General features: G+C 44.2%; 1 protein-coding gene across 1 annotated transcript; it reads right to left on the reverse strand.

The window, feature by feature from the left end:
* Positions 1-12,889: 12,889 nt before the first annotated feature.
* On the reverse strand, positions 12,890-55,468 carry LOC308417765 (mitochondrial disaggregase-like; the record flags this gene model as incomplete). The annotated part of the gene is made up of 5 exons (XM_080913073.1): positions 55,024-55,468; positions 51,974-52,025; positions 32,941-33,027; positions 14,268-14,371; positions 12,890-12,897 (listed from the first exon to the last, which is right to left on the reverse strand). Exons 1-5 carry the CDS (start codon positions 55,424-55,426, stop codon positions 12,890-12,892), a joined length of 654 nt encoding a protein of 217 aa, XP_080769199.1. The 5' UTR covers positions 55,427-55,468.
* Between the last annotated feature and the right edge of the window lie 16,621 nt (positions 55,469-72,089).

Genomic DNA, 72,089 nt, shown 5'->3' on the forward strand with positions numbered 1-72,089 from the left:
AGAAGGCACATTTAACATTTCAGTTTAGCTCTTCAGAGACTGCACACAGTGCCTGTATGTACGCTCCCTACAAAGCTGGAATTTATTGTATCTGTAGTTTGCTTTTTGGTGGCACCGAGTATTGCACCTGTTGTTGAACACATCTTTGTGCACGACAGAGTTCTACCACCAAGCTCCCTCCTAGCTCCTGCAATTTGATTTTTGTTCCCCCAAGACAGGTTTTGTGTGTGTGTGTGTGTACCTCTGTGGCTGTCCTGGAACTTGCTTTGCCCACCTCTCCCTCTCCAAGTGCTGGACTAAAGGCATGCACTACCACTGCCCAGTGCCACTGATTTTTTCACTCTTAAAAACATTTTCTGAAAGGTAAAGACAGACAAACCTTGCAAACCCTCAGACTCGCTTTAGTTCTCCTACTCATGTTTCTCTCTTTCCTCTTCCCAGTTCATTACAAAACAAGCAAGCAAACAAGCCTGAGGTTGTTAGCACTGTTCAAGCCCTCTGGGTTGGTGGATAGACACACATCTGCTTACTAGACGGGTCCTAGCTTATACTGTTGCCCAGACACTGTTAGACTGGCTAATAAACTAGAAGGTTCCACCCCTCTGAGGCATGCCCTGAGAGGGAAGGTCACAAAGAGCAGATCCTAGTCTGCTTTTGTGATGAGGTTTCTGTTTCTCTTATGCTGGAAACTAACCCAGAAACCAATTTTTTCTTGAGCTCAGTTTGTTGGGGGCAGAATCTAGGACCTAAGTTCCGTCTCTCCTGTCCCCCCACCCCCCGTACTAACCCTGGAGTTATCTCTTGAGGTACAAAAGAATGTGGGCAAGGCAAAGTGTGACCTTGCCTAGACAGAAGCACAAGGCAGGTAATTCCTAAGCCATTCTTTCAGAGGGCTTTCAGGATGAACTGATAGCATGCCCCATCCTATAATATTAAAGACTACATAATGAAGTTCTAAAAGCCAGAGGCTGTTCCATAGTCATAATTCAGCCCCACTTTTAAGGAGAGAACACGAAAACTTAGCTCACTTGGCTAGTTTAGAGGCTGTGTAAGAAGCGTGGGAGGCTGACATGGAAGAACTGCTGGAGCCTAGTAGTCAGACTCACCTCAGCACCAGGGTGAGTTCTTGCTCTTTGTGCCAATGGAAGAATGAAGCACAAAGAAGCAGAGTGGGGATGTTATGGTACCAACCTTAGCGTCTTGCATTCTCTTCTTTTCTTTCTCAGACAACACTCTAAGACATTTGGTGGAACCTAGCTATACCATATGACAGCCCGAGGTGTGTAGCTAGCACCTGAAGATGGCGGAGCTCAGAGCTGGAGACCAGACCACACTGCTTACCCTTGAGTGTTATGTGACCTTCTCTTGGGTATCAAGAAAAGTAAGAAAATTTCTGAGCAGCAAAAATTAGATGGTCCTCTGGGCATATCTGAGGTGGGAGTATCTAGATTAGCCTAGCCTCTGGACACATGACGGTTATTATGTATATTAGCCTAGGCACATTTGAGGGGTTACCTGGGATTAGCCTGGTCTCTGGGCACATATGGGGGGGTTATCTAGACTAGCATAGCCTCTGGGAGCGTGTGATGGTATCTATATTTTTCCTGTACAAGCCCTTTAAGAACTTGGAGTGACCAATCCTTAGTCACAGTCACAGTAGTCACTTACTCTGTTATATCCCCCACTGGGGATCGTGTTTCTAGCCCACTGCAGATTAGGAGAAGGAAATAAGGCTGGGGAGGACAGTTCAGAGTCAAGCAGATTGATCACAATCAAACATTGGCTAGGCAGGGAGGGAAAGGAACAGGACAATGAAAAGCTGAAAAAGGATTCCAAGCACAGCACCTCAAAAGGCCCTAAGGGCATCTCTGAACTGCCACACAGGACATTAACTGCTGGATGTAATGATAAACTGGAAGAAAAGTGATAGTTGGCTCAAGAAAGCAAGAAGGGTGTAATCCATTTTACAAAGGAAGCCTATCATTCATTCAACAAACAAGTGTAATGAGCACCAGCCCACAGTGGTAGATGTAATAATGAATGAATAGGGCCATTTCAAACTTTAAGAATTAACTGTCTGATTCGAGAGTCAAACCAATACTGTGTTTCACAAGAGCACTGACTGACAAGGCTATGCATACAGGGTGCTTACCACAAAAAGCAGGTGATTCCAAGGAACACAGAGGGGCTTCGTCAGGTAAATGTCAGCACAGGACCAGTACCATAGCCCAGTGTCCTGTTCACTGAGGTCTCACCTCGCTTTTTGAAAGTACCGTTGTACCAGCAGGAACACCACCCATCTACCTTACCTGTCACCTGGCTGCTAGTTCCTTTCTGGCCTCTAACAAAGAGTCACTTTGTTCAGTGGCCCTTCCTGCATTTGAGGTAGGTATTGTTCCTGAGGGCTCCTCTAGCATCTCCTCCTCTCTCAAAGATATTCCATCGTAGCCATGTGAGTCTGTGGCTGTTTTCCTACCAGGCAGGACCACTGTTTTCTCACCTTAAATAGTGAGTGAGTCCAGAGCTGAGCAGTCCTAACTGGCTGACAAGTGCTTACTGAAATCAGCAAGTAGACATAAACTGAGTGCCTCTTTTATAAATACTAAGAATCTAAAAGACTAAAACATTTAAAACTCTTTTTCTCCCCCAAATCTTTTTCAATGCTGACACCTTTCTGATTTTGGTTGGGACTGGTGACAGGAGGAGAGGCACATATCTTGAGCTATACAAAAAGACCTTGTCTCAAAAATGTTCCTGATTTTGGAGCTTTTAGAGTTCCTATTTTTGTATTAGAGATGTTCAACCATTAAAACCTATACTCAAACATTCCAAATTGCAAACAAATTCCTAAATCTGAGATCCTTTTGGTGCCAAGCATTTTGGATAGATATATTCAACATCTCACTCACATAAAGTCCAGATATTTCTGTTTGTGGAAAACAATAATACCATGCACAAACAAATATTCAGTGAAGGCAGCAGGGAGTGGCTAGCGACTGAGCAAGCTCTGAAGCCAGACCACTTGTGTTTGAATCCCAAATTTACTGCACAGGTTCATACCATCTGCTTGACCTCTCTGTGCCAAACTTCTCTGTAACAGAAAGAGCAGGGACACTTGCTGAAGCGGTGTGGTAACACAGCATCTTGCATATACCTGGGTCTCAGTATCAGCTGTTATCTTTTTACCTAGTCTCTCACAAAGGCCCTGCTTCACAAAGGGCAGGGCAGGTATGAGGTAACAACCACCTGGTCCATGTAGCACAGAACCAGCAGAGTCTGGTTAGATGCAATGCTGGTGCTCTTCAGAGTCCATAAGGATTTTCATTTCAGAACTGCTCTGTGAGCTATAAATTTATGTTCCCATTCCATAGGGGAACTCTGTTCAGAAGGGTGACATTTGGTGTCTACTCTGTACCTAGCATAACACTTTTTCTACAGTGCCCAGTGTTAGCCCATGGTCTCTACAGGCTCATAGTTGAAGCTGGGTCCCAAGCACCCTAACAAGCCTGGTGGAAGTACTCATACCTTCAGTCAAAATGAAAACGGGAATAATTCTGGGAAGGACTAGGAGGTGAGGCCTTTTGGGAGAAGGTGTGTCACTGGGCATGGGTTTTGATATTTCAAAGCCCATACCTGGCCCAGACTCTATCTCAACTTATGGTAAACCATGAGCTTTCAGCTACTAAGGCACACTGCTAAGTGCTAAAAAGGCCCAATCCTGAGATGCCATACTCTTTTTAAGCCATAAAAGATGGATGAAGGTAGAACAGGGGAGAAGAAAAGGGACAACATGGCCCCAGCCTTCTGCCAGGGAGTAAGTTCATGCAAGGGAGGCATCCAAGCCTGTCTAACCAGCGAGCCACCAAGGTGGTCTTCTGAGGCCCAGGATTTAGGGCTGGCTGGCCTTTATCCAGTGAACCATCTCCTTCTCAACAAAGACATCTTCCCACTTGTCTCCAGCACAGGGGTGGCAGGCTCTTTTTCCAGAAAAGCTTTTCCTGTCTCTGCGGGAGGTCCCACACCCCTCTTGCCCACAGTAGGAGTGACAGCCCCTACCTCGCCTGTGAATGTTAGTAAGTTTATCCCTAAGGGGTACACAGGCCAGAACCACAGCAGCAGCTAGATAGAATCTCCATGTCCTTCATGTAGCCCTGGCCACTTACTGGCCCCACACAAACAAACAGCCCTGCTTCCCATGCTGAGAAATATTAAAGGTGAGGAGGTCACAGAGTCTACCATCTTAGCTCTGTCACATACTAAGTTCTGTGTAAAACAGGTGAGGTGGATAATTATATGAAGAATACCGAATAGTTATATTGTGGTACTGAAGCACCAATAGTTACAACTAATTTTAAGCCTAAAATCTTACTATAATACAAAATAATTAAATATGACAGAGATTGAGGGTGTCATTATGAACCCCAGGTAGTACATAGTACTCAGGAGCAGAGGCAGGACTACATATGTGCTAAGGCCAGCTAGGCCTACAACATGAGACCCTCGCTCCAGTAAATAAATAAATAATTTAAAAGTACACAAATACTTACAGCAATGTATTCATAAAAGCCAAAGGTAAAAACAACAACATCCAAAAACTGATGAATAAACATATTACAACAGAATATTATTCGGCCATAAAAAGGAATGAAGTAATGATATTTGCCACCATGTGTACGAAACATAATGTTAAGTAAAAGAAGTCAGTCACAGATGAACATATGGCATATAGTTCCATGTTCAGAGAATGGCCATTGTAGGCAATCTATAGAGACGAGGTGGATTATTAGTAGCTGGGGACTGGAGGGTAAGTGAAGAATAACTGGTAATGTGGATGAGGCTTTCTATGATGTAATGAAAATGTTCTAGGGTGATAACTGTATAACTTGACTATAGTATAAATCAGTAAGTTATATACTTTACATGGTGAATTTTACCATATGTGAGTTAAATAAAGATGATATACTTAGAAGTAAGTGGTAAAGTTGTTATCGGGTTTAGTGGCACATGCCAATAATCTCAACACACTGGCCAATAATCTCAGCACTTTGAAGAAACAAAAGTTTGAGGGAGTTGAAGGCCAGCCTAGGACACAAAACAAGTTCAAGGCCAGTCTGAGTTCCTATCTCAAAAACAAAGCAAAATGTCCGTAAGACATGTAAGTGCATATTACATGACATTATCTGAGTTCTGATGTCATCCTGCTTGGTTGAAACCATCCCTAACACTAATACTGGAAAATGGCCGAAGTTCATTTCATGTTCAGTGGAGGGTCACAGTATTGTGGTAAGAAAATAATAATCGTTTGTATTTACTGAATTTTCCCCCAAGACAGTTTCTCTGTGTAGCCCTGGCTGTTCTCCAAGTTACAGATAGAGTGACCTGCCTCTGCCTCCCAGAGTGTTTGGATTAAAGGTGTGTACCACCACACCCAGCACATTGAAGCCCTACTATGTGTGTGATCAGGCTAGGCACTCAATCAACTATTTTCCTCAAAAGAGTGCACTAGGCTGCCATTCAATAGGGGAAGAAACAGTCTCAGCTCAGGCAGATGGTTTAAAGTGGCTCCATCAGTCAATGGCTGTCTGTTCAGCTCAGAGACTTGTCTCCTTCTCTGTGTGGTTGTGACTTCTTTTGGCCACTTATTTACTTACAGTGGACTTACGCTTTACAACTCAAGCAGCCCGAGGTCATGGTCTCCCTTCCTCTATCTACTCTAGTCATGTCTAGTTCACACTGCATTGGCTGACATTTTCTCCTGCATGGACTCAAGACTGTTTTATGCACACATTCTTGAATGTGGCAAATGCTCCATAAATATTTCTTCAGTGAGATGTTAGTTTGTCTTCCCAAGGAGAAACTAGGTTCTTGAAGTATGGATATTGTTATCAGCTTTATCCTTTGCAGAATGTATGAGCCCATGGTGGCTGAGGCTGGCTTCAGGTCCAGTCACTATTTAAAAATGATGTTACAGGTACCATGCTCTAAACTTTCTCCTTAACAACAGGGCCCTTCTTGCCCCCACCTCCACCACAAGTGTAACAGAAAAAGCTGGTACATATAGACTCAGCAAAGGTGCCACAGATGAAAGGAAGACTGGCCCAGCAATCTTCTGACAGGAAGCACAGCTCATCTCTTCTAACTCAGTGAAAAGGAAGGAGAGAGCAGGGGCTGGCAAGAACTTGGCAGGAACTTGAAGACTGCTTGATTTTGGGTGGCATCCTCTTGGGCCCAGGATTCCCTTACTAGAGAACCAGGTGAAGCTTTTCAGACCCAAGTCACACCTCTCATCATCAAATGCAAACGGGGCAAAGAGTGTAATGGTTTGTATCAACCCTAAGCATTGCTTCTGTTTCTTTTATTTCTTGCCTTCCCTGACTGACAGTAGCATGGTGCTCAGTGGTCTCTGGACTCCTTTGCTTTGCACTATAATTACCTACTGCTCACCCTCTCCCATCTTAACTGGTGTACCCCTGCAGCTCCAGGGATCCTCGGGGACAAGCCGGTAGCAAGAGTAAGAAGCCTGCTTCTCAGTAGCTCCACAACCTGCCTGGTCCAACTTGGTCCCCCAGTGATCCCTGTCTCTGCACCTGCTTGCCTCTCTTCTGCCTTTTCTTCAAGATGTTAAAAACTCGCAATAAAAAACAAATACAAAACGCTGTAATTAATAGCCAATTCCAAGCCAACCAAGCATCTCTACTAATAAACCTCAACACTTGCAAAAAGAACAATAAATTCTGCCCCTCTCTGGTTCTGAGGTGGTCTCTTTTATATACTCTGTGTTGTGTGTATGCATGTGGGTAAGCGTGTCTACATATATATTTATTTTCCTTTATTTCCCATCCAGGGAGGGGCAGAATAATGAACTGCGTGCGTCAGGGAAGATGAATCTGGGATACTAGGGAGCAGTGCAGTAAAAAGATTAAAGTGTTATTATTGTTGGTTTTTTCCCCCATGGTCCATTGTGACAGCTCGACCGTCATCTGTAAAAAATGTCTCAGCGAGAGATAATCATCGGAAACTCAATAAAGCGTCAGGGGGAGCCTCAGCCCCCATCAATCACTGGGTGCCTGGAAAATTTCAACCCTCTGTCTCCCTTCCTACTATCCATATAAATGTCTCTAATATATTTTGTGTGGTGTGTGGGACCCAACCCTGATTTGGAACTTTTGATGAAAAAATATTTATACACAAAATATGTAAATCAGTTAAAAATCACAAGACTAGCTCTTTGCCACCCCATCATACTTTTTTCTTATTTTTATAAATGCATCAAATTTATTCTTTTTAATAAAACATACCAACTACTCTCTCTCTCTCTCTCTCATATATATGTATATGTGTATGTATATATGTATGTTTGGAGGGCTAAAAGTATGAAAACAATTAACCTAACTGATTAATACACTTCATCTTGAAGTTGGCCAAAATGCCTAAGTGACAGACCTCTGTCCACCCTGCTGATTCTATGGCAGTGTTGAGAAATGGCATACAGAACTACTGGCTCTGGAGGGGCGATGAGACTCTTGAGTGGACCTGGACAAGGATGAAGAAGAGTCAGGGCATTAATAAAACAACGTGCCTAAGGGCTTTTAGCCTGCTGGTTGTCCAAGCCTCTGGAGAAGCCTGAGGTCTTGGCGCACTCAGTGAGAGGAACATGCAGCCTGGCAAGGAAACAGTTTGGTTGGCATTGGACATCACTACTTAAAAGGATACCCCGACCCCTGTCTCTCTCTCTCTCTCTCTCTCTCTCTCTGTGTGTGTGTGTGTGTGTGTCTCAAGTCCATGGACATCAGTGTTTTTGCCTTGGTTTCTTTAGTAAGCACATAGTGTTTAACACCAGATCAATAATGTTACTTGCTGCTGCCTTAGCACATGATGCCGCCTCATTAGAGAAGTACTCTCCTCTTCTCTACCCTTGACGTGCTCAGTTCCTGCGGCACTCTCTCCTCAAGGACTTTGGAGGTGTCTGTGTTTTGATAATGAAATCCTAGTGTCTTGATCTACCCCAGTCTGCTAATGCTGTGCTGCTATGGCTCACTGCTCACTGAAAGATTTGCTGCATGAATGGTATACCCTAACGTGTTTATTCACCAGCCTCAAACAGGACTTTAAAAAAAATATTTATTTATGAGTACACTGTCACTGTCTTCAGACACACCAGAAGAGGGCATCAGATCCCATTGCAGATGGTTGTGACCCACCATGTGGTTGCTGGGAATTGAACTCAGGACCAGTCAGTCCTCTTCACTATGAGCCATCTCTCATCCCTCAAACAGGACTTCGACATTCCCACCTCTGAGCATTGGACATGGCATGTCCCTGCTGCACTGACACCTATCCATACTCACCTATCTGCCCTCTGGAAGCTGCCTCAAATCTTCCTAGACAGTGAGAATCAAGACTAACTTTTTCCCTTGATTACTTCTGCCCAGGGTTCTTTGACTGAACTCTTCTGTGATCTGTACTTGTGAGTGAGCCCTTCTCTAATGGTCTTGGTGGAAATCTTTATTATTAGCTTCCTCTTAGCACATTATGCTTGCATGATAACTTGTGTTTTTTCAATTGTTTTCATAAATATGACAACTGCCCCCCCGGGGGGGTTGGGAGCAAAGGGGCTCATATGGTAGCCCAGGCTAGCCTTAAGCTTTCAGTCTTCTTGCCTTATCCTCCTGAGGGCTGGGATTACAGGTGTGCAACACCATACCAGTGACCAAGTGATTCTTATAACAAATTTGTGGTGTGAGAAATAGTCTATAGATGAGAAAACCAGTACAGAAACAAAATGAATTGCCTGGGGTCACATCATTAAGTAGTGGACAACCCATTTCTTACACTCAAATTAATATTTGGCTCTCTGAGGATACTCAAAGACCCTGTAGCTTCCTATGGACATAATGAGACTAATGATCATGATGAGGCATAAGAGAGGTTTTCATTAATGGAATTCCTCTTACATTCCAGGCACAGGGGAGGAATAAATATATTACTTCTAGCTCTCTTAATCACTTTTATTTTACAAATTGGGAGAGAGCACTTCTGAGAAGTCTAGGGAACTGCTCCAGGTATAAAAGCTACTGAATGGTTGGTCAACAGTCCCACCAGGGGCTGGTGGAGGGGGGTGGGCACACATACAGGGTTGGGTCTTGGGGGGTAAGACCCAAACTCTCTCCTGGGAGCCTCTATATTACTATTAGTCTGGATTCTCTGGGGTCGTACATTGTCTATTGTGCCAGAGAAGGCTTGGGCACATAGTGCTTAACTCATACACTGAGTGGTTAGTTTATTTGGTATACTGGGTGAGGCCGCACCTGGCATAGCCTAGGGGTGGGAAGAACTATTATAGTATAGAGAGCAGTTCCATTACCGCCAACCGGGACTCCTAGCCACCTCCTGAACTCCAGGGCACTTGTCCACTGGTTTGTGATTCGCCAGCTTGCACAGTCTTGTCTCCCATCTGAGGGTAAGAGATGGGGGGAGGGGTCAGCTGGAGCAGACCAGGACCTGATGCCCTTGTAGAAAGGGGTGTGTGGATAGGAGGGCTTGGCTCTGGCAGGTCCAGTCTGACAAACCTTTACCCCAGAAGAGCCCCATGCCAACCCAGTTCCTCAGGACTCATCTTTATTCAGCTGCCACTTGGAGCTGAGAAGAGAACCTGATTTATAGCCTTTTCTGGACATGTTTCTACCGTGTTTTATTGTTTTAATTGTACATATGAGAGGCACTCGAAGTGCTTGCTTGCATTTCTGACAGCACCAGACACTGGATGTTTATAATCGTTACTTATAAGCAGCCTGCGGCATCCACAGCTGGGCGACTTGTTTACTGTTACCACTAATTTAATGCCTCCTCCACCTGAGGATTGGAGCCCACCACCCACCCGCCCAGCCACAAGTGGAAGTCTCCTGGAACGAGCTAGTGGGCTGAGGCTATGAAGGGAATGTGGTCAACACAGGGATATAGCTGGTAGAGGTGGCTACAATCCCAGCTGTCCTATCTGTCCCATCTGTGTCTCCTCCTTTGGATATATTTGCTTCCCTATTCCTCCTACCCCTGAAGCCCAGCTCAGATCTCCCTTCCTATAAGCTTATTACTTGTTCTATGTGGAGATGAGTATTAAGAGCCATAGAAATCATACAATTACAGAGACCTTTGGCCCATATAATCCACTGACCCATGGCAAGAATCTTCCTCAAGAAAGCCTTGATGGGCAGACATCAAGCCTGTTAATGCCCCTTGATATATTGCTCACTACCTTCTCATCAGGTGCCCTGACTTATACTGAGCCCAAACCTATTTACATGGAGAAACTTCATGAAATATCACTGACTTTTAGATACATACACCAGTCTAACAATCCTATAACATGGGTACTGTTATCCCTGTATTACAGAGAAGTCTGAAAGTCAAGGACTTTATGTCACTTGTCAAGATTAGTCAGTCAGTCAATGACTGGGCTTAGATGAACCATGGCTTCCTGGCAGTTATCTCCTGTGTTTTTTCCAGGACATCATTATGACTCTGAAGACACCACTCTGAGAGCTGCAGAAAATGGCAACAACAGGTAAGCCAAGGACATTTCCACACCAAGTACTCCTGCGTGAGCTGCTCAGCAAGCCAATCCTCACCCACAAACATCAACCTTGACAAGGGGGTAGGGGTTGGGGGCGAGTTTGCAATGTACCAGCCTAAGCAGACTTCCTCAAGGAGCCATGCTGGCATAAAAGGCAGAGAAAGGCTTTTCAAGGCATGACTCACCAATGACAGAGCCTCAGCAAAAAGAGCAAAGGCCACTCTTCCCTCTTCAGGCTGGATGTGTTCTGGGCAGTATAGACATGAAGTGTCTCCTATCTTTTAGATTTATGGCTTAGAGGGTTCTTAGCCAATGCAGCAATCTCCAACTCACCCTTAAGACTCAATTCAAAGTCACTTACCCAATGACAAGTCCAAGATATAGCCTGCTCCTAGAAATAGACCACCAGTACCTCATTCTGTGCTGTTTACATTCTTCATAAAACTAGCTACTTTTACAACTCTGTAGTGGGATTCCTTGCTGGGATCCATTTCTTACTTGGCCAGGAGAACTGCTGAGGGGCCAGACCATGTGTATTCATTTAGATATTCCCAGCATCTGGCCGAGTGCCCGAGATGCGGTAAAAGCAAGCTGAATTATAAATAAATGGAACTAATAAGCAATTGTAACTGTAGAGAACTTTGCAATTCACACATCACATTATTTTAGATCCTGATCAACACAGCAATACTGACAGGCAGACAAAGGGTATACTACCGGGGTTAGGGAAATCTGGCCAAGGTCACAAACTACAATCTACCATCTTCCCTTAACATCAAGGATAGGTTGAGACCCACGAAAATAACAATTACAAAATGTACTGAACTTTGGTACTGACTCTATGCTCTGATAGCAAAGGACTGCCCAGCTTGTCTTGGCTTTTCTGTGATACTGAGATTCACTATTTTAAGCTCTTTTTCACATATCTTCCAGACACAAACCACAAGAGCATGTGTGAGCAAAGACACATACATAGGCACAGACAGACAGACAGACAGACACACACACACACACACAGTCGGTCAAAAGAAATACTTCTATCTATATCACTAGGGAGGGTGATCTAAAGCAGGGCACAGTGCCTCGGTTATAGCAGGCAGGCATACAAGGAAGAAAAGACAAAGTGTCTTTAAATGGAGAAAGGTTAGTAAAATGCTAAGGATTCCGGGGGCATCCAACATTTTGATACTGGAACCTGATGATGTGGTGTAAATATGTTGGGCCGTCCTCATATTTAACCTGGAAGCTAGAGAAGAGCCCTGAGATGACATGTATGAACTGTCACCACCCCAGTCCTAGTCAGAAATCAGAGAATAAAGTATATAAACAGAAATAACCTGGAAAATAAACCATGGTAGACAAAAATATTCAATGAAGAGGGTGGGGATCTTATAAGCTATCAAGAGAGTTTATTAATGACTCCTAAAAAATTTAGATTTTACATCAACAGTAACAGCTCTGGATATGGAATTCAGGGCCTTGTGCTGACTAGCATCTGCCCTACCACTGAGCAGTATATCCATCCTTAGAACGAATGTTTTCAAAAAGGTTCTTAAGCATTTTGATAGTTATTGAGTGCCTATAGGTTCCCTGAAAACAGGGTATTAATGTATAGGAGTAGGCAAAGGTTATTCGGATAAGGAAGAAAAATAAATCCTGGACACATTTTTTATTTTAATAACAAGTGGTGAAAAAATTTTCTCAATTTTGTGGACAAAATATTTAAATGGAAGATGGAAAAGGAGCTTATTGATGACAGTTGTGGATGTTAATAATACATAGAAACTGCCTTGCCATATCCTGGAGGGCTCTGAATCAATGGCCTTACAATCACCTGGTCTTAAAAGTGCATGAGGATAGGAAATGTCTGCCTATAACAGTGCTAGTACACAGAAATGTGGTAAGTACATAGTTCTGCATAACTACCCACACAAAGTGAGAAGAGATAGTTAATAAATTATCTTCCTTTCACGGCAGGCTTTCCTAGTATTTTTATTGTCTGTCTTATTTGCCTACCTGCAATGAAGGCTAGATGGCATGGCATTAAAAAGAACTCAGAGAGACAGGCCAAATTAATAAATTAATAAAGTCTCGTTATGCACCATCTATGGTTCCTTCAGTATTGAAGAGTCAAGTGGAATAGTCACACCTGAGACCAAATGGCCTATAAAGTTGAAATTGCACACAATTTGGCTATTCCTAGAAAAAATATTGACCACTATTATATTGATCTAGAATGAATTTGAGTATCAACCTACAGAGCATTAGAACACAGGGCACCTGGCCACCAGCAAGCTGGACTAGAGTCTGTGAAATCTGCTAAAATTCTGAGAGCAGAAGAAAATGCATTCAAAGAATCCTTACTCCCCCTTGGCCCAACCATCTAAGTTTCTTTGCTTTCTGGTGAGAGCACCAACCAGCACACAGACCCAAGCAGAAAGCTGTGCTTGAGATAGAGGAGGACAGCCCTTCAGCAGCATCCATTCTAGGCAGCAAATATAGGGCAGGTTTGGTCTCCTAAACGTCACTTCTGTTTGAAGTATAAGTAACACTCTTCCATCTCAGGAGAATCCAGAGATGTAAGTCATGGCTTATATATGGAACTTTCAGCTAAGAAGAAAAGAAGGCATATGGGCAGGTAAGAGTTCAAACAACCATTGAAGAGGCCAAGATTTAGGGAGCATTCAGAAGAGCAGTTGAGGGTAGGGTAATGTCATACTTGATGTGGGTGTAGTGCCCTGGTGCTCTTGGACATGTCTCTCATGTCACTGATCTGAGAAACTTCTTCCTTGTGCTACCAGAGCCTCTTCAGTCTCTCTTCACTAATTCAGGGGGCTGAGCAAAGTGAGTTTCTCTGCTTAATCTCCTTTGGGATACAAGTACTAACTTTTAAGCCAGTAGGGCTATTGTCCTGCTATTCCTAGTACCAACTCTAAAGCAGCCAAGCTATTCTGTTACCAAATCTCAGAGGAACAGAATCTGCCTGGATGACAGTGGACAATGGGCAGGAAGCAAGCACAGTCTGCACAGGCAAAAGCCCAGGTATAAAATACACCTCTGCCTGCAGCTAGCCTGCTTTCCTCAGTTTCATTTTTGAAGAACTACTCACCAGAGACAACACTGTTTGACTTGACCAGGTGCTCTGCAACAGACAGATGCCACAACACCTCTTTTCAGTCTCAGCAACCCACGAGGTACTAATAACAAGTCCATTTTTACAGTTCAGAACATCAAAACACAAAGAGGGTCTGTTCTTCACCCTAGGTTACAGCACAGCAAAGAGCCAGTCCTAGAGATAAGACCACACACTTAAAAGCAATATTCACTCACCGTTGTGCTTAGAAAACTCTGTGGCTCATTATGTGCTAGTACTGGGACAGGTAAGTCTGCAGGAAGTAAGAAGAGCAAGCCCACATTCCACGTAGAATCCTCAACCATTTCACTGAAATCTGTTTGATTGCTTCCTCCTCAGCAGCTCCCCAGTCTCAGGAGACACCAGGTGAAATGTGCCTCACCTCACTTAAACCATGAGCTTAGGCTCTAATCTCTTTCCCCAAACACTTTCAAAGTGAAAAGAACTGTGAAGAGCATGTATTCTAAGTCCTTTGGGAGACCTACGAGTGGCTGCTGAGACTGAGCAATGCTTATGGAAGCCGCAGGTGGAGATGCTCTGAGCAGTGGGGTAGCCCAACCTTACCTTCCAGAGAATGGACTCCCTGTTCATTGGCAGTCTTGTAGACACTGCTGAAGTCATCCCCAAGGTTTGGGTCAGCTCCAGCAGCAAGCAGGACCTGCACCACACTGGAAGCAATTAGAAAAGCAAATCATAAGGTCTGGTTTTCACAGCTATAAGACAAACAATTTATTCAATAACCACTTATCAAATGCCCACTACTCTCTAGTCACTAGTCTATGGGCTAGACTCCACGTGGCATGGGATTTACAGACTGCTAGAAGGGACACAAAGGAAATAGTATGAATAGACATGAAGTCGAGAGATTGGTGCTGGAGGTGAGAACAGGCAGGGGTGACAGACATAAGGAAGGGGTAAAGGCTGAGAGGGTCAATATCTTACATATTTATAAAAAACTGTCTAGGAACAAATTTTATTACTAGAAACACATCTAGGAATTAAGCTTCTAAAGGAGGTAAAAAACATTTCAATCAAGTGTAGGATGGAGAAGTACACCAGGAGGACACAGGAAGAGCTGGAGTAAGACAGAAACAAGTCAACACAACTGGAGTCCAAAGAGGTCAGCACTTTACCTGATGTGTGAATGAGAGGAAGGGCAGCAGGAGAGAAGCAAAACAACTTGATCGTATAGGCTTTCTACACACCCACACACCCACACACACAAGGATTCTGACATAAAATACCAAAAACACAGGTGTCTCCTTACATCCACCTCCTTAATCCAAATTCTAAGAGTAACCATTATACAGAGTTTGGCTAACTTTGTTTCAAACCTTTGCAGTTAGGGAGATCATTCCAGTAGCTTTGTAAGAATGGATAGAGGCAATAGATGGGGCATAAGAGCACAATGTTCATGCATCCCTAGTTACACGCTCAGTGTATGTTAGCTTCCCTCCTTTCTTCTATTACATAATAGCCTTTCTAATCCTCAATCCCCGCCCTCCCCCCCACAAAAAAAAAAAAAAAGAGTTTCAGAAAGATGATGCCATGGAGCACAGGTGTCTGGTGGTCTGTTTTCAGTAAGAATGTATATAATTCACAGTAACTGGGGCACACATTTCCTTTTTATGCAGGTAAAAAACATCGTTTGCCATAGGTATAGAGTATTCTATTGTAAGATTATTCTATATTTGTTTGATTTGTTTTGGATTTTTTGAGTCAGGGTCTCTCTGTTATCCTAGGTGTCCTGGAACTTGCCATGGAGACCAGGCTAGCTCAAACTCACAGGGATTCTCCTGCACCTGCCTCTGTAGTGCTGGGATTAAAAGCATGTGCCATAGCCAGTGATTCTTTTAACCAAGCTTTTATTATAAAACAGAATGTCTAATATATTGATGACAGTCAGACAAACTACTAGGAGATAAAGTTATAGGACAAAGCCTAATGAGTTCTTGCTTTTCCCGCTAAGGACTTGCTATACAACCTTAGCTCCTGCTTTAGCTTCCTGAGCTCTTGTTTTACAAGCCTATGACACCAAACATGGCTAGGATAAGCATTTCAAAGGACTTTGGTGAGTGTTATTAAACTGCCTTTCAGAGACTGAACTCAGTTTTATCCCACTAGTCAAATATGAGGCATGTAGTAGCTCTGTGCCTTCCCTCCTCAGAAATATTTTTTCTTCTTTCTTTTTCAGAGCAGAATATGGAGTCACCATGCTCTTTCACTTTTCCTAGCCAAGTAGAATTTCTAAAAAACGAGGTTTAATCATCGATTGTTCCCTGTTTCATGAATTCTTTATCAATGTCCTTTGCCAGTTTTTCTCTTAGTGAAAGGTAATATCTTACTTTTTCAGAACTGACCTCCAACACTTTGCAAAACACAAGTGGCAGGTGTGTCAAACAACCCTGGGATTATCAAGACTGGGAAAAGCCGCCTTCAGTTCCAGTGTTCTCTAGTTCTCCAGTATTTGCAACCAGCAGTGCTGATGGCTTTTTTACCTATTACCAGGTTTGAACACTGTTACCTCCCAACGGGCACAACATCTGAGTGAGTAAATTCTGGGACAGTCTGGGCATGATTAACTGAGTAACAATAATGGCTTATAACTTGTTGTAATTACATAAATATCTTTCTTTAAATGAAGACTGCAGAGATGAGGCAAAGTTAGGAACTGGGAAAGAGTTTTTATTATAAAATGAGGTACATAATCCCGTGAGCAAGTGCATTATCAGATAAGTTGTGATTATAATATTTATATGTTTGTATGAGATTCTTCTTAAGTCTGGGTTTCTATTCCTGCACAAACATCATGACCAAGAAGCAAGTTGGGGAGAAAAGGGTTTAATCAGCTTACACTTCCATATCGCTGTTCATCACCAAAGGAAGTCAGGACTAGAACTCAAGCAGGTCAGGAAGCAGGAGCTGATGCAGAGGCACCACTCACAATGAGATAGGCCCTCTTCCCCCTTGATCACTAATTGAGAAAATGCCTTATGGCTGGATCTCGTGAGGCATTTCCTCAAGGAAGGCTCCTTTCTCTCTGATAACTACAGCTGTGTCAAGTTGACACACAGTCAGTCAGTACAGATTCATAACAACTCATCAAATATAATTCTGTGAGTCCACATTTAATCTCAGCACTTGGAGGATCCAGACTACAAGGTCATCTTCAACTCTATAGTGAATTCAAGGCTAGCCAGGGATACAAAATAAATGATGTAGGAGAAATGGCTGGTGCCAATAAACTTAATAGTGAGGAGGATAAAACAGGAGGACTGCAAAAAAAATTTTAGGCCCACCTATAAGTTTAAGGCACTATTTAAAAAAAAAAAAAAGTAATCTTTTGTTTTTGAGCCACAGTCTCTAGGCTATATAGCCAAGCCTGGTCTAGAACTGCTGAGACTGCTGCCTCTACTTCCTGAGCACTGAGATTACAAGTATGCCAGTCCTAGCTGTGTGAATTCCTCACAGGACGTTAACTAATAGTTGTAAAAGGTTCCAAAATTAGAAATTTACCATTTAAAAACATAAATTCCTTTATTTGTGTTTGTATGTGCAGCTGTGTTGGTACCACAGCATGCACATGGAGGTCAGACAACTTCCAGGAGTCAGTTCTCTACCATGTGGGACCCAAGGATGAAACACAGTCATTGGGTTTAGTGGCAAGAGCCTTTACCTACTGAGCTTTCTTGCTAGCAATAACTTGAATTTAGGCCTGAACTGACCATTCCCAGCATGAATGCCGGTACAGCCCTACACAAAGTAGGCAGCTCTTCTACAGTCTGCAAAAGCTGACATGTTTTCAAGCCCAATGAGAAGGGTCTGTCAATCTAAATTCAAAGGGACATAATTTGGTTAATCCTCAGCTGCTGTGTCCAATCACTATTCAATCACACCCCCCTCTCATGGCAGACTGTCCCTCTAGGCAGCTAGTGTCACTAACTGTGCTACCTGGGCCTCTCTAGGTTCATGAGTATTGATTCCATCTGTCCAATTTGCAGGCTGCAGGACGTGTCCAGGCAACCGTGTATGCTGCCCTTGGCCCTGGAGGGCAGACAGTGGTCTGGCCGGATGGGGAGAGAAGAGTGGCTAGGATCGGCCCTGAGGCTGCTAACCCAATCAAAGAAATGGACAATTCACTTCGAAAACTTGGAGACCAAAGAGGATAAGCAATCCAAGATAGTGACTCATATGCAACCTTGAGAAAATTCCCTTCATTTCTGGTAAAACTCAAAAGGCAGCAGCCCCGCTGAGGGAGGAAATCAGGCCTAAAGAAACTGAGGGTACTCTGTGTCAATCATGGCTCCAAACATTTTGCCAGAAGGTTTCAAAGTTTTCTTTCCAGCAATGGTCACATTTTACAAAGCACCCAGCACAGAGCTCCAGATCTTTGGTCAGCACCCTCTTATAGAAGCCAGCCCAGCCTGGGTTAGAAAACCATTCACTTTTAGTTTGGACGACTAAAGATCCTCACTGCACTGTGAGCTACAGAACACAGACAGGCTATGGTGTGAGACAGCTAGAGAAAGCAACCACAAGGCTGCTGAGGACAAGCTTAGCTGTAAGCTAGATACAGGATTGCCAAGAAGTTTACATCAGTGAAGGGATTCTGGGAATGAAGTGATTTCTGCTTCTTTTCTGCTACAGGAGGAAAAAACTCCCTGGTCCAAGGAAAAAGCACAGGGAGTGGTGGGTCAGCAAGTATGAACAGCTCCTCTGTTCTGGTGCTGGCATGCTGGCTGCCAGGTTGCAAAAGGCTCCACCACCATTACCTTAAATGTAAGTAGCTACTACCAAACAGGATGTGGCCTAATACCAGATATTAATCACTTGATAAAAGAGGCAGAAGACACCATTCAATTCAGCAGGGTTTCCTCTAACCTTCAGTCTCTATTCAAAAGAACTATATTTATTGGTCTTGGAATATTAGCAATTCTCTTAGGCAGCTCAGGATCTGGCCCCTGGTGGTCTATAGAAAGATCTGCCTATCTCAAAGCTGGAGATCATTTCCAGATACCCTACTTCCCTTACCAATGAGAAGAAGCAGAGGATGTCTATATATCATGAGGTGTGCTAGAGAGCCCTCACTTCCTCATACTTATTTTCAGCCATCAGTCTGTGGCAAACACCTGGTTTCAATTTAGATTTGAACAGACAAGCTATAAATGGGGAAGAGACAAAACAATAAAACAAAACCAAGTAAAACTGAACAGGGCAAGGATATGACATTACCTTCCAGCAGAGGACACCAAGAGAACAGATTAGGTGGCACATAAGAGTTCTTAAGTTCGGGAGCTGGAGAGATGGCTCAGTGGTTAAGAGCACTGACTGCTCTTCCAGAGGTTCTGAGTTCAGTTCCCAGCAACCACATGGTGGCTCACAATTGTCTGTAATGGGATCTGATGTTCTCTTCTGGTGTGTCTGAAGACAGCCACAGTGTACTCACATACATAAAATAAATAAACCTTAAAAATAAACGAGTTCTCAAGTTCATCTGTTATTAGAGCAATGCAACTCAAATCCTCCTTTAAATGCAACACATTGACAAAAGTTAGAAAGCTAAATATGACAAGTGCCAGTGAGTTCAGGGGTATAGAGTGGTGCAGCCATGCTGTTCTGGAAGCTTCTAACACTTCATCAAATTAAAGTACCTCATCTTGTGACCTAGTATGTCTGCTCCTGAGTAGGTATGTATATATATATTTTTTTTTCTATAGAAAATCTTATACATGTCCATAAAGGGCAATACAGGAGACTTCATCACAACATTCTGCAGTAGTGGGGGGTTGCCGGGAAGCAAGTGTGTATCACTGGGCGATGGAGCTGAATGTGGGAGCCACATGCTAGGACATGATGCAGTCAGGCTGATATAGGCACAGCAACATGGACATGTGACTTTTTAAGTGGGAGGTGAGTACCCACAGAAGCTTATTTTATATTATATAATTTATACATTGTAAATATATAATTTATACATTGACCTTGGCTATTTGTTGCCAAGTTTATTCCTTTTAGGGAGTCTCTTCAATTATAGATTTTCTAACTCCTAACTAACTGATCTTTCGGACTGGAGAAAACTTGCATCTTAAGTACCAGGCCCTTCCCAGCTGCACTGAGAATATGTCTGGGAGAGTGGTCCCCAACTTGCAGTTCCTGGGATTCAGGGAATTCCCTTTGGAGCTACAGCTAATTAATTTGTCGACGGAGCAGTAATTAGATTAGAAGTGGGAGTGCTTGCCAGAAGTTGGCTCACTCTGACCTCAGTGAGCTGTTGCTTTCAGGCCCCAGTGAGGGAGAGCACTTACACTGATCAGTGTTAAAGCTTGCTTTCTGGTTTTAGAGGCTGCAGTGACGTGCGGTCCTTGCATTGTTTAGCAGAGAGAAGGGAAGACTTGTGTGAGCTGGGGCCAGTGCTAGACTAGATGTGTGCAAGTCGGCTGCTGTGCAGCTGGAATTGATGAACTAAAGGCAGTGATCCCAGATCCAGGTCATCCCCAAACAATGTTAAGCTTTATGAGACACTCTATGTCTTCCTCCTCTCCCGCATCTAAAGCATAAACAGGACCATTGTGATAAGTGTCACAGGCAGGAGAGGACCTATTTTTAATCCAGTTCATACCTCAATGAGGAAGTCAGGAAGTCAGTTTGGGAGCTTGGCTGGAAAGTCTACTGACTGCTTATGAGGCTGGGCAGCCTGGCCAGAGGCATTAATGAGTGCTAACTGGGGAGGAAAAGGTCAGGGAAGGAGAATTGTCTTTGTAAAACTGGCATCTTTACAAACAAATTAAAAGGTAGTAGGTAAGGTACCTGTGAAAAATGTGTTCCAGTCTCTCACAGAACAGTAAGTTTCTGCATAGTTACTAGGAAACCAGTAACCATCCATTACAAGCTCCATTACAGAATCACTACTTCAGATTTTTATGCAACTTGCAAAGGACAGTTTATTTTGTAAAAGAGTAAATAAAGGCACAACAGGAACCAAAAGTATTCACTAAATCGCCAAGAAATTCTAAATACAGATCAGATTGAGTGTAAACCCAGGGTATGTTCTTTAAGCCTCAGTGGCTCTCTCATCTACCTCTGGCATAAGTTTGTACTATCTCTGTAGACTCAGAGGGTCACCTGCCTCTAACTCTCAAGTGCTAGGATTAAAGGCATGCTACCACCATCTGGCCTAGTTGCTGTACTATCCCTGGTCGCTAATCCCTACTAGGTAACTGAAGACAGTGTTATCTTCAGATGGCAGTTAAAGCAGAGCAGGATAAAGGCTAGCTGGAATAAGAGAGAATGTGCCAAGATGGACAACAGTAAAAATTAATGGTAGTTCAAGATGAGTGACACACTTAGGTGTTCAAGGAAAGCATGGCATAGAAAGGTGAGAGTCAAGGAATCCAGATCACCTACCACACCACAACCTTTCCAGGACAATCCTTGACTGGTTCTAAAGAGTCACCAAACCTTACTATCAGGGCTTCTTAGCATAGTATAAGCCTAAACTAGACTCTCTGGACAAATGACCCATCAAAGGATGACAGAGCACTTGAGACAGGTTTTAGTCAGCACTTAATTATTACCTGGATCTCACAGGGTTGGTTATAACTACTGACCTATATATTCATCCCTGTTAATTTTTGTTGTTGTTTTTAAGGATTCATTTTACTTATATGTAAAATGTAAGTTGCTGTCTCTCTGTGTGTTTGTATTTGTGTGTGTGCACATGCCCCAGGAGTTACAGTGTTTGCATCTGTTCACCATGGATGCTGAAAGCTGAACTCAGTTCCTCTGCAGTGCTGCAGACAATATTAACTAACGAGTCGATTCTCAAATTCTATCTTTTTTTTTTTTTCTGAGACAGGATTTTTCTTTATAAGAACTCTATCCTGGAACTTGACTTGTAGACCAGGATGGCCTCAAACTCACAAAGAGCCACCTGTTTCTGGTTCCCAAGTGCTAGCATTAAAAGGCGTGCACCACCACTCCCGGCTTTTTTTTTTTTTTAAATTAACAATAATTCTTAGGGGGTTGGAAGAATGACACAGTGGTTAAGAAAGGACCTGGCTCCTCTTCCAGGTCCTGGGTTCAGTTCCCAGCTCACCACTATCTGTATATTAGTGACTTTTCTATTGCTAAGATGCCATGACTAAGGCAAATTATCAAAGAAAGTGTCTAATTGGGTTTCAGAGGGTTAGAATTCATTATGGAAAAGAAAGCATGGTAGCAGGAACAGCCAAGAGCTCACACCTCAAAGCCAAAAGCAGGAGACAGAGAGGCACACTGGGAACAGCTTGCGTTTTTTTAAAACCTCAAAACCTACTCTCAGTGACACATCTCTCCTTTCCAAATAGTTCCACCAATGGGGAACCAACTACTCAAATACATGAACTTATGAGAGACATTCTCATACAATCAATCATAGCCTGTAACTCAACTTCCAGGGGATCTGAACCCTCTTGTCTTTGTGGGCACTAGGTATACATGTAGACAAAACACCACACATAAAAATAAAGCTTTTAAGGCCAGGAATGGTGGCACATGTCTTTAATCCCAGCACTTGGAAGGCAGAGGCAGACAGATCTCTGTGAGTGAGAAGCCAACTTGGTCTACAGAGCAAATTCTAGGATAGCCAAGGCTACATAACGACCCTGTCTCAAAAAAAAAAAAAAAAAAAAAAAAAAAAAAAAAAAAAACAAGCAAACAAATCTTAAAAAATTAATAAATAAGAATTCTTGAGTTAAGAAGATGGCTCAGTCAGTCAGAAAAGTGCCTTCTGTAAGCATTAAACTTGAGTTCACTCCTTAGCATTCATACAGAAAACGTCCAGTGTGGCAGCAGTGCCTGTGCTCCTAACACTGGAACAGGGCAGATTCCTAGTGCTCACTGGCCAGTCAGTACAGCCAAATGGTGGCCTCTAGGTTCAGTGAGAAACTGTGTCTCAAAAAACCATGTTTATAGTCACAGAGGAAGTGACCCAATGTTGATCTCCACTCTTCACTTACACTCTAGTCACACATGCACACTCATACATAAAATCTTTTTGTAGTCCTGGGAACTGAATCCAAAACTATATATGACATACAAGCACTATAACCCTGGGCTATACCTCTGGCCCCATTAATTTTTACCAGCACCTATTTAACCATTACTATAACTCAGTTAGATAATGTCCTTTCACAAAAACCTATCAGTATGCCTTTGCATATCATTTAATATGCCAATTTGGTTGGCCTCAATGAAATCAGTGACATAGTTACTGAACAGAACACAGCCATGGCTCATCTCGACACTGACTCTGTAGCCTTACATCCATATATAAACAATTAACCGGGTCATCTCACCATTTCTTAGTGTAAATATATTGTTTCCTACAACACATTTTATTCATGTAGATGTCACAAGAGACAACTAAACACAATGCTGAAACTTGAGACTCGGCAGCCTTATCTAACTCAGACTCGTGCCCTTCCAGGAGTCCTAGTCAGATAAGCAGTTTATGACACAGATGCATTGGAAGATGTCTCTTAAAAGAGGCAAAGGTCTGGACCATATCATTCCTCAAAATGACCAGCCTTTCTTCCATAGCTGAACCAGATGGCAACTGGATACCTCCCTGCCCCAACTGACACTCTCCAGAAGAAAGCACTGAACACACAACCCCATGATAGGATACAGAATTGAAGGAGGAAGGGGGGGGCATTACTGTCACGTTAGGCAAATGAGCTGGCACAGCTTTCCTTTGAGCAGTGTCTTGGGTTGCCTCAGGTCGAGGCATGCATCTGCCAAACTAGAAACGAGAGCATGCTGCAATTGGAATATCATTACTACAAAACAGGATTATCATGAACAACGATTCCAAATGGGATTAGAAATGATTCTTTGTTACTCAGAGGTAATCAGCAACAGCAGCAGCAGTGGAGAAACATCAAACCCTGAACACTTTTCTGCGGGCATGGTACTGGCATTCCAGGCACTTGGCCAGCATCTTTGCCCACCCTCCTTGCTGGGAAATACTGGGCACTATCTTGCATTAGGCAGAGGGCCACTTGGGACAAAAGCCAGCTATATATCAAGGAATCCTACTTAAGGGTCCCCTGGTATAGGCCCAGTTTCTTAGAGGGAAAGGGATGGAAAGAGAATCCCAGAGCCCTACTGATTCAGCCACCTAAGAGTTACTGAGACAGGTACCAATGCCATTACATCTAAGGTAGGCTTACCTGGGGCCTTTCTAGGGAAGTCAGTAATAATAAAAAAGGCACTTAACCTCACCACTGCAGACACGGCAGGCACTGTTCTAAACACTTAATACATTTAAACCTCACAGCTTTGTTTATTATCCTACTTTACAGCTCAGCAAACAATCTTGTAAAAATCAAATGATGTGCCAAGCATCTAATGTGTAAGAGGCAGAATTTGAATTTGAACACAGGTATCCGACTCTAGAGCCCACAACTGTGCACATACTAGTTAGGGATGTCCAACCTTCTGATGTTGATATGATGTTGCCATTTTCAAATGGCTTGGATCTGCATTTGTAGATATTCTGAGGTGAAGGCTGGACACAGCCAGAGAGAAAGGTGTTCAATGCTTATAACTAATGTGTGCTGGATAGTTTTATGTCAACCTTACACAAATCGTTTCTAGTCTACTTGACTAAAGTCATCTGAGAGAAGTGAACCTCAATTGAGAAAATGCCTCACCAAGATCAAGTGTAGGGCATTTTAATTAATGATTGACGGGAAGGGCCCAACCCATTTTTGGATGCTGCCACTTACAGAGCTAGCCACAGAGAAAGCAAGTCAGTAGGAAGTACCTCTCCATGCCCTCTGCATCAGCTCCTGCCTCCAGGTTCCTGCTCTGTTTGAGTTCCTGTCCTCACTTCCTTCAATAATGAACTAGATGTAGAAATATAAGCCAAATAAATCCTTTCCTCCCTAAGTTGCTTTACTCATGGTGTTTCATCTCAGCAATAGAAACTGTAACTAAGAAAGTCTTCCCTTAGCATTCTCTGGTCATAGATCCTGCCAGCTCCTCCTCCTAGCCTGTTCTACCTCTGATCCAGGCAACAGCAAAAGAGGCTGCCAGGGAAGCTGCCAGAAGTCCAGCACAGGCAGCACTGACTTCCTAGTACCAAGACCACCTGTGGAGGGAGCTTCTAAGTACACACAGGAGAGACTTACAGAACCTCTCCCGTAGGACAGCAAACTGGTTGGTACTGCTGGTTTTTTACAGACAGGACTTAATGGTCCCCCTCCCTGAGTGAGGTGGAGGGAAAATAAGCAAATGCTAAAAATAAATGACTGTTCTGAAAGAGAATTAAATGGTCGTCAGCCAAGGATGGCAGCATCTGAAAATTAACAAAGCCCAGGTACCACATCCAGGAAGGCCTTGGCAAATGCGTGTTATCCACTCATTAGCTCAGTTCCTCGGGGACGCCAGCCAAGCAGCAGGGCAGGCAGTGCCGGGAACCAGTCCTTCCGATGCTGATGAAGTGCACTTGGGGGTGGGGGTGGGCAAAGGCAAGAGGAGGAGGGACGTTCTCATGGGGAATTTCAAACAGTTCTGCTGGTGTCCTCTCTCTGCCTATGATTCTCACCTTTTCTGAGGCAGGAGCTTGCAGGGCAGGCTCAAGAAGACTCAAATCTGAATGTCTACACTACTGGTCTTTTTCAGGATCCTAGAAACAACGTCACTATTTAGGGGTTTCACTGACCAGCCAGCCTAGGGGTAAGGAGCCCAACAAAGGTGGGGAAAAGACAACAACCCTCACTGGAATGAAGAGTCATAAATATGCATTGTGAGTTTACAGCAAACCCAATGTGTGCTGTGCCAAAGGTGACTCTCATGGTTCATTAGTAGCAATACTTCATGAGTCTCTGACCTCCATTCTCTACTAACCATGAGAACATAGTACTTTATTGCTGGATATCACCAACAGAAAGAATTAAAAACACTCTAACCATATGACAGAACTCTGACACCACAAACATGAATTCTAAGTACATCACTGGTCACAGCTAATAATGAGTATTAGAGAGAGGTAACATTTTTTTTATTTACTTACTTATATATCTATCTAGCTATTTAACTTGTTTGTTTGTTTTCTGAGACAAGACCTTAATCGATAGCCCCAGAGGGCCTAGAACTTCCTGTGTGATCTTGCCTCTGCCTGAGTGCTAGGATTACAGGTATGTCCAGGCTATTTATTTTGATTTTTTTTAAGAACAGGTTTCACTCTAGGCCAGGCTGGCCTGAAAGTCATTATATAGCCCAGACTGAATTCCAACTCTGTGGGAATCCTCCTGTCTCAGCCTTTCAAATGCTGTGATTGCAGATGTGAACCACCACATCTAACCCTGGAATGACAGCTTTTAACATTGCTTTTCTAAGTCAAGCTTCTTAAAGTATCATTTATCCTTTGACGTACCATTTATTCTTACATGCACCCTGTTAAAAACTTGTAATTTTTTTTTTTTTTTTTTTTTTGAGTCAGGGTCTCAACGGAGACATAACCAAATCGGTCTTGACCTCACTTTGTAGCTGAGGACAACTTTTCAAGATGTATGATTTAATGCAATTTGATAACTGCATAGATAAGCGGCACAATCATTCAGACGCAGAATATTTGCACCATCTTAAAATGTCCTATGGCCCTTTGTACTCACGAACCCAACAACTCATCTGATTATTGTTCCTAGAACACTACCTTTTCCAGAATATGACATAAATGTAATTTTACAGTAGGTGGCTTTTGGTGTTGGCTTTACTTTAGAATAAGGCTTTTGAAGACACCCTTTTCGTTGCATATTGAGTAGCTCTGTTCTCCCTCTTAGTGTGTGCGGGTGGAGATACTTGTGGCTGTGTATGCAGAGATGAGAGGAGGGCTTGGGTGTCAGCTGTCATCCTCTGCTGCACTCTGCTTTATTCCCTTGTGTGAAGGTCTCTCCTAGTACCTGGTAGCATTTCAGTTAGGTTGGCTGGCTAGCAAGTTCCAGGAATGTGCCTGTCTCCAATCCTTCCATACTGAGTTTTAAATGGATATGTACTCATAACCAGCGTTTGTGTTTTTAAATGTGGGTACGTGGGATTAGAACTCAGTTCCTCAAGCTTGCACAAGCATGGCAGAACCATTTCCCTAATCCCCTTGTTTTCATAAAAAAAAAAAAAAGAGGAGGAGGTTAAATTTATTGCTAGAAGTATGGTGACACAAACCTTTAAAGGAAGCAAAGAAACATCTCTGTGAGCTTGAAGCTGGATGGAACTATACGGTAAGACCCTATCTCAAAAAGCAGAAATAGTTTGAATTATGCTATGGGGAGGTGCAGATGCGTATGGAGTCCAGAAGAGGGTATTCAATCACCTGGGGCTGGTGTGAGAGATGTTTGTGAGCTGCCTGATGTTGGTGGTGGGAGCTGAATAAACTCAGTCCTCTGTAAAAGCAGTATGTGCTCTTACACACTAAGCCATCTCTCCAGCTCCCCTGCTTTGGACCCCAAACTGTGGAGTATTGATTGTATGGATGTAGCACGATTTGTCCATTTGCTGTTTGATGGACGGGAGTGATTGCCAGGTCTTAGTTGTTCTACAAACAAAGCAGCTACAGGGATTTTCACTGAGGTCATATTTCTCTAGGAGTTGGCACTTCTGGGCGACAAGGCAAACATCTGCCTTCCTTTTGTAAAAAGCTGCCCAAGTGCTTTTGGATGCAGCTGTATCATTATACAGTCCTATAAGCAATGTGTAGCAATTCTTTTTGCAACTTTGCCAGGATTTAGTACATACCATTATAATTTTAATTTCCATTTCCCAATGACTAAGGTTGTGTCTTTCATGTGCACATTTTCCACCTATCTCTTATTTAAGTTAAATATCTCAAGTCTTTTGCCCACTTTAAAAAGGAATTAAGTTGCTTGTCTTTTCATTGATTGATAAAAGTTTTTTTAATATTCTAATACTACTCCCTTACTAGATATGTTTTCACAACTTGTTTTTTTGAGAAATTAAAAACTAAAATGATTTAAATTGTCTTTTCTCCCATACTACTTCTCTCTGCACATATACTCTGATGAAAGAAATAAAAAGATTTAAACTTTCAATTTGCAAGTACCCTTGGCCTCCTGGACATTAAGAACAATCTGTACTTGGTGTCTGCTAATAGACTATTTTTATTTCCATTGCTTGCTCCCAACTAGCCCAGGGCTTTAAGGAAAGCTACATCTGGAGAAACAACTGTCCTAAAAACAGCTTTTGACATCCACACACCTCGCACACCCGCCCACCCTGTACTTCCAAAGCCCTGTTCTGGTTCGCCAGGCTTCTGGAATGGTCAACAGTCGTCACACTCCATTGGTGGCCATTGTCCACTGGGAAAGGTAGGAGGCTCCCAATCCATCCTTCAGTGAAAGAGCAAATAGTGGAGCCTGTGGCTTCTTGGACATCAAAGTTGCACAAACAAGGCCTGGCAGACCCTGCCTCTCCGCCTCCATATCCTGCAACTGCCATCTGAAGGAGCTTCTCCAAGCGGGTCATGACTTTCAGCTTGTCATCCCACACATCAAAGTCTCCACCACACACGAACTGGGTGCATGGGTTCGAATCAAGTCGCTCAACAGCGGATACTCAGACATTGTGTCTAACTTTAATCCTGTGTTTTCCCAAGTAATTAAGCCTTCTTGCTTATGAACTTGTGACTAAGTAAAGCATCACTGAGAGGTTGTAACATCAAAGTGCTGTCCACCGTCTGTCCGTGTTTAGTAAAATTGGATTTCTTTTCCTTTTCAAAGAAAGACTAATTGAATTTCACTGAAAGCTCCATATATTTGGACTAGTTGGTGAAGGCTATTCGAAGCCGAAGTGATCATCCCAGGACTGTGTGGCTTAGCCTTTAGTTTGGTTGGGTCAGAGTGCAACACAGAATGGGGCACCCAGACTCAGGGTCATCAAGGGCTCAGAAACCAGTTACTGCTACTGTTAAAATTCTGTCCAAGCTCTACTAGGGCTGAGAGAGAATGGTCCTGGTAGAGTGTTAGTAAGTCTTTGACTACTGAGGAGAATGGCCATTATATTACTCAAGTCCTCGATATCAGCAGTCAAACTGTGTGTATGTGTGTGTATGTGTGTGTGGGCACATATGTATGGAAACTAGAGGCTGATGTTGGATGTCTTCTTCAGTGCTCTTGACCTTATTTTTTGAAACAGGATCACTCATTGAACCCACTGAGCTTGGTAGGGCAGGCCGGCCAAGGCCCTGGGACCTGCCTATTTTTGCCTTACCAGGGCTAGGATTAAAGCCAAGTGGGCACATTGTCCTGCCCAGCTTTTTATGTGGGTCTTCTTATACAGCCAGACTTTACAGGCCAAACCGTTTTCCTACTCTCTCAATGATTTTTAGAACAAAGTTTGTGATCTACCTCTCTGAATCTCCATAAGGCCCAGCATGTCAGCACTCACAATTAATTCCCAGATGTATAAAATAATAAAAAGAACTTCAGAACAAAGTTTCCCTCCAGAAAAACAAATTCCCAATTATTATTTGGCTTCATTAGTTACCTAATTTACAATCAGTACACCATCCTCCTTCAACATAAAATTAAGTCACTTAAGTGTGACTCAAGGACTAATCTCAAAATAGAAGAAATTCAGGAGACTACTACATTATCAATATTTTTACACAAACAACCTACTTTTGGAAAAGAAAACCTCTGGTTCAATATCCATATACAATTATCTTTTAAAAACATTGCTTTGATCTCAATCCATTTTAAGTCTCTGATAAATATAAATATATATATTTGAGTGAATATATATGTATTTAATTTAAAGTCACTTCGAATCCTTTTTATAAAAAAAGGAGTAAATCTTAAATTAAGCTTCTGTGCATACTTATAAAATTTACAGTGACAACACTGCATTTCCTATGCAAAACTAAATAAAAAATATATTCAAAAATCTCAACTGGTGAGGAGTTAAGCTCCTCAAAGATCTGAGGCGATTATGTTCTAGATCCCTATGGACTTAACACATTAAGCTGATGCCTGAGGGTGAACTGTGTTATTGGTCCACAGGCTGCAAACATCTAAAAGGAGCAGAAGCCCTCTGCTGTCAGCCTTGAATGAAGGGGCAGGTCCTCTCTACTTTCCATTCATATCTTCCTTCCAAAGAATTCTATATGGCCAGAGATCTGTCTATCACTGATGCTATTTTAAGTACCTAACAAAAAGTAGGGACCCCAAACTTTTGTAATATTAATAAATAAACCCAACCAGACAAGTGTCCCATTTGGATAATGGAAGGAAGAGGAGGATGTAGAATGGATGCTTAAAAACCCAGCAGTTTTTTAAGCTCAAAGGGTAAAGTACTTGCTGGACTAACATAAGGCCTGAGTGTGAATCTCAGCACCCATGTAAAAGCTGTGTATGGCACTGTGTAAATAACTCCAGTGCTAGAGGTAAGCAGAGCCAGGTGGATCCAGGGGCTGTGGTTGATAGCTAGTCAATCACAGCAGCAAGTTCAGTGAGGGACTGCATCTCAAAAAATACAATGAAGAACGATATAGAAAGATGCCCACCATTGACTTCTAGTCTCCATAAGTACACAAATCAATGAGCATACTACATACATGTGACTATTAACCTTGTATATAACCTTCTCACATACCACCTTTAAAAATAAAATGCTAGTAATTAGGCTGGGCACAGTGGCACACACTTAAATCCCAGCACTCACGAGACTAAGGCAGGAGGATCAGGAGTTCAGAGTTAGCCTGAGCTACATGAGACCTATTTCAACCTTTACTTCCAATGAAGACCTAGGTTCAAATTCCAGCATCAGTTGAAAAACAAAACAACAGAAAGGGAGAATTCAGGATTATGCCCAATGTGAAACAAACATCATATATATTGTATGAAAATATTTAAAAAGATAAAACATGAAACAAAACAAAGCTAACTAGTAACAGTCTTGGAACCAAGGAAGCCGACCTCTCATAGGCATCACTGATTTGCTAAGACCCCTGGGTAAGGACAGAACAAGTTACAGCAACAGGCGCTGAGCTCAGACAGCACTGACCCAAAAGCATAGCTCCAAGCTGGTCGCTAACTGAGAGTGTTCTATCTAGTCTCAATTTTGCAAATACCACACACAAAAGAAACACCATTTGCTTCTTCACCACTGGCTCTTGCCCACATGTGGAAAAACATGCAAGTTGGAGAAGCCAGTGGGGAGGAGGGTGGAGAATCAGCGGTGGGAAACAACACATATGGTGATGTGTGTGCTGTGTACACCAGAGAGAAACCACTCCCCATTTATAACCTGTAGCAGACATGATTCTTACTTGACTCATAAGAAACTCATTCTGCTTCTAGAGCCTTCACTCCTCTGCCTCACACTCTGCACCAAATCACTGACTGACCTATTCTCATTCTCTCTCCTCTCCTGTTCACCCCTCTTCTCTCATTTCTTTGAGACACCTTTTATTCCCCTTGCTTTTTTACTTGCATGCCTCTCCCACATTATTTTAAGGTCTGATTCTTCAAAGACTAACATAAGGCCAAAGAATACATATTTACTTAATGTTTGGGAAAATAATTTCTCATGGAGAGAAACAGGTACCCCTGGAGTCTTGAAATTCAACGAAGGCTCAGAATCACAAATGGATTCTCTCCAAAGCAAAGTATACATAGTTTCCTCTTTGTCCTTTTGTTTTATAATGCTACAGATAGAATCCAGGGCCTCAAGCATGGCAGGCAAGCACTTCCACTGTGGTACATCATCAGCATGCATCTACTACCTTTAAAAGATAAAGGCTTGGAGCTGAAGATGACATATAAGGAAACAGAGTGATTGGGACCAAATTCATGATAAAAGCAAAGAAAGAATGACCTATCTCAAGAAGAGCTACATGTTCAGGTGATCAGAAGCAGATTGCCTCCTTAAAATCCCAGTTTGGTGGCTTTTCTCCACATTTCAAATTCTTCCAAAGTGGCCAGCACTAGCAGGTAAGAGCTTTAAAGACCTGCCTGAGGGGAGAATTAAAATTGGTTCCAACTATCAATCTGAGTAGCTGCTACTAAAGGTCCAATACTCCTCTGACAGCATCCCTATAAAAGCTGGCATGTCTCACTGGTAAAGTGCTTGCTTTGCATGCCTGAAGCCCTAAGTTCGATTCCCAGTACTACGTGAAAAAGTCTAAAAACATTTTTTTGTTGCTATACAATTTCTATCATACAATTACAACTAGAGTGAATATATACTTTGTTCCATCAGACTTCTAGAGACCCTGGGGCAGAGAACAAAACAGCCTGGGCTGAAACACTAAGCGGGAGTACTGACATAGAGAACAGAACGCACGCCATGCATGCTGGGTTAAGCTGTCTACCTGACTTTAAATAAATCTTTTCCTTTCTCTCTGTGCTTCAGTTTTCTCAACTGCAAAATGAGAGTAACGAGTGGCTCTGAAAGTTACAAGTAGTTACAAGTATGCTACTTCTGGTATGTGTTCTATGTGCCTGTGCATGTGCTCAACCCTGGGGGAAGGGCAGTACTAGAGGCAAATGTTAGGTCCAATGACTTATTTATTTACTAAAGTTTTGAGACAAGGTCTCTTATATAGCCTTGGTTGGCCTAGAACTAGCTATGTAGACCAGGCTAACTTAACTGTAAACTCAAGAGATCTACCAGCCTCTACCTCCTGATTGCTGGGATTAAAGAACTGTGTCACCATGCCCAGCCTAATTCACCTTATTTTTTACACAGAGACAAGAGTCTCTGGGATTCACTTGTCTCTGTTCGCACAATCCTCTCAGTGCTGGAATTACAGATGCACTTGGCTCGGACATGGTGCTAGGGATCCAAATTCAGGTCCTCGTGCACTTTAGTGACAGAGCTCTCTCTCCAGTCCTTTACACAATAGCTACAACCTTGAATGAAAAAAAATAGCAGGTGGAAAAACATCACAGCTTCCATAGGAAGGAGGGATGAAGTCTCCAGACCCTTCAATTAAAAAGCCACTAGAGCCCTCAATTGAGAGCAGTAACCGAAGGCTTCTCAAGATGATAAAAACTCACACATACACATGTAACCATTTATAATCTGCTCTTAAACACGTGGCTACTATAATACCAATGACTTGCCTAAGGTCACAAAGCTAGTGAACAATACTGCTGGGATCTGAAACCACATGTGGCTCTCTACATCCACTATGCAGGCCCAGCACCTTGGATGGCTCTGGATAGGAGACTCTTACCTCTCATTGTGGCTGATGGCTGCCACCATCAGTGCTGTCCAGCCAAGTTTATGCCTTGCGTTGACATCTGCACCCTCTGATAACAGCCTGACACGAAACAGAAAATATTTTCAGTATGTGGTTTACAATGGACAGGAATACATTGTAGAACGCATTAGAAAAAATACAGGGTATATAGTAAGAGCAAGGCCAGGCTGGACAACATAGTGAGGACCTACCTCAACAGATATACACAACTATGGAGGCTGGCCAAGTCAGGAAACAGAGAGACCTTTGCGAACTAACCCCCAATCATAGCCTCGGATTACTCTCCTCACTGAGGCTTCCCTTGCCCTTCTCCTTCCCAGATCCCTACTGTCACCCTCCCAAGCCATCTGAAAAGGGCTTTGCGGTCTATATTTTAGTAGTGATACTATGCCATTCCTTCTTCCCTGGTCCAAGAACCTCTCAGTTCCTTTGGAGTCTAAAGTTCCACCCTCAGGCCATGTGATATAAACCTGGTGCCCACACCCTTTCCTTTAAAAGACCAGACAGGCCTAGTCTTGTCTAGATAGTTCCCTATTTACAAAAGGTGCATTGTTCAACTGTATCTTGTTATCTGGCTGTTTAGAAAATATGAATCCTTCAACCCCAAGAAAATGGGAAAGAACTTTAGGAATGCAAGTTAGGTTCCCACTAGAGCCCATGCAAAAGTATTGGGACCTACATTCCAGGTGCTTAGTACATAGGAGTTCAGTTACTGTCAAGCAAACCAACAAATCCAAGGTCTAAAGCATATCACTGTAAATCTGAATCGTGGGTCCTGGTCCATCTAACACAAGGCCGACAAAGACAGTTTGAACAAAGTCATATCTTACTTAGTACCTCGTAGAACATGGAGTCTTGGAACCTCAAGTTCCTGATTACTCTTCATAAGCTTAAGGAACAGATAGTAATCTCTTTTAACAGAGAAGAAAACAGGTTTAACAAGGGAAAATGACTTGTAAAGGGGTCACACAGCAGGTTGATAAGGATTCTACAGATGGACTCTCCTCACCTCATCTTATCAGCCTACCTCCAGATAGTACCTCTCTTCCTATAACACAAAAGAAAAAACAGAAACGGATGTCAGCCAGCCAATGGCATGGTCCTGTGCTAGATTCTATATGTGGGCAAGAAGACATGGGGTTTGCTCTAAAAGGAGAACTCAGTACAACAGGATATCAAAGACCATGGTGCCAGAAATAGAAGACAAAGTCAAGAATTCAATTCAGCCAGACATGGTGGCTCCATCCTATAATCCTCAGGACCAGGAAGGATGAGCACCATAAGTTCAAGGTTAATTGGACCACACAGTGAATTCCAGGCCAGCCTGGAATGTAGCAAGACCTAGTCTAAACATGCATGCATACACACTCTCAAAACATGGTCCATTCACTAGGCAGATGTCCCATATGAGGAAAAGGCAAGGAATTTTCTCCATCTTGTCCTAATATTCTATCCTATCTGGACCAAAGCTTCCTTCAGAATCACAGAAAGAACCAGAACTTCATCTACTACTCTACTTCAGAGCCAAATAATTTTATGATACCACACAGTTTGTGCAAAAACAGATTTTTTCCCCACAGGGTTCTTACCTTCTTTAACATCCAAGGCCATGAAAGGGAAACAATGGGAACAGGGGACCAGAATAATTCATCATATTTTTCCCTACCCTCTCCCAGAGATACCCAACTAGCCACCAAAAACAATGCTCAAAGGACATCCTCTCCATGTTTCCTGGAACTTGTGTGGGTCACAGGGCATGCATGCATGTGGTATGAACAACAGGGTCAGTATCCTTAGGATAATCTTCTGTTGACCTTTATACCAGCAGGACAGGGGGCTCTGTGCATGTCTTCTCTTGGAACACTTGGCAATATAAGGCTTTTTATTTTTGTTTTGAAACAAAGTTTACTATGTTGCCTATATCAGCCCTGAACCTACAAAGCAACCCTGATTCATGAACCTCCTGCATTAGCACCCTAGATGCTGGGATCACAGATCTGAGGAGTCCAAAGAATATACTGCTGTTTTTAATTTGTGATAATTAACAATTTTGATCTATTTAACTATTTACATTAAACTATTTACATATATGTTATTGTCTTTTCTGCAAAGTGTTTGTTTTTGGTTAGTTTTAAGAAAAAAAACAACTCTTGGCAAAGGGTGCATGGTGCAGGGATGGGATGTGGGAGGGAGCTCCTTTTGACTTGCTATCATTTTTGTAAAACAATGTCAGGCCAGTTCAGCATTGTAGAACATACCTTTCATTGGGAGGCTGAGACACTAGAATTGCTGCAAGTTCAAGGCCAGCCTGAAATATACAATAAAACCTTATCTCAAACAATAACAGAAGTCAGAAGTACTGTATTTAGTCTATCACAAAGCTCTGCACTTACTATCCTAACATCCTAAGCAGTCACAGCCCCTCACTGAGCTTCAATGAGGTCAGTGAGGACTGTACTCTCTGCCACCTATCTACACACACACACACACACACACACACACACACACACACACACACCAGGGAGGAGCTCTGAAACCTGGGGTCAGTCACAGGAGAAGGAGAACCATAGTGTTCTTTAGGGAGACCAGCTCTCAAGACCAGCTCCTGACCAGCTCTCTTTGCAGCCTCATGAGTTCAGGGTGCAATGGAAGAGAGCAAGGATCCAGGCTCTGCAGTCACTTGCTGTGAAGGAGAGTATGCTAATTCCTCATGCAAGGTGGTTGTCAGGATTGAGAGACACACTATATCTGTGGGGCTCTCTGTAAAGAGTGATGTATATGGTAAACTGAGGAAGAACCAGAGCTAATCAGCACCACAGCAAATCACAATTTATCCACTTGTAGTGCTGAGTCAGGGATACGGAGGGCACTGTGTCTTCTCTGCTTTCCTTCAGTGCAGAGCATCCCCCAAAGTTAGGACTTCACAAACCAGATCTCTCTATTTCATTTTGTAGCTTTTTGTCAAGAGAATGCCCAGCAGGCACTCATTTCAAAGTCGGAAGCCAGCTGGGTGTGGGGTGGGGCGGTGACTGCCTGCTGAGAGAGTGGTTGAAAGGGCCTCTGAGGCCAGAGAAAGCCACCCTTGCTCCCCCTGGTGATTTTCACCAATGGACAAAATGCGGCAAGTGAATTAATCTCTTTTAAAAAGAGCAATGCTTGTGACAGAGCACGGTGTCTCCGAAAAGGTTAGGATTCCATCATCCCTGAGATGATGGGTAGAATGCTTAATGCAGGCTGCCAGTCAGGGCAGAGCAGCCTGTGTTGCGCTGGGGAGAGGGGGTGGGCACAGCAGGCTCTCCTGGACTCAGACTTGTGGCCAGCTCTCTCTAATGAACTAACTCTCCTGCTTGGCAGTGGGTGGGTGATACTGACTGGGGATGGCCCAGGAAGGTAGCAGACAGGAGAACACAGCAGACAGCTAGAGTTGGATCCCAGCTGTTGCGCAACTCCCAGGGTATACAAGGCAAAAAAGATCTCGGTTCAAACACATCTGCTGCCAGCCACTTACTGAGGGATGGCCCATGGATAAATGTATGACTTGGCTTTTCTCTGTTCAATTCTACAACAGCTCCTGCTCTCTGTTTCTGTTAGTGAAAGGACAGGACTTAGGTATGGTGGTGCATGCCAGCACTCAGAAGGCTGGGGCAGGAGGATCACCATGAATCAAGGTCAACCAGAGCTATGTAAAGAACCTTGTCTTCCAGAACCGCCCCTCCCCCAGTCTTACTGCATAGCACATAGGGGTATTAAGATGAGTCAAGTAAGTCAAGATGGCTAGATACTTGGTATATACTAAAGCACTGTGAAGACAGCGGTGCTTGTGCCATTAGCATCATTGGCCATTTTACACTAGTGATGGGAGGAGAGGGCAGGGGAAATGGCTCAGTGGGTAAGGGTCCCTTGCCACTACACCTGAGTAACTCAGGATGGCATAAAAAATATAGCAATTATCCAAATGTATCTGTGGATAGAAAATAAACTGCCACTGGGCAGTAGTGGTTCATGTCTTTAATCCCAGCACTTGAGAGGCAGAGGCGGGTGATCTCTGAGTTCATGGCCAGCCTGGTCTCAGAGTTAGTTCTGGAACAGCCAGGGTTACACAGTGAAACCCTGCCTCGAAAGCAATCAATCAAACAAACAAACAAACAAACAAAAAATAAACTGCCTAAAATCCCCAGGTGAGGGACGACAGTCAGTAGCAGAGCCTAAGAGCAAAGAAGGAAAAAAAGTCTCTAGTAACCAGGGATGTGAGAGGCTAGCAGGCCAGAGGCCAAGAGGAGAGATGTCTCTTCTGGTAGGAGCAGAGGGGCAGCAGGTCCACTTCACTCTCTGCTTTGAACATTTCCTTGCAAATGCTAGTTCTACTGTTGTTTTCACAACAGTGCTCATTTTTTTCTTAACCATTTTCAAATCTCATCCTCTAAGATTTCCCTAAAATGGTTGGTTTCCTTCCCAGTCCCCAGTGCTAATCTGTATTAAAACAGTTAACATGTGGCTGTTTTGTCTAACTTTCTCAGTCACCCGTATCCTCCAGAAATGACCTGTTTCCATCTGTCCCACCTCTCATCCTGTTCCTACCCTGGCAGTTGGCACATGGTTGTGCTCAGGGCTGAGTCTCTGTAGCACCTGCAAACACCAATCTGCCACCAATACTTCTTTGTCTTGAGCTGGGAAACCTGAAGCAACTTTCTCAAAGTACTTAGGCTCCTGTGTATAAATATGTTCGAGGCATCTCAAATTCAGGAGTGGGCACATGGCCTGAGGGCTGATGGTCATGGGTTCTAATTATAGCTGTCAGGTACCTAATGTATTGCTCAGGATAAATCTACCTCTGTGGGCCTTATTTTTCTCCACAGTCCCTACTACTTCTAAAACTTTATCATTTTAAATATGTGTAGCATCTGGAGCTGGAGAAATGGCTCAGCTGTTAAGAGCATGAGTTACCCTTGCAGAGGACCTGGGTTTGGTTTCCAGAGTCTGTGCAGTGACTCCCAACCACCTGTTAACTCCAGTTCTAGGGGATTCAATGTCTTCTTCTGAACTCCAAACACACACACACACACACACACACACACACACACACACACACACACACACACACGGTGCACATATATACACACAGGCAAAACAATCACATAATAAGGATAAATAAGCCTAAATTATAAAAAATATACAAGTAGCACCAAAATGAAAACCGAGAAACAGATTCCCAGCAGACCTGACACAGTAAGACATCCAAAAAGACAGGTCCTTGGGCTTGGGTGCTTGAAAAGGGAAGAAGTCCTAGGCAGGCAGATGCACATTTAAGTCATTCAGACTAACTAGCTCTTCTGGGGGGGGGGAGAAAGAAGATACCACTTCACTTTTCTTCCTTTTTTTATGACCAATCAATACAAAGCGGCCAGTGAACTTCAATCATGCATTGTTCCAACTGATTTCCGGATCCTTTGCAGGAACTGGCCCTCAGCTGCAACCAGGGAGGGGCTGAAGAGTGGGGAGCCCTGTCCCACCTGCATCAGACGCCTGGAAGCACTGAGCCATGCAGACCCAATCATGATCACTATCTGGGCAACAGGACCCTGGTTGGAGCCGCCCAGAGGCCCTGTTTACAGTAATAACAGCACCAGGCCCTCTGTCTGAGCAGAGACAAGGCGCCTAGGGCTAGAATCCCCAGGCAGCCTCCATCTGTGCCTTATCTCCCAGCTAGCCAGGGACAGGGGGGTAGGGGGAGGACAGCAAAAGCTGTTTGTTCTTAGACCCCAGTCTGGGCCTACAGATTTCAAGGTAAGGGCCTACATTGTTTCTGACTGCACAGGCACAGGGCCCCTTTGGCCTCTTTTGCACTGCCTATTCAAATTGAGCACCAGCCTCTTAGGCTCAGTTCAGGCCCCCTCCTCAAGGAAGCCCTCCAGGTGCCTTTTTTCCACTCTTACACCTGGAAGTCTCAGGAAACAAATGAACCATGAGAGAACAGAAACTGGTATATGCATACATAGCACCTACAACTCAGGTAAGCGAATCTGCACACGTCATCCCTGAGCCTTTCCTACTACAGTTAGTTTCAGTTGGAACATAATGACTGCCCTGCAGAATCAACAGTCCAATGGTAGCTGCTACTAAGCTCTCTGTTCAAATGTTCAAAGGCAAATGGTGAAGGACTTGATCTGCAACCTAAACGACTCTCGCTGGTCTAACTGAAGCCCAGTGCTGGGTGGCTATCCTTTGTTCTATTCTTTACAAACACCTGCTATGTATTAATGTGCAGATTGCTATTTTTAAATTGTTAAACTTAGAAACTAGCTACAAAAATAACACAAAAACCCTCCAGAGGTCCTTGACATGTACCTACTTTAAACTTTGACTTATTTGGTTCCTATTTCTAATACATTTTACTTGCCCATGTGAGAATTTCAGACATAATTTCAGAGAATTATCCCCTTATCTCCAAATACTTTGCAATTCCTAGTACAAGGACAGACTTCTACAGAACCACCAGCCTTAATGGACAAAGCCTCAACATGGCAAAGATTCAACCAAGTGCAGATCAAAAATAGAAATTTAGAAACTAAAAACACCCTGCATCTATATTGAACATATACAGATATTTTTGTTGTCATACAGAGTATGACAATCTAGAGATGATTTAAGTATACAAGAACATATATGTAGGCTTTATGGAAATACTATGATAAATATATGAAAGGCTTGAGCATTTGCAGGTCGGGACCCACGGAGGATCCTGGCACCCACTGATACCACAGGATGAGCATTTTACCTCATATTCTGTCTATGTTCAAATGTCTCCAGGTATCTTAATAGTTTTCACAGCATTCTAGCACTGTGATCCAGATGTAAGACAGAATCAATATAAAGATCAAACACTATGTGTCTTCAATTCATCTAGAATAGTTCTTCAACCTTTCTGTGACCTTCATGCTATTGGCATGTTTTGCACTGTAAGGCCAGTTTCTGTGTCTCCCTTTCAGCTTTGAGTACCACGTCCTCTGCTCATCATTGCGTGAGCTCCTCCTGAGAACTGGTGATTGCAGGACTGAGTGGGTCCTGATCCAGACCTCGCCACTGCACAAACACACACTTGGCAAACAGCTAAAATACAAGAAGAACCCTGGAGGCCAGTGCCATGTGAGCGATGGTCACGGTCACGGCAATAAGGCAACAGGAATGACTTTATGAATGCAGAATTTTTCTGTTAGAAGGGATAGGTAGAAGTATGGATTTCTCTAATAGTCTCCTGGGATTCCCTAAAGCAAACACCTCTGTATCCCCAGGGAGCTGTGACTGGCTGAGACTGGATGAAACATGAACATACAACAAGTAAAGGCGAGGAGCAGGAGCGACCCAGGACACTGTCCTGTGGGCGCCTAGGCCCAGGGCACATACAGCCTGTCAGCAGTGACTGCTTGGTCCAGGCAGCTGAGGTATGGGAAAGGGCTATGGGCGCCACCTACTGGCCCCAAAGCAGGACTCTGGGCTGCAGCAGAGGGCAGCTGGGTGCTTGCCAGGAAGCTTGTCACTATTAGTAAGTAGCAGCAGTGGATCCAACTCTTCAAACTCACTGACAACCACACAACTACTGCCAAGCCACATGAAGGTTCACATGAGATTTCCAGTGAGGAACAGACTTGGTAAAGCTAACCAGAATACCTGCCCCCACCTGCAGGGGACAAAATACAGAACAGTCTCAAAAGCCGTCCATCCTCTGTACTGGGGACTGAGGGATGCAATGGACCAGTTACAGACCTTGTCCACACAGTGAGCGCTCAGTTTGAGTTTGGAGAGCATAATGGAACAGGCCCCTCCACCACCAATAATGCATTATCATGGGTCCTCTGAGATGTCTGTACAGGAAAGCAATAATAACATGCTGGCTCTTCATATCTGGCAAGCTCTTCAATTAACTTGTTTCAGTCCTGGACATTTAACTCTCTCTACCACTGAGCTATATAGCATTAGCATGGCTTACCTTTTTTCCCTTCTCCCTTCCTTCCTTCCTTCTTCCCTTCCTTCCTTCTTTCTCATGTATGTGTGTGTGCATGTGAGCACACACTTCTCTGAGTTTGAGTGAGCATACAGGATGTTCAGTGCCTGATGCAAGTGCTGGGAGCCAGATTCAGGTTCTTTACAAAGTAGTAGCATTCAACTGTTAGCCATCTCTGCTCCAGCCACCTCCCAACATCCTTCCCCTCCTTTTTAAATTTATTTATTTATTTATTCTTTAACTTTTGAGACAGGGTTTATCTGTGTAGCTCTGGCTTTCTTGAAATTTGCTCTCCAGACAAGGGTGACCTCAAACTCACCAAGATCTGCCTGCCTCCTGCCCCTGCCTCCTGAATGCTAGAATTAAAGGTATATGCCACCACCATTCAACCCTCCCAACGCTTTTTAACTTTCAAAAAGTTGCCCAAGCTACCTATAAACTCGCCCTATAATTCAGACAGGCCTTGAACTTGTGATTCTCCTGCCTCAGTGTCCTAGCAGCTAGGATTAAAGGCCCAAATAATGGACTCAAATATGGAGTTCAATGTCTCATCTCTCAGTGGCTGACTGCTGTGCCTTTAAGCACTTGGCATTTATAATCCTATCTCATCCTACGAATTATACAAGAAAGTCCATCTCACAGTGACTTCAGATCCCACGGCAGGAGATGGCTGCCTAGAACTGTAGCCCTACTCACTCCATGCTTCCCTCAGCACTGGGCAGCCCACCCTAGCTCTCTGATAGGACTATAGCTGACAGAAAGTGAGAAAGGAAAAGCCTCCAGGGAGCAGGTGATCTACATGTTTGTTCTGTTAGAGGCTTCTCCCTAGAAAATGAGCGAGAGGGAGAGGGAGAGACTCTTCTAGTCTCAGCATAAGAACACCTTAACCTCCATAGCAGTCTCCCCACAACCACTGATTTCACACACCTAACCAAGCTAAGCTAACAGATACAGTCAAATGTTTACAAAGTGCAAGCAGTCCCGATCCTTAGCTTGATCAAAGCTTAGTAGACTGGAGGAATCAATGAGACAGAAGCAAGAAAGCTAATGTAGGCTCTGGCCATATTAACAGAAGCACGCCATCTCTACCAAGGGTGTGACTGCCTTGTCCCATAAGAGTAATGCCACACTGGATTTCAGAGAGAACAACAGAAGTTCATGGCCTTTTCATCATAAAATGGCCAGGATATGGTAACTTAGGGAGCTGGACTTGAGCAAAGGGACATGGACTCATGATATTTATCTCCTAGTAGCACTATCTCATCATTTAAAGATCTGAACAAAGAAGGGAGCCCAGTGAGTCGTCCTGGAGGAAATAGTTGGGACCTCATTGAAGGACTAGCAGGTCAAGTGTTATGGGAACTCCACCCATTTCATCATGGAAATAGTTACTTTGGGAAAGATTATCCAAAGAAAAAAAAAGAGATTAATGCAGTTGGAAAAACTTTAAAGGGCAAGTTAGCCTTGTTCATAATATAACTGTTGATCATTTTCACACTGTGAAGACATGTCTGTCAACTGACGGATGGATTAATCAAAATTTGTTTTACTGTATGGAATGTTCGGCTTTTAAAAGGCACGACGTATTGACAATATGCTACAACACATATGAATCTTGGAAAGTTAAGCTAAGCTGAAGAAATCAGATACAAAAGTCAACTGTGATCTCATTCTCATCAAGTGTCCAGAATGGGCAAATCCACAGACAGGAAAGGACTATAGGTTGCCAGGGGCTTAGGGTGGAAGGATGGAAATGACTCCTAATGAGGGGGAGGGGAGAGTGGTGGGGGTGGCAGTAGGGTAGGGTCATGAAACATTCTAGAGTTAGACATTAATTGCACTATCTTATGAATGCATTTAAAGCCACAGATTTTTACAGTTAAAAGGGTGAATTTTCTGATACTTATATTAAAAGGAGAGGGAGAAAGACTAGGTGTTTGAGTCAATGCTTGTATAATCAAAACCTACTTCTGCTTCAGGAACAGAGAGCACCTGAAACTTAGGGGTCCAGTAAAACTGCCTAAAACCCTGACTATGCCAAGGATTGTGACTAAGCACTCAACAGCTTCAGCCTCAGTATTAGGAGATTGTGCCCTGCCTGTTGTATTCCAAGTCCCGAGTCCATGGGAATTCCAGGGCCTCCCAATTGTACTTTAAGACCGGCCCCTGCTCACTGTCCATCTGTGAAGGCCGGTCAAACACACAGCCTTCTCAGGAGGCCAGGGTGCTAAGCCCAAACAAAAGGCCATTGAGATGGAAGTTTCAGCCCAGCCTCAGAAGGGATTCTTATGCAGGCTGAGAGGGTCTCCCATCCACATGAATGGAAACTACTGGAGACCAAGTTAGCTGGCCCAGCTGCTGCCCAGGGCTGGGCTCTCCTACTGGGGAGTCTTTGAGAATAAACAGTACTTTAATCAACAAATCAATCAACAGGCCAGACTCTATCTCTGCTCCTTTGGAGTGCTTGGACAGCCACATGCAACTTGCAGGAGAAGCAGGTACCATCTAGCATACTCAGTTAGGGTTCACAGTCAGGTGAAGAGAAACAAAGCAACTGGAGAAAAAAAGGAGGTGAGTCCCTCAGCCTTTAAGATCCACTATCACTTGGTAAGAAAGAGATGAACATTCAGTATGAGCTGCTGGGGAAAAAAAGCACAGGCTATGGATAAATGTGGGCCTCCATGTAAGCACAAGTATACACTGGCTGTGAGGTCACCAGAAGGAACCAAGTCTGTCTAAGCACTGAGTTTCTTATCTGGAAAAGTACGTAACAGTCTATTCTGTACCACAGTAGTAAGGCACACAGTATTTACTGTCTGTCTGTCACAGCATTCACAGGCAATGAACAACAGCTGCTGTTATCAGCCAGGGTGAGCTTTCTGGAGAAGAGTGGACAATGAGGCAGGGGCAAGATCTAGACAGGTAAAACTACAGAGAATACTGCAAAGCCTTGGGGTAGTTTATCTTAGGAACCTATGGATTCCCAGCAAAGCTGGCTGAAATGGTTGTCCCTTTGGCCAGCTTCCTAAGAGGAAATGGGAACCCAGGCCAGCCTCTCTTTGGCTTCTAGCCTCACTGGTGGATAAGGAGGAGGGTTACTTTCTAAATGGGTTGCTTTGAGAGATTTACTTACGCAGCCTGAACTTCTTTGTCATTATTTTTTGTGAAGTGGGCTGATGTTGCTGGAAAGGTTGTGACATCTTAATGTCACAAAGCTGGTTAGTAACTATGACAAAAGCATACCTAAGCCTTCTAATGGAACACTTACATTCTTTCTGTAACATTATGTTGCCCTTCAAAGTCCCAGCATTCAGGGCACCTGTGAAGGTGACATTCAAAAACCTGGACTCCTCAGGAAGCACAAAGTACCAAATTACAGAAAGTGATGCTGCTCAGGCTTTGACCTCTGCTGGTCTGAGATAAGGGTTGTGTCTCACTCCACTGCAAGCCACAAAGACATTTACATATTTCCTGATTAAGAGAGCTGGATGTTTTGGTTGCTCTGGTGGCATCATTAATATCTTCCCATCCAGCCAAAACGATACCATGATCGATAAACAGCCAGTCTCTCTAAGGCCCAGAGACAGCCAAATGCGTTTACCAGGCAGGTCTTCTGTTAATTAGATAAAATCCCCAGATCAATTCGTACAACATTCACCTATGCTGTAGCTAAACACATTTGGGACACCTTGATCCCGGCACACAGACAGCAAGTGCCTCAAGCTGGGGCATCAGGGGACAAGAGCCAAACCAAGCCATCAGTGCAAAGTTAGAATAGATGTGTTTACCCCTCAACAAAGCCCAACCTGTTTTTCTTTCCTGAACTGTGCATTCCTCCTCCCAAAGCCATCTAATAGACCAGTTTAATCCTTTATTTTCTAAAATCATCAAACCTGAAACCAAAACAGTACGTCAAAAGAATTTCCAGATAACTGATAAATCTAGCATGCTTACTGATTAGAAACAAAATCTCATTGTATATATAGCTTTGGCTGGCCTGGAGTGCTATATAAATCAGGATGGCCTTGAACTCAGAGATCTGCCTGCCTCTTCTCCCAAGTGTAGGAATGTACAGGTATGTGTACATCTGGCTAAATCCAGCAAGCATGTTTAAAACAGACCTCCCGGGTGGGAAAGATGAATTCAATCCATTTGCTGCTCTTGAGTTCAGTTCCCAGAACCAACATTAGGTGATTCACAATTGTCTGTACTCCAGCTCCAGGGGATCCAACACTCTGGCTTCCACCATTCATACAAACACTTACCCATAACTAAAATTCATAAAATAAACCTTTAAGCACATGCCTTTAATTCCGGCACTTTGGGAGGCAGAGGCAGGTAAGTCTCTGTGAGTAGGGAGTTCCAGGACAGCCAGGGCTACATAATAAGACTCTGTCTTAAACAAAACAAAACAGACTTCAATCTTTTTTTCTGTCTCAGTTCCTCCAAACCCTCATTTCAGTGCATGGTAACAGCATCTGTATGGGAGCTTCAGCCACAAAATAGAAACTCACTAACATTTCCTTTCTGAAGGAAACACAGGCATCCCATTCACTCAGCATTTAACTGTCGAATTTACTATGTATCAGATTCTGAATCAGGCATGAGTACTACTAGTCCAGCTAACTGCCCTCACCTGTGTTATTAACATCTTAGCCCAATCCCCCACCCCACACACACCATCTGTTCACTCTTCGGTTGCTTTGCTTTGCTCTTCTCTTCTTTTTGGAAGCAGGGATTGGACCCAGCTTTACCAAAACTCGAAAGTGTTCTACCAGTGACTGTATATACAAGTTATATATAGCTGTGTTTCAGCCTGTCTTCCTAAACTGCTATAGCAGTTGACTGACATGTTTTCTACTAAGCAGCTAATCTTTCTTAAAACAACGATCTACACATCTGTTAACATTTTTTCCTTTTATACACACACTGGCTTTAAACAGCTACAGACCCAGTGTGGACGGTCCTTCCTTATAGCTACCCAGCATAGGCCCCATCCTTGCTCTCTAGAGTCTAGCTTCTTTCTCCCTCCCAATACTGGGTCACACCATGATAGCCCAGGTTGGCCTCAAATTCGCCAACCCCCTGCCTTTACAGTTCTGAGATTACAAATGAATAACAACCACTTTTAGTTCCACATCTTCTCCATCAAAGGACAGTCATGACTGCTCAAGTCTCCTGTGCCAAGCAAAGAACCCAGCAAATGGCAAATACTCAGTAAATGTTTGTCAAATGGACACATGATCTGGACAAAGAAAGGGTACCCAGCCATTAGAAGTTCAATGCTTTTGCCACCAGGCTCTCTACATCTGAGCCTATTTGGACTGAGAAAGGATCAAGTTGGGTAGCAGCGGCCCAGTTCTCAGTCCAGTGAAGGGAAAAGAACAGGCAGGATGCTGTCTATCAGCAGTGTGATCTGAAGGAAATGTGATCTACAGTGGAGGTCTCCCAGTCCTGCCCTGAGTCCCCAGTGGGTCAGTGCAGAAGCCAGGCTGGGCTAAGAAGGGGAGTAACCTGCTCTCACGGCTGCCAAGCTTGAATGTAAGCTGGTGGGCCTGCAAAGTTTAAATACTTCAAGGCAAAAGAAGAAAATGGCTGTTGCACAGGAAAGGGGAAGAAAAGGGAGAAGAACCCAGCCTTCCTGTGCAGCAGTGGGACACTGGAATGGGCTCTGGACCACCTGCTTCTGTTGTATTCAAGTCACATTGTATTTGGGAACAGTAAGAGAGGGACTTCAGACTCTACCTGCCCTTGTCCTCAGGGAGGCACACAATCCAATGACTCACAAACTTCGTTTGTTGTTTTAGTGTTCTGTGTGTTTATTTTTTTGTATGAAGATAGTCTTGCTGACCTCTGACTCACTGAGTAGTACAGAGTATATATAGGCTGGCCTTAAACTGGACGTCTTCCACGTATATGCTACAGCACCAGCACATCCAAACACAAGGACACAGAATTAATAAATTGTAAAAAGAATAATGAGTGGCAAATGGTAGATCCTGGCTTGTCTTTTTGGCCAAGTAGCCACCCCACATACAATTAGCCAGATCCTCACAAAGCAATAAACAGTTCCCATCACTAGGACCACAATCCAGGGCTGGGGACTCTCAGTCTGTAAGCACTGAACTGTGCTTGACACAAAAGGGGTCACTAGTTTTCCTGAGCTACTGACTGCATTCTTGACATTTAACCCTATTTCTCCAAACTGACCTTCAAACTGATCTCTTTCAGAAGATCCTCAGACTCTCCCACACCACAGGAACGGATAGAGTAGGAAGGGACAGGAGACTCGACAAAAGGCTCATAGGAGGCAGCATTTCCACTGAGCCTCGAAGACTGGCCCAAGGGAAGCAGTCAGCAGTGAATGGGTAGTGAGTGCAGCGGGGGTGAGGCAGAGGGTCCACAACCTGTCCCAAGGGAGCGCAGGTTCTGGGGTGAAAAACTCCTCTTCTTAAGCAAAAGAGCCCCAAGCATCAGTCCTTCTCCACCCTGAGTCTCCTGGGATTCTGGACAGAAGACAGGAGCTAAGAGAGAGCAAGGCACAGACTGACAGAGCCCCAAGATGGCAAGGGTGTAGTAATACACTCACCAGTATTTGGAGCTTTATTCACTAACCATACCAATCATACACGTGGTAAAACAACTGTAAACTGAGGGGAGACTGAGACTAGAATTCTGTCCTGCTACAGGCAGGCCTGCTGGCAGAAGTAAAGCTAGCACACATACAGGACCACACAAAGAGCAGTGTGTGGCATCAGTGGAGTCAAGGGTATACATAGAACAACAGAACAAAATTCAAGACTACTTCCTTACAGGAGGATGTAGCCTCTCTACTTCTGTTCCAGACTAGCCTGTCAGGAGACCTGCAACTGGGGGATTACATGTCTGTTTCCTTGAGGTCAGAGGCCAAGTCATCTCTTTTCATGCCTTCAACCATCTGCAGTGCCCAAATGAGGCCATTCCTTTACTTTTTGTTGTTTTTTCCTGTTGTTGCTGTTTATTTTTTGAGACAAGGTTTCACTATGTATAGCTCTGGCAAGTCTGGAACTTTCTATGAAGACATGGCTAACCTAGAAAGAGATCTGCCTGACTCTGCTGGGATTAAAAGTGTGCACCACCACTTAGCCACTTGGTCCTTCCTAAGAACTGCTTCAGTGAGGAGGGCAGGGCACTCTGACCAATGAAGGCCTTCCTCAGCCTGGCCTCCTGAGAGCCCCTCAAAAGACTACCTTCAGCTTTTCTCCATTTATTCCAGCCTCCATCGACTGAAACAGCCTTACCTGGCTCAGTCCCCTGCTCAAAGCCTCCTAAACCCTATCTCCTGCTCATAGAAGAGCACCCAAAACCCAGGGCAGGTGTATTCCCACATCTCAAGTCACCTTCACTTTTTCCTCGTTCCCTGCAGAAGTACTGGGCCTGGCACTCAGCCTGCATTACCTGCCCCCTGCCTTGCCCAGCTTGTCCCACCCAGCTCTGTGGGATGGCATGAGAAGGGGGATGAGGAGGGTCTCTGTCGCATGAAACTGCTTGCTTATGGGTGGTGGTTTGAACAGGAATGGCCCCATAGACTCATGTGTTTCAATGACCTATAGAAAGTGGGCCTCCTAGAAGGTGTGGCCTTGGTGGAGGAAATGTGTCACTGTGGGGATGGGCTTTGAAGTCTCAGAAGCTCAAGTTGTTCTCTGCCTGCTGCCTAAGGATGAGGATATAGAACTCTTAGCTCCTGCTCCAGCAGTGTCTCCTGCTATGACTATAATGGATTAAATCTCTGAACTCTAAGTCATTAAATGTTTTTCTTCATAAGAGTTGCTGTGGTCATGGTGTCTCTTCATAGCAGTAAAGCCCCAAGACACAGGGTAAGAGAGATGCTAACAGAAGGTGATAAGGAGCGGCAGAAAGGCCAGCTAAGGACTAGGGGCATACTTGAAAAGTTCCAACTGATATTACCCATGATACGGCATGAGATAGTCCCAATAATTCTGAGTCACATAGTAGAAATCCAATCACTTTCTGCACCCCACTGGCAGGTATTTAGTTGCCATTACAAAATTTAGGAACCGGAGAGTGACTTAACAGTTAAGGACATTGGCTGTTCTTCCAGAGGAACCAAGTTTAATTCCCAGCACTCACATGGCAGCTCACAACTATTTGTAACCCCAGTTCCAGGAGGGCCTGGCATCCTCACATAGACATACATTCAGGCAAAACACCAATGTACATAAAAATAATAAATCTTTAAAAAATATGTATATAGGGCTAGAGAGATGACTTAGGAGTTAAAAGCATGTACTGTTTTTCAGGTCCTTCATATTTACCTGTAACTATAGCACTAGAGAATCTGACACCCTCTTCTGGCTTTTGTGGGCACCTGGACATATAGGAGTACAACCTTCTGCCCCTTGACACAGACATACTTTTAAAGAAATCTTAAAGCAAAAAAAAAAAAAAAAAAAAAAAAAACCATGGGTGGTGGTGGAAAAATCCTTTGCTCCCAGCACTTGGGAGGCAGAAACCAGGTGGATCTCTGAGTTTGAGACCAGCCTGGTCTTCAGAGTGAGTTCCAGGACAGTCAGGGATGCACACAAAGAAACCCTGCTTTGAAAAACAAATAAATATATGTATATGTATTTAACAGGGTGTGTATACATATAATCCCAGTCCTGGGGAAACAGAGGCAGAAAGGAGAGAAGTGAGTGAGAGTATTTGCCAGGTATGTAGTAGCACCTGCCTATAAACTCAGTACTTGGGAGACCAAGGCAGGAAAATCATGTTTTTAGACCTATATCTGGACATAATAGCAAGAACTACCTCAAGAACAAAAACCACCCCCACTCCCAAACAAAACAACAAAACCTCCCAAATACTGAGGCTCAACTGAGGGTGCCTTTCCAGCATACAAAAGTCCTAGCAGCACCCCATAAACTTGATCATGGTGGTGCACACTTGGAGTCATATCATTCAGAAGGATCCAAGTTAAAGGCATCCTCGGCTATGTAGTGCATCTCAGGCCAACCTGGATTACATGAAATCTTGCCTTAAAAAACAAAAGCTAAAAAAACCTTATAAATTTCAGATCTAAAGTCATCCTTTGGAGGGGTCTTGAGGAAATAAGCTTCAGCTCAGCAAACCTGTTGCCTACTTTGGCCTGGGAGAGGGAGGACATTGAGAAGATACAGGCTGGCAGCCTTTGGTAGTTACCATCAAGTGATTCCAGGGTCAGTAAGTGCCAGTTTCTACTCCCTACTTCCCTGTAATAAGGCTCTAGAAAGCAAGGCATGTGTCTGGGGCATGAAGATGCTGCCTGCACGCAGCTGGCGTTATGAATGGCTCTTATAACAACAAGATGACATCTGTGCTTGGTTTTTAAGATGCATCATCACATGTTTATTAAACTGTTGCTCCATCATATTTATTTGGCTACAAAACAACTCCCAGCCCATACTTCCAAAAGTGGTTTATTAAAAACTAAACCTTGAACATTAATACTCAAAAGCACCCCTGAGAATCAATAATAATGCTGCAGATAAAATGAAGGAGAATCAAAGCAGTAAGTCTTGGTAGAGCTTCGGCTGCCTTTCTACACTTTCTTACATGCTCAAGCATCTGGAGTGGGGAAGGGCACCCCAGGTCCATGGTAATGACCCCAAACTTCCTATCTAAAACATGAACACAATACCAGACATGGTTGCTATACCTGTAATCCCAGGACTCAGGAGGTGGGAGCAAGAAGATTAAAAGTTCAAAGCTAACCTGGGTCTATTCTCATAACAAAATCTATTCTCAAAAAAAAAAAAAAAAAAAAAAAAAAACCAAACAAACAAACAAACAAAAAATGGAATGGGGCTGGAGATGCTCCGAGGGTAAGAGTACTAGCTGCTTTTACAAAGGACCTGGGTTTGATTTTCAGCACCCACATGTCACCTCAGTCTGTAACTCCAGATCCAGTGGCCTATTCTTACCTGTAAGAGCACGGCAGGTACATAATGCACAAAAAAATACATGTGGGCTGAGTCCCCATACAAATAAATTGAAATAAAATTGGCTGATTGTGGTGGCACATGCCTTTAATCCCAGTACTCAGAGGCAGAGGCAGGAGAATCTCTGTTAAGTGCAAGACCAGCCACGGTGAGTTCCAGGAAAGGCAGGACTACATAGAAACTCTGTCGCAACCAACCAACCAACCAACCAACCAATCAATCTATCTTTTTTAGAAACCTAAAAAACAAACAACAACAACAAAGTAAAACCAAGGATTGAAACTGCCAAATGCAATGTGCAAGACCTGTTCAGATCCAATATGGCAAAACAAAAAGAAAATTAAGCCAGGTAAGAAAACAGAGGGCACGTGGCCACTTAGATCTGAAGGGCAGAAAGGCCAAGGTGAGGCCCAAGAGGAATGAATACTGCCTCTGAACAACAGCCCCTGACTGATGCTCTGGCCAGGCCCCAGTCTTAGCATCCATCCTAGATGCACACATCCATAGTACAAGCTCAATGCTTCCCTGCTCAGGAGGAGTCAGCTCCAGTGCAAATGTAAGTTTCACTCCACTCAGAAGCCCAAGAGCACACGGTGAGCCACTGAAGCTGAAGAACCACAGGCTGCCTCAGCCAGGGCCCAGCATGCCTCAGTCCTGCGTGTAGGCCTTCTTAGTCACATAGGATCTTTGGGCACAAAGTACATTTAGGAGTGTCCCAAGGACGGCAACCTACACCAGGTCCAGGCAGCAAACATTACTACATGGTCATTTCCACAGAGGAACAAGAACAAACTGGAAGATTCACAGGCTCCACAGACACCAAGCCACTGCAACTGAATACTCTGGGGTGTTTGGGGACCTGCCTGCAAACCTAAAATACTTAAAGTCTGGCCTGGATCAGGGAAGCCTGTGTCTGTGGCTACAGGGAACTCCTAGGAAACAAGTCCAGGGCAGGGAGAAATTTCCTCACGGGCAGGGTAGCCACACTGCTCAGCCCTTCTGTATAAGATAGCAAGGTCCAGACACTTACCTTTTGACTTCCTGTACATTATTGGCCCGGGCAGCTTCCATCAGAGCTGCATCTGAAAAGAGAGGGGTACTGGTCAGACTCCAGCCCAGGACCCTCAGGGCCAAGAGGAGGCCTAGGAAGTCATGGTTGAAGTTCCTCCAGAAATTGAAAGGCCGACAGAAGGATAACCAAATCCCTTCCCAGGCTGGAATCCACTCCAACCCTGCTCTGGGAATGCAAGTTGATGTCATGCCCACAGCCTTCCCAAGCAGTAGGGTTCAGGTCTGTGGGTCTCCCTAAGAATGGAAAGAACCTCAATCAGAAGTCATGGACACTTGGGATCCAAGCCATTCTATTACTCAGTGTGGCTGCTGCAGCCCTTCCTTCTCAACCACCTTCCTTGATATTCAGCAGACAATAATCCTTGCCAGCCTCACAAGGATGTCAAAGAGATAAAATACCAGCTGAAAAGTCTCCAAAGTCCTTAGTGCAAGCTCAGATAAGGGAGACCCAGACCCAAGCTGTTTTGTTGGATCCCTGAGGGTCAGGCCTAGCTTAAGTCTGGGCTGGTTGGTGGCACCACCTTGTGGCCACTTGGAAAAACAAATTAACAGCAGATTACAACAGGTGGTCTGTGCCTAGCCTGATTCTGAGCTATACTGTTGGCCGTAAGGCTGACTTCTACCCAGCCTGCATTTAGTAGCCATGAGTAAACACGGGGTGTAACTAGTATCAGTAGCAAGCTAGACCCCGATCTAGTCTTGGTACTAAGGCTTACGACCTGGCCAACTCATCTAAGCCCCTGAGCCTTAGCTTATGTGAAGAGAGATAAGATACCAGGCCTCATCATGTGCATAAATCAGGTCTGTTCAGGCTGAAGTACCTCCACTCACCTACTAGCTGGGTTGTCCTACTTAGCTTATGAACTGTTTGTTAGTTTTCATTTTTTGGTGGTTGTTTGTGGGTGTGCTTGTTTTGGTGTTCTGAGATAAGATCTCATTTTATATCCTTGGCTGTCCTAGAACTCAGAGATCCACCTGTCTCAGCCTCCTGGGATTAAAGGTCACACCTAACTTTTATGGATTATTCTCATTCATATATTTAAATGGACCCAGATGATCTCTAGCTGAAAAAGGAAAATCATTCCTTATAGATACCTCTTATCTCTTTACTCTCCTTCATTCTCCAAAGTCACAGAGGAGGGAGGAATGAACTGAGATTTAACCTGAGGCATTCTGGGCTCACAAACTTTCCATGGTTTTCCATTACTAGAATTCCCCTTGGCTTCTAAAGAGACCCATTTCTCAGAACACTGGACTGAGGGACTCTGCTCAAAACTTGTTTAGGCAAGTCGGCAGGCCTGGAACCAGCCATAGTTGTAAGTCATTACCTCTTCTATTAAGTAGACATCCCTGAAATTTACATGCCATACAGTCCAGTCTAGGGCTCCCAGTAAGCTTTCAGGCCAGATTTCAGATACATTTATCCTGTTCTTCCAAACACACTGGCTGCTAGACAGTCTGTTCTCATGACCCTTCCGTGGCTCTTCACTGCCTGGCATGCAGGGCCCATTCATCATCTCTCACCTTATTCCAAAGACCTTGTCTTCCACCCTCACTGGCTAAATTGCTAGCCCCTCCGGAGCAGGCTAGTTGAATTCTGGGTATGAAATCCAATCCAATCCAAGGCACATTTGTAAATACCTCCTTTCTGTGATTCATACACTGGTGGACAGATACTTGGTATTAGGGAAATACTAATAAAATAAAGCTAATATGGAGGCCCTGCCCTCATGGGTTACACAAGGCCACTCCTCCCCTTATGTTTCCTATGTTATCCTTCAGAAATAAAGCTCAAACTCCCCATCTTGCAAGGACTTCCAGTCCTCCAGGAAGGTTATCTTGACTCCACTGGCTCTCTGGTCCTCTGGAATACTCACTAGCCCCGCCTGGCTAGCTGCCCTCGGGCAGGTTTTAAGTTGGGACTTTCTGAATACTCAGTTCCAAGCTAAACATATGTAGCTTGGAACATAGCATACCTTCACATACACACAAGTGGAAATCAAACAATTCCTGCATGCTTAAGCTAAAGGCCCTGCTTCAATGCCCTCATTAATAGAAAACGAGGGTAACAAAGAGTGAGAGTCCAGATTCACAAATAGTATAAAACACGATCCTCAGTGTCCTTGTTCCTCATCCAAAAGCCCTTTCTTTCCAAGTGGCCGCATCTAATTAATCAAACAAGCGAAAGACAAGGCAGTCTCCAATCTTGTTTAACAATCTTAGAGTCTGGGGTGCATGGAACACACCAGTACTGACAACTGAGAACCTGAGAGGCTGGGCTCTGCCAGGCCACCCCTCCAGCTCTGCTCAACTCTAAGCAACTGAGGTAAGATGCCAAGCTGGGTTAGCTACTTCTACCTTCAACACTGCCCCCCCCCCCCAGTAAGTCTCCAGAGAGCAACTTTCAGCCAATTCCCTGTCCCCCAAGGCTTCACTCCCTACAGTACCTTAAACATGACACTAAGCATAGCAAAACTCTAAGCAACTAATCAGACCTTGAACTTCAGGAAAGGTCAAAATCAGAGTACTGCATGAGAACTTGCCTTCACTAGACCGTGGGGTAGCTAAGGCTAGAGAGGAGCATTGGGTCAAGGTGAAAGCAGAACCTAGTGTCCTCCTTCCTGGACCTATATAAACAGGAAAACATGTAGAGGCTGTCCCTAAAGCTGTTGGGGCTTCCTGGAGACCTCTTGAAAGACTAATGGACAAGATACAATACTGGTCATAAAAAGACCAGGCTGTAATTAGTCAGTCCAATGTCCCCAATTATACAGGTATACAAACTGATCCCAAAGAGGGTGCTAGGCCTACGATGGGAAATTATGTAACTTCAAGCAATGAGTTTTCCAGGGCAACACGCTGCTCCTGGCAGCAAATGATAACTGGGTTTCTCCAAGGTAAAGTTATGTGGGTCTAAATTTATAAATACTTTGAACATTCCAAAGGAGTCATGACCCACCCAAATACCCACACACCTCTCCCGTGAACCCGGATTGGCCCCATAATCACCCTTGTTAGATGGATTCTTGTTGTAGCACTGAACCACCAGCGCCATGGCCAAGGCCCACATGCCCAGTCCCGCCTTGTTTGGGACCCCATTCCAGTTGTCTTGTCCTGGGAGTGTTTCTTCCGGGCTAGGATCACATCCTGGTAAGGCGGCATTCAGGTATGGGATCTCTGTGCGTTCTCCACGGCGCCCCCCGGTGGCTGCCCCCTGTCCGGGGATCAAGATAGAAGATGCTCCAGGGCGCACCCAGGCGGCAGCTCTCAGCCGCTGTGGCTCCCCACGGTCTCCGGTGATTACGCTACGGCCGAAAGCACCTCCCCGGCTTTGGAGAGATGGAGATTTGATTAACCCTAGGAAGAGCCGAGGCGCTGGCGCGGTTCTCCTCAACACCGCGGACAACATCATGACACCTGCTTCTAAAACCTGCTGGTGCCGGCCCCTGTGCTAGCCACGATCAACATGGCTGCCGCGGCGCGTTCGAAGACGCCGCTTATGGGGTGGGACTGCGCACTACCTCACGGGAGTGGTAGTCCACGGCCCCAGATCTTTCTCTAGCTGGAGAATGAACAAACTACATTTCCCTGAGGGCTGTGGGATGACATCACAATGACCGCTGACAGCAGAGTGGGAAGAATGTTGGGAAATGCAGTTCTGGCAAAGGGGGCGTGGCAAGAGGAAAACTCTGGTGGGGCGTGGCAATTAGGATTCAAGATTCCAGAGTCGGGCGTTTGTATTAACGCAGACCTTTAATCCCTGCCTTTGGAAGGTGGGAACCTGAGAGAACAGGAATTCAGGGTCTAGGTCTAAATCACGTTCTTGGTCTAGGTCAGCCCCAGCTGTGTAAAATATCAAATATCAAAATCAAAATATCGAAAATTAAAACACAGGAATCCTAGAACAATTTCTCTAGTGTTTAAATAAAATTGCATTTTCGATGAAGACCTGTTAAGTAACTTGTACCCCTCCCCACTTTTATTTAGAGTTGCTGTTGCTTTTCAAAAAGATGCCTAGGCCTTGGAATGGTGGTACATGCCCTTGATCCCAGCATTCCAGGCAGAGGCAAGCAGATCTCTGTGAATTTGAGAAAGTCTAGTTTACATAGTGAGTTTCAGGACAGCCAGAGACCCTGTCTCAAAAGACTTTAAGACTGTTTGTGTGTGTACACATAAATACATGTGTGTATATATGTATATGTGTGTATATGTACATGTATATACTTTTAAAGAAAAGGAGATCCTTAGGCTTGGCAGCAAGTGTCTTTACTAGTTGAGCCCTCTTGTTTGTTACATAACAGTGAATCTACAAATTGTGCTTTAGTTTTATTCCTTCTATAGCTAGCAGACAATTAGCTATTCACATGCCTTCATCGGGCTCCTTGTGTCTCACAGAATCATAAAACTGGGTTTAGGATTGTCTGGGGTGCTGTTTTACCCTGGTTCAAAGCTGTACCTCCCACCAAGTTGTTCCTGATCTAGAGGCTACAGACAAAGCCTCGTAGGTAGAATGCTCCCTGCTCTTGCACTAGAACCTCTTGGACTAGACGGAGGGAACAGTTGGACTTTGTCAGGGTGGCCAGGGTTTCTGACAGGCCCAGGCACTTTGCTGGTTGGTACCCAGTGGCAGCTAGGCTGAGACTAGGTCTTAAGCCATGGTTTACATCTGTCACACCCAATGCTCACACCTTTGTTTACCTGTACATGAAGCACACTAGCTAGCATCCATTTTCCTGAGACCAATACAGGACATTTGCCAGATTCTTTGCCTTTTCTTTCTCCGCTTTTGGAACTCGTCATAGGAAGTGGATTAGTCTGCATTAAAACTTGCAGATGTTGGCGCTGGAGAGATATCTCAGAGGTTAAGAGCACTGGCTGCGCTTCCAGAGGTCCTGAGTTCAACCCAGCAACCACACGGTGGCTCACAACCATCTATAATGAGATCTGGTGCCCTCTTCTGGCCTTTAGGCATACATGCAGGTAGAACACTGTACACACAATACATGAATTGATCTAAAACATATTAAAAATAACCCTTACAGGTTCTTCTTCCGATTTGCCACTCTGACACTACCTCTACTTCTACGTACGGCATTTAGGAAGGTTTTCCGTGCCCAGATCACGAAGCGATCATGTACTCATGGATGACTTTATATTTTATTTCTAGTTATTGATCTCTTCTGAGTTTATCCAACAGCGTACCGAGGACCCCCAGCACAGCCCGTGTTGCTCTGGATGGAAAGACTGTATTATTTAAACTCCTCTAGTGGTGTGGGTGTGTACATGACCTAGCCTCTTTCACCTTCCGTCTCCTTTTGTAATAGTGTTACACTGTTAGGTGCAGATGAGCATTTGCATACAATAAGGGTGGTGTGTGTGTGTGTGTGTGTGTGTGTGTGCAGGATGGCTGCTTCTTCCTACAAAGTGCTTGATTAAAGGCATGCGCCATTGTAGGCGCTCTCCGGCCTCTTTTAGTGTTGTATAGTAATTCTGTTTGTTTGTTCATTCTTTTTTGTTTCTGGTGCCAGAGATTAAACTCAGGACCTTGTGCATGCCGGGGGACGCACTCCACCACGGAGCTGCATGGTCGTCCCTTTCAGAGTATTCTTAACCACACACCTCTGCCATTGTTCTTCCCATGCACATTTTTGTTTTTTATATGGACAGGAGAAGCCCTCAGCCCTGGAGATTTCACTACCTTTCACTGTTGTCGGACTCTTGTCTCCCTTGTTTTATGTTCTGTTTTCTGATGAATGAATTCTTGTGGTGTTTTCTTGGTCCCTTGCCTTGGGCTCACCAGAGTTGTGGCCTGCAGTGGAGACAGCTTGTTTCTTTTTATTTTTTCTGGTTAGTGTGTGTAGCCACCTTGGTGGGCCTCCCACAGGATCTTAAAAGGGATGTGTGGTCATCTAGTTTCATTCCTGTGTTTTCAAAGCCAAACTGTGACCATTATAGTACTGGCTCTTTCTGTTTGTCCCTACAGGGGAGGGGATCCTCCTTCTATGTGGACGGATTATGGTGGGATTTTTTCCCCTTGGAAACTTTCAAAGTGTGCCCATATGGAGCCTGGGGTTCAAGGAGCAGTTACACTTTCCTTACTGAATGAGCCCGCAGAGGTTTCTTGTATTCACTGGATTTTTCTAGGTCATGGATCTTTTCACTTAGGGTTCCTGCTCGGGCCTGAACAACAGCAGTCGCTCTCGTACGTCCTCTGTGTGCTCAGGAAGAGAAAAGCCAGCATCTCTGTCTTCAGAGCTGGACTTGCTATGGGACACCAGGACCATTGCAGGTAGGTGTCCCTGCTCTGGTGCCTGGCCTCCTCCTGAATCTGCCCTTGGCTGGTTGGAGGACTCGGCATCTCCTGACCTCAGGGGCTTGGCCCAGTAACAGCTGCCTCGCCATCACCTGCACCTTTGAGGCTCTGTAAATAACAGCATGGAAAGTTTCTGTTTAACACTTGAAGAAGCCATTGGTGCTGGGTATGGTGGCCCACACCTTTAATCTCAGCACTCAGGAGGTGGTAGCAGATCTTTGTGAGTTCGAAGTCAGCCTATCTCAAAAGTAAAATAAAGAAGAATAAGAAAACGAAGAAGAGAAGGAGGGAGAGAAAGAGGAGGAGGGAGAGGAGGAAGAGGAGGAAGAAGAAGCCATTGTCAATGCTGCTGGCAGCATTGGGTATATATGTCTCTGTGTGAAAAAATGGCTCAGAGGTTAAGAGCCCTTGCTGCTCTGGCAAAGGTCCCAAGTTTGGTTCCCAGCACCTACATGTCTGCTCACAGCCGGCTGTAACTCTAGTTCCAGGGACTCTGATACCCTCTCTGACCTCCTTGCCATATGTGGTGCACATACAGATGTGAGAAAATTTTTGGTTTTTTGTTCCAGTTTTTTTTTCTCTTTTTAAAAATTAATTATTTTATTTGTTTACATTCCAAATGTTGCTCCCCTCCTGGTCCCCCCTCCCAGAGTTCTTTACCTCATCCCCCTCTCCATTGCCTCTGAGAGGGTGCTCCCCCCATCAAACTCTCCCCTTCCAGCACCCTCCTTCTCTGGGGCATCAAGTCTCTACAGGACTATGCACATCCTCTCCCACTGAGGCAGACAAGGCAGTCCTCTGCTACATATATACCGAGGGCCATGGACCAGCTAGCTCATGTATGCTTTTAGTTAGTAATTTAGCCTCTGGGAATTCCCAGGGATCTGGGTTAGTTGACACTGTTGGTTTTCCTATGGGGTGGCCATTACCTTCAGTTCCTTCAGTCCTTCCCCTAACACTTCCATAGAGGTCCCTGACCTCAGTCCAATGGTTGGCTGTAAGTGTCTGTATCTGTCTCAGTCAGCTGCTGGTAGAACCTCAGAGGGCAGCCATGCCAGGCGTCTGTCTGAAAGCACAACATAGCACCAGTACTAGTGTCAGGGTTTGGTGACTGCACATGGGATAAATCCTGAGTTGGACCAGTCATTGGATAGCCTTTCCTTCAGTCTCTTCTCCATTTTTTTGTCTCTGCATTTCTTTGAGATAGGAACAATTTTGGGTCAAAATTTTTGAAGGTTGGTTGGTGACCCCACTGGGAGTCCTGTCCACCCATGTACTGGAGGTGATTTCTTCGGGTTCCATTTCTCCACTGTTGGGCCATTTCAGCTAAGGTCATCCTGATTGAGTCCAGGGAACCTCTCAAATCGCAAGTCTCTGGGACTTTCTAGGGGTTCCCTACCCCACCCCCAGCAGCTGCATTTTTCCATTCATTCTCCTGGCCCTCTGGGCTTCTCCCCTGTTTTCCCCCCCATACCCTATCCTGCCCCCCTTTCCCCTACCCATCCCCTCTCCCATCTAGCTTTCCTTCCTCCCTCTGCCTCCTGTGATTATTTACTCCTACAAACAATGTCAGCAAAGGATATAAAATTAACTCAAACAAATCACTAGCCTTCCTTTATACACATGATAAACGGGGGCTGAGAAGAAAATTAGGGAAACACACCCTTCACAGTAGTTACAAACAGTGTAAAGTATCTTGGTGCAGTGCTAACTAAGCAAGTAAAAGTATGACAAGAACCTCAAGTCCCTGAAGGAAGAAATTGAAGAAGATCTCATGGACCAATAGGATTAACAGTAAAAATGGCCATATTACCAAAAAACAATCCATAAATTCAATGCAATCCCCATCTAAATTCCAACTCAATTCTTCACAGACATGGTGTCTTAGTTAGGGTTTTATTACTGTGAACAGACACCATGACCAAGGCTGGCTTACAGGTTCAGAGGTACAGTCCATTATTATCAAGATAAGAGCATGGCAGCACCCAGGCAGTCATGGTGCAGGAGGAGCTGAGAGTTCTACATCTTCATCCAAAGGAAGCCAGGAACAGACTAATCATCCTTAGGCAGCTAGGAGGAGAGTCTTTAAGCCCACCCTCAGAGTGACACACTTCCTCCAACAAGGCTACGCCTTCTAATAGTGCCACTCCCTGGGCCAAGCATATGCAAATCATCACACGTGGAGAGACCAATTCTCAACTTCATATGAAAAAACAAAAACAAAACAAAACAACAACAACAACAACAACAACAACAACAAAAAACCCAGGATAGCGAAAACAATTCTCAACAACAAAAGAACTTTTGGGAGAATCAGCATCCCTGACCTCAAGCTGTACTACAGAGCAATGGTGAGAAAGCTTTTATTGTTTTGTTTTGTTTTTTTCTCTCAAAAGTGGCTAATCTTCCAAGGGCCAAAATTACATGAAGTTCTCCTACCTTGTAAAACTTTCATGTGAAGCTTTTAACCTCCCCTATATATTAAAGCCTTCACTGATGCAATAGGCCACCTAATGACTAGGAGGCAGCAACCCCTTCCCATTTCTTTCATTTTCTGTGATGATTATATAAATTAGCCAGGCAGGGCAGATTGTGAGGTCCAGCAATAGTCCTGAAGTATTTTATGGTATTATTATTAGTATTAATGTGTTTATGTGTCTATTTATGTGGGTGGAGTTGCCCAAAAAGGCCAGAGGTGTTAGTCTCTCAAGAGCTGAAGTTAGAGGTGGTTGTGAGCCACCTGGCATGGGTACTGGAAATCAAACCATGGTCTTCCGATAGGAGTATATCCTCTTAATTGCTGAGCTATTTTCTCGGCCTCAAGTATATTCTTTTCCATATAGACATGCAGGTAAAATACTTGCATACATTAACTTTTAAAAAAGGAGGAAGAAGAGGAACAGAAGTAGGAGGAAGGAGAAGGAGGAGGAGAAGCTATTTTCCAAAATGAGTGGCTCATTTGACACCAGCTTCTCAGGGGCAGGCTTTCTAATCACAACCAACCACAGGTGGTAGTGCCGGGGAGCCTGGGTTTCAGCTTTCCTTCTACTGATGGCCAGTGGGTAGAACTCGGGCTGTCTTTTCACGGTCTTGGCTGTGATATGGTTTCCAGTGAGTCTTTATTGTACCGTGTAACTATCTCAAGCATGAAGTTGCATGGATATATCCCTGTTGTCTGAATGTCCCCTCCCCTCTTTAGCCTCGTCTAAAGAGTGTTCTACTTGGCTCTGGGCTCATGCTACCTGTCAACAGCACAAAGTTCTGATACTGGTGAAGTAGATCAGAGAGTATTAAAGGGATTTGAAGAGTGTGCCCAGCTCATGGCACTGGAGAGGATGCCCATTTGCCTAGCGTTTGGGTCTTGCACAGTGGGGATCATTTTAGGGACTAGGTAATAGTTATAGCAATATATAGTAATAATACGTAATAGTAATAAGCAGCAGTTCCAACCTGAAAGGAGCTAAAGGGGAGCCTTGAAGGCTTCTGAGCCCTCGGACGGCAAGTCGGATAATAGAAGGGGGTTGCACAGACCTAATGCCCCCAACACTGATGGATGGATCTATCTTGAGGCCATTCCCAGTAACTTGATATGGTTTGGTTGGATCTGGCTTGACTGAATTTAATCTGACTGGATCTTGTTTAAACTGGTTGGTTCTGGTATATTTTGGTTAGATCTTGTTTAATTGGTTTTGGGGGAAGAGAGAGATTTAGATCTGGTGAGATCAGGTCTGATCACACATTGTAATTTTTTAATGGAAACAAAGAGGAAAAGAAACCTTTTTTGGGATTTGGTTTACTTGTTTAGTGTGTGTGTGTGTGTGTGTGTGTGTGTGTGTGTTTTGTATGGTATCTGTGAGTACAGGTGTACATGTGCCCTAGTGAGCATGTGGAGTTGAGAGGAACTGGTTCTTTTTTACCACTTCCTGGGTCTCGGTGTTGGTCTCAGGTTCTTGGCCCTGCACACAAGCTCCTCCACCCACTGAGCCACCCGATTAACCTCAATATTTACACTTCAAATGTGAAACCTATTTCATTTTGAAAGACTTTGAAATTTATTTTTTATTACATGTATCTATGTGGGTATATGAAGTGACTTCCAGAGGCTGGACCCGGATATCAGATCCTCTGGAGATGAAGGATACAGGCTGTCGCAAACTACCATGTACTGGGACTAGAACCGGGGTACTCTGCGAAAGCAGCAAGTACTCTTAACCACTGAGCCACTGACCCACGTCGCTAGGTCTTGAATGTGAAATTTTTTGTATGAGAAAATGAATATATTTCAATGACACTATTTTAAAAAAAACATTAAAATGTGACATAGTTCACATTTCATATCGGGAAATACACATAACATATATTGTAGTGTTGTGGGGCATACACCAGAGAAGACTGCTCTAACACAGATGTAAACCAGCATAAAGTCTTTATTAGCCAGCTGGTGACTACACTGGTGTTCAAGATCCCAGTATAGAACTAAACCTTGTGCAGGGTGAGCTTTTAAGCACAAAAACCATGTCCTGGGTTGACATACCTCAGTTAACAAGAACAGTCAGCCGGAAGCAGAACTGCAGAAGCCAAAAAGCAAAGTTAGATACTTAGTACATGTAAAGACTTTCCCAGATCTGTGTGTGGGCTTTGATGGATTAGGTTCTTGTTTTCATTCTGGGAGGCGCTGTCTGTATGCTGAGTTTCATGGCCTGACATCATGGAGTCGCTTGTGCTAGGTCTTGGGACTCCTAAGGTCTGGAGGTTACAGTAGTTGCATGACCTGTGTGTAAAAATACTTGGCATGTATCCGATAACTGTGTCACAAGCTTGTGAAGAAAAGGACACTCACTGAAGTGAATGTAAATGGAAGGAGCTAAGTAGTAGGCTAAGTCACCACAGCAAAACATTGGAATTTAAATTATAATTGCACCAACACATCCATAAAATAGGAACTTAAAATTTTTTCCTTTCTTCCTTCCTTTCTTTCTTTCTTTCTTTTTCTTCTTTCTTTCTTTCTTTCTTTCTTTTACATCATCATCATCATCATCATCATCTTCTTCTTCTTCTTCTTCTTCTTCTTCCTCCTCCTCCTCCTCCTCCTCCTCCTCCTCCTCCTCCTCCTCTTCCTCCTTCCTTCTCCTCCTCCTTCTTCTTTTTTGCCAAGACACAGAATCTCACTATGTAGCCCTCGCTGTCCTAGAACTCACTATGTAGACCAGGCTGGCCTCCAACTCACAGAGATCCCCTGCCTCTGCTTCTTAGTGCTAGGACTAGAGTCACAATGCCTAGTTTTTTTTTTTTAAATATTGCTAATAACAAAATATTAAAAATAGCCTGCCTGTCGGATATTTGTTCACAGGGAAATTGGTTTAAATCCATTAAGATACAATGGAATGGACAGACAATGGGGGCTTAATTTTTAAAATAGCATTTCTGTGTAGCCCAGACTGGCCTTGCACTGTCTACACAGTTAAGGATGATCTCGAACTCCTGATGTTCCTGCCTCTGCCTCCCAAATGTTAGGATTGCACTATGGCAGATGAAAATTGTTGTCCTTGTAACAGCTGAGGCATTAGGATGACAAGCAGAGAAAAAGGAGCATTTACTTGTTTCAGTGAACTTGAAGACTTGAGTCAACCCTCCCCTACCCTCCCCCTTCGTGAATTAAACAGGCTCTCTAACCAAACGAGGGGGAAATGCTTTCAGCATCATCCAAAATTGGTATTTTCTTTGTGTAGAAACACTGACATCTTGTGGCCTTCTGTGTTAGTACAGTTGAGTATCTGTAAAATCAGAACTTTGTCCCCTCCACTCTGCTCCATGCCTCTCAATAAATACGTGCTGGGTATCCATCTTGGACTTTTGCCTACATTTAAAACTTACAAAGTTTTTGCAGGGCATGGTGGCATGTCTTAAATCCCAACACTCTGGAGGCAGAGGCAGGGAGATCACTGTGAGTTTGAGGCTAGCCTGCTCTTCAGAGTGAATACCAGGACAGCCAGAACTATATAGAGAAACCCTGTCTCAAGACAAACAAGCAAAATGTACGAAGTTTTCATAATATCTGTCCTCATTTACAGAGCCCTGGAGAGCCTCTAAAACTGAAGCCATGTCACGAACAAGACATGGAGTTGCCCTGCAGCCCTGCGGTCAACAGGCAACACTGTTCCAGTGTTGAGTCACCATGGAAACGGCTCAGACTTCTCTGGGAGAGCCACACAGGCTGAGTGTCTGGGAAGGCCTCTGGGAAGGAAGCACCCACTATCAGTTCTGTTTCTCTAGAGAACCTCCAGTGTCCTTTGAACCCCAAGTGGGAAGTAGAGAGGCCAAATGGTAGGAAAAGAAGCTCAACCTAGCAGGCCAGGCAGGTTATTGGGTTCCCTAAGCTAGTATCCTGTCATGGACTTAAGGCATTGAAGCCAAGGCTAAATTTGAACCCAGCGCTTCCTCTTGCCCTGACCATGAACACCTTGCTCTGCTCTCTATCTGTGCCGGCTGCTCAACACATCAGACACAAGTGAGGAGACTCGGCAAGACAAAGCTCTTACCTAGTCAGTCTTTGAAGCCCTGGTAGTAGAAAGAGCTGATGACCTCTTAGCAGGTGACCTCTGTCCTCCACACGAGTGTGTTGTGACACGATATCTCTCTGTCTCTGTATTTTTTCTCTCCCTACCATACTGCTACTACTACTACTAATAATAAATACTTTTTAAAAAAGGGTTTGTTTCTTCTGATGGTTTTAGAAGGTTCACTCCTTGCTCACTTGGACGACATACTTGGGCAGCAGCATGACAGTAGTAGGAGTGTGTTTCCAAGGAAAGCTGTTTGTCAGGGCAGACAAAAAGTAGAGAAAGGGGACTAGAGAACCACATCAGGGCAGGCCTCTGATCACTTACCTCCTCTAACAAGGGCTCTGTCTCTTAGCTTCCACCAACTCCCAGTAACACCATCATGTTACAACTCTATCAAGGGGCTAATCCCTTCATTGGGTCAGAGTCTTCACAATCTAATCGATTTTGAAAATACCATTACCAATGACGTCTCCTGATGATTTGCTAATCAAGCCACTTAATTCAATCTTGTTGGCAAATACCACAGACTTCAGCCTCTGGGCAGGGAAGAGGGAAGAAGCAAGATTAGACAAGGGGAGACAATGAATGGTGAAGCAGGACCTGGTCAAGCCTTGGCCCACCCCAGAGCTGTAGCAGTGGTCCAGGTCAGACTGAGATGTAGTCTTTGGATGCCCTGCCTGCTCAGGTACCCACTGCTATTTATCTTGTCCCTGGACAACACTCTCTGACTGTGCACAGCAAGTCCTTGACCAGGAGGATCCAAGCAGTGTATCACCATGATGACCAAACCCCTGCACACTGGTCCTTTATTGATCAGTTGTCCAGTGCATTCTGTGTTGGCTACTGTTGGTTGCTGGGAGGTTAAAGCAGACACAGGGTCAGCAAAGCAGAAGGAGATCTTGCTTTCCAGATTAGTGTAGAGAGGGTGCATGATTAGAGAGTAGGGTGTTGAGTTTGGAGGACAGAGAGAGGCCCTAGACAGGATCATGGCTCTAGTGCGGGTGGCCTTTGCTAGGGGCTTCATTGTCATTGATATTTTTAAAAAGAAATGATTCATGTTCTGTCTCTCAGTTCTTGCTTTCTCACCCTTCACTTTGTACCTTTTCCATCCTACTGAAACATCTCCTTGTGTAAGTGACACCCTGTCATTCTCCATCCACAGTGACACTCTGGGTACAACCTGACCTGTAAATGCCTGTTGTCTGTTGGATTCTGCTGTCTCCTTGAGTCAATGTGCTGGGATTATTATAATTTAAAAAAAAATTAATGAGACATAAAGAACCTATCGTGAGGTATCTACTAGATAAGACCACTTGAACATTGGTTCAAGCTAATAGAAAGTCTATTACCGAGCTGGTGACTACACAGCGTTTTTGGGACTAGAGTTCAGGACCAATCCTTTCTTAGGGTAAACTTTTGAGCCCAAAAGTCACACCCTGGGCTGACATACCTCAGTCAGCAAGAACAGTTAGCCAGAAGCCAAAAAGCAAAGTTAGTACATCTGGGGGCTTTCCCGGAACTACAGACTTTGATGGATTAGGTCTTGGTTCTCATTTTGGCAGATGTTACTACCTCTGTGCACGGATGGTCCTCCTCCCATCATGGCATCAGTTGTGCTAAGATCTGGGAGCCTGTTACAAACCGACACATGGAAGAAGATAAACTCAGGGGACTTTAAAGCAAGGAAGGGAGCTAGCCATAAAAAAGAGCTAAGCTCTGGAGAGCAAGCAATAATTTAGAAATGACTTCAGTTTCTTTGACATAGGATCTTACCTCAGCTAGCCTGGTACCCTCTCTGTAGGCCAGAGTTGCTACAGCTTTTTGGGGAACGGGGTTCTTAGGAGCAAAAAATTTTGTATGATCACATTAGTTCTTTTTCTTAAGGATTTATTTGTTTTCATTCTGTGCTGGTGTGTGTTTTGCCTGCACATGTGGCTTTGCACATGCAAGTGCAGTACTTGTGAAGACCAGAAGAGGGCATCGGAGCCCTTGGAACGAATTAACAAAGGTTATGAGCCACCACATGAATGCTGAGAATCTAACGTGGGTCCTGTGAGCAACAGGTACTCTTAACTACTGAGGCATCCTCTACTCTCAGTGCACTAGGGTTTGTGTGGTTGTTGTTGTTTTATTGATTGATTGATTGATTGATTGATCGATTGATTGATTGACTGGTTGATTTTGTTGTTTTGTTTTGTTTTGTTTTGTTTTGATATAGTGTCTCTCTATGTAACTCCAGCTGTCCTGGAACTTACTACATAGACCAAGATTGGCCCTGAACTCACAGATACCCATCTGCCTCTGCCTCTGCCTCTGCCTCCCATGTGCTGAGCCCCAGTGCACTAGTTCTTGCCCAAATTGGGCAGCTGCTACACTAATACTTCACTTATGGAGACCTAAAAGAAGCAGGAGCTGGGCTGTCACTTTTATTGTTATTATTTTCTTTAGTGTCGGACATAGACCCAGGGACTTACACACACAGCAAGTGTCTACCATAGAGCTGTATCTCCAACCCTCTGTCACTATTAATAGAGGAAAAATAGCTTAAAATAAGAACATACGTCCAGTCTCTAGCGGCTGTGAAGGAGTCAGTTGTACAGAAACCCAGAAAGATTAGAAAATTGGAGGCAGAGTGGCCTAAGGAAGAATAATGTGGCTCGCTCTGTAGATGTGGGTCTGAGGGATTTGTGTTACTAATAACACTGCAGTGGCCTCCCTCCCTCCTTCCTTCCTTCCACCCTTCCTTCCTTCCTCTATATTTCTTTTATGTTTGGAATAAGACCACCATCCTTTTTCTTTGATTCTTAAAATACCCTGCAGCCCTTGCTTAAAGGGGGGATCTGTTCTTTGTTCTTCTACAATATCAGAAAAGTTCTGGTCTGACAAGTCTGTTGAGGAAAGCAAGCAGTTCACTGAGCCAAAATGTTTTCCTCTATGTCTCTATCCTGAACCCTTGTTTCACTATGATTCCTGTCTTTATTACAATTCTGTAAAGACTAGAAGAACATCCAGATTCCTAAAACTGCTTCCTTTTGCCTCAGGAAGGTACCAGAGCTTGTCATTAACTGCATGCTCACAATCTCTTCATAGCCATACTGGTTCATTATTTCTGAAACTGAACATAGAAAGCTAATGATTTAATTAGTTTGTTGGGCTGGAGAGATGGCTCAGTGGTTAGGAGCACTGACTGCTCTTCTAAAGGTCCTGAGTTCAATTCCTAGAAACCACATGGAGGCCCACAACCATCTATAATGGGATCTGATGCCCTCTTCTGGTGTGTCTGAAGACAGCTACAGTGTAGTCACATCCATAAAATAAATAAGTAAATCTTTAATTACAGTTTGTCACCCCTAGAATTTCCCTAAGTTTTTCCTCTTTAATAATTTTTTCTCAAAACCTCTGTCTCATACTTACTAATAATACTCATTACTGATTTAAATGTTATTTAAGTAATACGTTTTGAAGAAAGACTCAATTTTCTGCATAACTGTTTCTGCCTCCCCTTCCCCAGGAACTTTCATTTATTTCATTCTTGTTTGCACCAGCTTTTTGTTACCCCAGCTCTAGCTTTCAGAGACAGGCCTTAAACAGCGAAGAACGTAAATATAAGCAAAAGGTGTGCAGCAAATTTCCACCAAGGGCAGTGGCGGGTCAGCTCAGGTGCTCCAAGCACTGGAACTTTGCCAAACAGCACCAACAGGACACTTGGCACCACCCACAGATGTGGTACTGCTGTTGCCGAATGCTTGACATGTCAACAGAAGTGATTAATGCTGAGCCCCGGGTGTGGTGTCATTCCTTTGGGGCTGACCATGTCTGGTGGAGCGATGGCTAATCCTAGTTGTCAGCTGGCCTACATCTGGGATCAACTAAAACCGTGCAGCTGAACATGTCCTTGAGGAGTTTTACTGACTGAATCGTGTTCAGGAACTCACTATGTAGACCGGGCGGGCCTCAGCCTCACAGAGATCTGCCTGCCTCTGCCTCCCAAGTGCTGAGATCAAAGGTGTGCATCACCACTGCCCAGCTATAAACACACACACACACACACACACACACACAACACAGACACACAGACACACACACAACACAGACACACAGACACACACACAACACAGATACACAGACACACAGACACACACACACAACACAGACACACACACACACAACACAGATACACAGACACACACACACAAAACACAGATACACAGACACACACACACACACAAAACACAGATACACAGACACACACACACAACACAGACACACAGACACACACACAACACAGATACACAGATACACACATACAGACACACACACAACACAGATACACACACACACCACACACAGCCACACAACACAGACACACAGACACACACAACACAGATACACAGATACACACACAGACACACACACAACACAGATACACAGACACACACACACACCACACACACACACAACACATACACACACACAACACAGACACACACAGACACACACACAACACAGATACACAGACACATAGACACACACACACACATACACACATTTAATCAGCTCTGTTTCTTTAGAGAACCCTAACACAGGTGTCAAGGTTATTACAATTGCCTGGGAGAAAGGGAAGTGAGCCTCAATATGACATTGTCACCTGCTATGGCTGCTGCTCCTATCCTGAGTGGCTTTCCCCCACACTGCTGCTCACTAGAGCAGCTTGGACTTCAGGTGTCTGGTCAACAGACAGGGCATCCCAAATCATGTTGCCTTTGGCCAAGAATTTGTCTTATGGCAAATGACCACAAGGTTCAGTGTCCTACCATATTTTCCGTATCTGAAGGCTGCAGGTGGGCCTGCTGGTGAAATGGCTCAGCTAAGTGCCACATTGAGGGCAGTGTTCCGTGGGTACGACATTGCCCTCGGAGATGAATTGTGTTCATTATCTTCTAGCCGGCACATATAGTTGGAACATGATTTCCCTTTTTTGGCCAGGGGTTTACCTCTACTGAGCACAGGAAGCTCTCGGTGTGATCTGCAGAAGGGGGGGGGTGGGTAGGGAAATTGGCTCCTCTCATCATCACTCCCAATGACCAACCCTAAGTATTTACTCCTTCTCTCAGTGTGTTCTCTGGGGGTGGGGGTGGAGAACTTTCCTCTGGAGGCACCATAAAGGTCACGAGTCGTTCTGAGTTTATAGCACAGATCTGGCCATTGTGCCTGTGATTTCGAAGGCTTTGAACGCTGTATTGATGGAGGCTATTTACCCTGATAATTGTGACAAAGCCAGGGTGGCTGAAGACCCCGAGGAGAAAGTTTGCAACGCAGAATTCAATGGCACGCCTTGTTGCTTTCCAGTTTACATGGTCAAGGAGACAAAGTGTTTTGTGCTCGAGGAGCGAGGGCTGATGGTATAATACCAGGCTGAGAACTAAATGAGATGATGTGCAGGAATTGGGTAGTGAGGGTCTGGGTTTCTTTAAAAGCACAGATATGATATGGGAGTATGTTTTAGTATTATTATTAATATGATTTTTATTTTAACTCCAGGTATGGCATACGGGGCTGTTTCAGATTGTCCACGGCAGCTAACGATGATTTGTCTCCTGCTCCAGCAGAGGCGTGATTTTGCCAGCTGAGATAGTTAACACTTGGAATTCGGGGAATTTGAGAGTGTCTATAAATGCTACAGCCCCCATAGAAATGGCCAATTGGCCAGCTGGTTGCTGTCACTGCAGTTTGTCAAGTGGTCGTGCGCAAATAGACGAGAAGAAGTCATTGGATATCCTGACACAAAGATTAGATTTGCCCCAAGGGATTCTACACCCCTAAATCAGCAGGAAGTAGTTTAACAATATCAATGCCCCCTTTCCCCTCTAGACTTCTTTCTCTCCTACCTAGTGTTGGGAGGTTGGAAGGGTGGAGAGGGTGGTAGGGAAAGAGCCAATAAAGTCATCAAAAGTCCATTTACAAGAATGGGATTCAGGGCGGGACACAGTCGAGGAGAAAGAGAGTAATACCGGTTACTGCTTGGGTGACAGCCAGGAATTACTATTTGCTCTTGTCTGTTTGGTGTAGGAGGGTTCTTGCCTGCTTGTGTGTCTAGGTATCACATGTGTATCTTGTGTCCAAGCAGGCCAGAAGAAGGTATTGGATCTCTTGGAACTGGAGTTACGGATGGGTCCTGGGAATCAAACACAGATCCTCTAGACGAGCAGCCAGAGCTCTTGACCACTGAGTCCTTTCTCTGTCCCTAGAGCTTACCTTTACAATCTCGGTGTATGAAAGCTCTTATGGAATTTGTAGGTACCTGCTGTCTTTAACAGGCTGGATTTAGTAAATTGGATATGAGATAAAAAGAGGAGTCTGGCCTGTCGTGATGGTACTGCCTTTTATCCCAGTGCTTAGGAGCCAGTTCATGGCTACCCTGGTCTATAGGGTAAGTTCTAGACCAGCCAGTACTATATAGTGAGAGTCTCTCTCTCTCTCTCTCTCTCTCTCTCTCTCTCTCTCTCCCTCTCCCTCTCCCTCTCCCTCTCCCTCTCCCTCTCTCTCCCTCTCCCTCCCTCTCCCTCTCCCTCCCTCTCCCTCCCTCTCCCTCCCTCTCCCTCTCCATCTCCATCTCCGTCTCTCTCTCTCTCTCTCTCAGTCTCTCTCTCTCTCTCTCTCTCTCTCTCTCTCTCTCTCTCTCTCTCTCTCTCTCTCTCTGTATGACAGAGTACCCAAATAGTGGAAAGATTGACTGACTATGCTAGAGGAGTCTAAGGTGTTCTGTATCAAAGTTGTTTAGCTTTTCTTGAGTTTTGGCCATTACTGTAGTGGTTAATTTTTGGTTGGTTGGTTGGTTTGGTTTTTCAAGACAGGGTTTCTTTGTGTAGCCTTAGCTGTTCTAGAACTAGATTGGTAGACCTGGCTGGTCTTGAACTCACAGATATCTGCCTGCCTCTGCCACCCACGTGCTGGGATGAAAGGCATGGGCCACCACACTCTGCTCAGTTGGTAAGCTTTTATTAATTATTGTGGCTTTAACTCATATAGGCAGCATCTCATGGCAGGCACCATCATTAAGGGTTTCATGTTTTTATATTTAAACTCCATCAGATCTATAGAGCTAGAGGGATGGCTCTATGGTTAAGAATGCTTGCTGTTCTTGTGAAGGACCCAGGTTCAATTCCCAGCACCTGTGTTGGGTGGCTCAAACCAATTGT

Source organism: Micromys minutus (genome assembly GCF_963924665.1).
Source record: "Micromys minutus genome assembly, chromosome: 2".
Classification (NCBI taxonomy): Eukaryota; Metazoa; Chordata; class Mammalia; order Rodentia; family Muridae; genus Micromys; species Micromys minutus.